The sequence below is a fragment of the Silene latifolia genome, chromosome 7, assembly GCF_048544455.1.
Source record: "Silene latifolia isolate original U9 population chromosome 7, ASM4854445v1, whole genome shotgun sequence".
NCBI classification, from domain to species: domain Eukaryota; kingdom Viridiplantae; phylum Streptophyta; class Magnoliopsida; order Caryophyllales; family Caryophyllaceae; genus Silene; species Silene latifolia.
In genome coordinates, this window is record NC_133532.1 from 72,281,497 (window position 1) to 72,353,585 (window position 72,089).

Here is a 72,089-nt window from a genome sequence, read left to right on the forward strand (position 1 = left end):
GTTGTGTTGTATTGCTAGTTGTCGTCGGTGTTGCCATGTCTTATCTCAGTACTGACCTTGTGTGGTTGTCTTGTTGTTTTGTGTGTCTTAGCAGGTGTTGATGTCGTTGATAGCTGGAGTCCGGGCAGGGATGAGTCTTCACGAGATTTGATAGTAATAGCGAGTAGCCTTTGAGTTGTATCTTTTATATCGTCAGTTGGTTTTAAATAACTTGTAATATAACATAATAGTTCTTTATCGACATTTGATTATTACTGTCCTCGGGCAACCGAGATGGTAATGCCCTTATATGCTAAAGAAGGCCTAGTTAAGGCTCCTCTGAATATGGGGGTGTTACAATATGTGTTGTGAATTGTTGGATGTTGGGAGTAGAGATCGAAAACGTGATTGAAAAGTTAGTGCGGTATATATATATATATATATATATGTATATATATATATATATATATATATATATATATATATATGTTGTTTGTATAAGAAGCATGATGGTTGTTTATTATGTGGCATTTGATAACATGAAATAGTTGTTTTGTTGATTGAATGAGGAGTTGTGTAGAATCGCATGCGTAGTTAGATTATAATGTTGAGTTTATAAAGTTGTATAGTATGTTGGGATATGAGAAATAACATGCGGGTAGTATATACGAGTCAACATGACTCGATCGAGTAGGGGGTACTCGATCGAGTAGGTGAGGTAATCGGTCGAGTGGGTCTGACTCGATCGAGTGGGTATTTGACGTTTTTATAACCAGAATCGTGTTTTTGGGTACTCGATCGAGTATATAGGGCACTCGATCGAGTAAGGTGTCACTCGATCGAGTGGCTGTGCTACTCGGTCGAGTATGTTAGAGATCAGAAGGTCTGTTTTGGGTCTGAGGTCGGGGCACTCGATCGAGTATGGTGGGCACTCGATCGAGTAGCCTCTACTCGATCGAGTAGATTTAGGCACTCGATCAAGTGTGTTCTGGGCAGTCTGTTTTCGTGTTTTGGGGTTATAGTGCGTATGTTTATATCTACCCTTTCTTATATAGTTTCAAGATGCCGCCCAAGAAAAACGCTTTGTATGCGAGAGCTGAGAACATGAACATCGATGATATCGTTAAGATGTTGGAGCATCAAGATGCTCTTACGGAGGCCCTAAAGAGAGTGGGAAAGGATAAGGAGGTTGATCACTCTAAGACCAGCCTTTATATAGCGAGGTTTAACCCAAAAGAGTACAAGGGGACCGGGGAGCCAAATCTTCTTGACAATTGGCATCGTGAGATGGAGAACATACTGGACCTGGTACACTGTCCTGATAAGATGAGAGTAGAACAAGCTGCGTTCTATTTGAGGGAAGCAGCTGGTGAGTGGTGGGACAAGGTGAAAGTGAGTGCTAGAGAGATGTATACGAAGCAGGGCTTACCTGCTATACCTTGGGAAGAGTTTCGGAGGGCTATGAGGAAAGAGTTTGTACCTGAGCATGTGAGGAGTAAGCTAAGGGAGGAGTTTGATGGGTTTAGGATGACATCCGATATGTCAGTGGCTGAGTACTACAAGCAGTTTAATGAGAAGTCTAGGTATGCCGAGGACATGGGTTTGAGTGAGGAGAACCTAGCACTGAGGTTTGAGAGGGGGTTGACTCCCAAGATCATGGACAAGTTACCCGTGGGAGTCCTTACTGATGTTAAGGAAGCTTATGAGAGGGCTGGGAGAGCTGAAAGGTTGGTGGAGATGGCTCAGGAGAGAGTAGTTGAGAAAAGAAAGGCTGAGAGTGAAGGTGGTGGCCAATCTAACTACAAGAAAGGCAACCACAATCAGGCTAGAGCGTTTTCTTCTGGTTCAGGGTTTAGTGCTGGGGCTTCCTTTGGGCGTGGCCGTGCGAGTGGTAGTGGTAGTTGGGGGATGACCTGCTATGGCTGTAGCGGTGTAGTCTACAAGAGACATGAGTGCACGAGTGTACCTGGAGCTTTTCAGAGATCAGCTCAGGGGAGCTATTTTCAGGGGCCGGCAAAGAGTTATGCAAGCAATAGACCGACTAGGTCATGGTCTAACCAGGGAGGTCAGAGCTACCAGGGTGGAGGTAACCGTAATGGCGGTAATTCCTATCAGAAACCAGCTACGAACAACAACAACAATCAGGGGTCGGGTGCTAAACTGACCACTTCAGCCAGTACTATCCAGAGAGGTGGACAGAAGACCAGTGGAAAGTTGTTCATGATGGACAAGAAAGCAGCTGAGGACGATGCAGATATTATCATTGGTACTTTTCTTGTTAACGGTATTCATACCTTTGTTTTGTTTGATTCGGGGGCGTCTCAGTCGTTTGTATCTTCGAGTCATGTTAAACGGTTGGGTTTGAGGGTATATGAGTCTGTAAGTGAGAAAGTTTTTATACCTTCGGGTGAGTTTGTATCATGTGGGAGGTTGTATAGGGATGTATTTATGATAGTTGGGCAAGTTGATCTACCTGTAGACTTGCTAGAGTTTCCTTTTGATGGTTTTAAGATGATAGTCGGGATGGATTGGTTGGGAAAGTATAAAGCTAAGATAGACTGTCATCAAAAGAAAGTGTCTTTGAGAAGTCCTAAGGGCGTTAGTGTGTCTTATCGTGGGTTTGTGGTCAAACCCAAAGTTAAGTTGATTGCAGCTGTGACCTTGAAGTCCTATCTGAGGAAGGGATGCCCTTTGATCTTGTGCCATGTGAGAGATGACCGGATAGAGAGTCTGACAGTTGATCAGATACCAGTGATGGGTGAGTTTGCAGATGTCTTTCCAGAGGAGATTCCGGGGTTGCCACCGAAGAGGGAGATAGATTTCACGGTTGAGTTGAAACCAGGGACGGGGCCAATCTCTAAGGCACCGTACCGGATGGGTCCTAAGGAGATTAAGGAGCTCAGGAAACAGTTAGATGACCTGATAGAGAAGGGATACATTAGACCTAATGTATCACCGTGGGGAGCACCAGTTCTTTTTGTGAAGAAGAAAGATGGGAGCTTGAGGTTGTGCATAGACTACAGAGAGCTGAACCGAGTGACGGTGAAGAACAAGTATCCTTTGCCAAGGATAGATGACCTGTTTGATCAGTTGAGTGGTGCATTGGTCTTTTCCAAGACTGATTTGAGGTCAGGGTACCATCAGGTGAAGATTAGAGAGGTGGACATACCAAAGACAGCTTTCACGTCAAGGTATGGCCATTATGAGTATGTGGTGATGCCGTTTGGGTTATCTAATGCACCGGCTGTGTTTATGGATTTAATGAACAGAATCTTCAGACAGTTTTTGGACAAGTTCGTGGTGGTGTTTATCGATGACATCTTAGTCTACTCCAAGACTAAGGAGGAGCGTGAGGAGCATCTGAGGATTGTGTTGCAGACCTTGAGGGAGCATGAGTTATATGCTAAGCTGTCCAAGTATGAGTTCTGGTTAGAGAGAGTTGCTTTTCTGGGGCAAGTGATCTCTAAGGGTGGGGTAGCCGTGGATCCGGCAAAGATTGAGGCAGTGACAAAGTGGGAAGCACCAAAGAATGTTGCTGAGATTAGGAGTTTCTTGGGTTTAGCTGGATACTACAGACGGTTCGTGAAAGACTTCTCCAAGATTGCTAGACCTATGACAGCTTTGATGAGAAAAGTTAACAGGTTCCGTTGGGATGAGAGTTGTGAGACGGCGTTACAAACATTAAAGGAGCGTTTGACCACAGCTCCTATCTTAGCATTGTCTGAAGGGATCGAGAACTTTGAGGTCTATACAGATGCCTCAAAGAATGGGTTGGGATGTGTGTTGATGCAGAACGGTAAGGTGATTGCCTATGCTTCTAGGCAATTAAAGCCTTATGAGGAGAACTATCCTACACATGATCTAGAGTTGGGTGCAGTGGTGTTTGCTCTTAAGATTTGGAGACATTACCTTTATGGGGCGACCTTTAAGGTATTTTCTGATCACGAGAGTCTCACGTACATCTTCACTCAAAAGGAGTTGAACATGAGACAGAGGAGGTGGATGAAGCTGATTGGCGATTATGACATGGATATTATCTACCATGAAGGGAAAGCCAATGTTGTTGCAGATGCTTTGAGTAGGAAGAGTGTACATTCTTTATGTACAGCTTTATCTTTGATGAGGTTGTGAGATGAGGTGGGGAGGTTTGGGATACATATGATGCAGAGAGGGGATGCCATGGGAGATTTGACAGTGCAGCCTGATCTTTATGATGATATTCGAGGTAAACAGGCATTGGATCCTAAGATAGTTGAGTGAAGAGCTGGGGTAGAGAAAGGGATTGTGTCTCGATTCTCTATTCATACAGATGGTAGTTTGAGGTTTGATGGTAGGTGGTGTGTCCCTAATGATGAGGAGCTGAGAAAGACAATCATGACAGAGGCACATTGTACACCATATTCAGTACATCCAGGTGGTGACAAGCTGTACAAGGATTTAAAGAACACGTTCTGGTGGCCTGGGATGAAGAAAGAAACAGCTGAGTTTGTGGCCCGTTGTTTGACATGCCAGGAGAGTTAAAGGGGAACAAAGCAACGACCACAAGGTAAGATTCAGTCTTTAGAGGTACCTGAGTGGAAGTGGGAATCCATTTCTATGGATTTTATCGTGGGTTTGCCAAAGAGTCAACAGGGTAACAATATGATATGGGTAATAGTAGATCGACTGACCAAGTCAGCTCACTTTGTGCCAATGAAAGATACATGGACTAAGGCACAATTAGCTATGGCTTATCGGAAAAATGTGTTAAAGTTACATGGAGTCCCTAAGGACATAGTATCTGACAGAGATGCGAGATTTATCTCAAGGTTTTGGAAAGAGTTGCAAGAATCTTTGGGAACAACTTTGAAGATGAGTACGGCATTTCATCCTGCGACAGACGGTCGGACTAAGAGAACGATCAAGACTCTTGAGGATATGCTGCGAGCTTGTATGATGGACTTTGGTGGTAGCTGGGAACAGAGGTTGGATTTGATAGAGTTTTCTTACAACAACAGCTATCACACTAGTATTGGTATGGCACCGTTCGAGGCCTTATATGGGAGGAGATGTAGGAGTCCGATTTGTTGGGACGACAGTGCTGAGGCAGTGGTTCTAGGACCATAGATGGTACATGAGATGGTTGAGCAGATTAAGATGATCAGGGAAAGGATGACAGCGGCTCAGGATAGGCATAAGAGTTATGCAGATCTACATCGCCGGGATATAGAGTTTTAGGTTGGGGATAAGGTCCTTCTGAAAGTGTCTCCTGTGAGTGGGGTTATGAGATTTGGGAAGAAAGGCAAGCTGAGTCAGAAGTTCATAGGGCCTTATGAGATCTTAGAGCGGGTTGGAGAGGTTGCATATCGTTTGGCTTTACCAGCCGCGTTAGAGAGGGTGCATAATGTGTTTCATGTATCTCATCTGCGGAAGTATGTGAGTGATCCGTCACATGTGTTAGAGGCAGAGAGCTTAGAGCTAGATGAGTCTTTGTCATACCTTGAGGTGCCTAAGCAGATTCTTGACTGGAAGGTTAGGAAGACTAGTAGTGGTGAGACAGTTTTGCTTAAAATCCTTTGGTCTAACCATGAGTCTGAGGAACCTACATGGAAGGCAGAGGAGGCCGTGAGAGAGCGTTACCCTTTCCTTTTTTATCAGGTATGTATGGTTACGGGGACGTAACCTTGTTTCTTTTAGGGGGGGGGGGGGGGTAGGAGATGATCGCGAAAAGTTTTTAAGAGCTTTTTTTACCTTTTTATGTTGTGTCGGTATGTTTGTTGTGGTTGAGTCGGGTTGAGTTTGGGTTAGTAACATGTTTTATGTTGAGTTTTGTTTTGGTTGTTGAGTCGGGAGTGTAGTAGTGTGTGTCTTTGTTTTGTTGTGGTTTGAACTTCGAGGACGAAGTTCTTTTTAAGGAGGGAAGACTGTAATACTACGGTTTTATGAGCCTCCGGGTACTCTATCGAGTGGGCCTTACTCTGTCGAGTAAGGGTGTTTTACGATTTAAAACAGTTTCTGACCTGTTGGGTACTCAATCGAGTAACCTTGATACTCGATCGAGTAGGCGGCACTCGATCGAGTATGTCAGCTACACGATCGAGTAGCCGGTTTACGGGGGGATGATTTGTCGGGTTTTGTTAATAATGCGATTTAATATATAAACCTTCCGTCACTTTCTTAATACACTTTTACAAACCTAATTACTTTCAAAAGAGAAAACAATCTACGTTCTTCGCATCAATCGCATTATTGGCAAATCCCGGATCTTGGAAGGTCGGAATTCACCTTTTTTTACACCTTTGTGATCCTTGCGTCGAGGGTAAGATCTACGTACTATTTTTATGGTATTTCGTTAAAGTTAGTTAAACCCTAATTTGGGGATTTGGGGGTTTTGTTGTGTTTCTTGTTTGGTAGTAATTGTATGATTGTATGTTAGGAGGAGGATTCGTAGAAGAGGCCTTTTGATACTTGTTGTTGAGATCGTCGATTGTGTTGCTTTCCAGGTAGGGTTTCCCTACTCAGTATTAGTCCGATAATGTGTTGGTGGTGATTTGTGTTTGTTGATTGTTATCATACGAGTATTGTGACGGTTGTTGGTGTTGATTGTTGTTTAGTAGTTGTGATTGTTTGTATCTGTCTGTGTTCTTTGGGGCGCGTCCCCGGCCGGGAGTGGAGTCACTTGCGGGAGTGGCTTCATGCCCATTATTCGCCTCTCGTGGAACCCGCCACGAAGGGATGTGCACATTAATGAATTTGGGTTTATCGCTCGACGGAGATAAGCGGGGATTAGGTGGGAACGGCCGCGGTCCCTCCTGGCGGCGTGGAGTGACTGTTGCGATGGGCACTGCAGCGGGGCTACACACTTTAGTGTGTAGTCGATATTGTGGAGTTGCTTTGATGGAGTTCGGAGTATATCTGTGATGTTTGAGCTGTGTTGATTGTTGTGTTGTTGGATTATATAAATTGTGTGATTAGTACTGACCCCGTTTATTGTTTTAAAAACAATGGTGATCCATTCGGGGATGGTGAGCAGTTGTTGAGCAGGTATGAGTAGAGGTACATGGGCTAGCTGGGATGAGTCATCATTGCAGTTAGAAGAGTCTTCCGTTGTTGTCAGACATTATGTTTAGCTTTTAGACATTTGATTTTGGAGAACATGTATTCACATTTTATCAGTTTGGTTTCCGAATTGTAATCTTTCACTTAACTTTATACTATTTAAATACTGTTTCGTTATTGTCTTATGATCATCATTTCCTCGGGGAACCGAGATGGTAACATTTTTATACCTAAGTGGTCCTGGTAAGGCACTTGGAGTATGGGGTGTTACAGTTACCATGACGGTAATACCTCGTTCCTGCTCCACGACAAAAAAGAAGACAATGTCTGGCAGACTTTGGATGATAAGGAGGCCAAGGACCATGATGCGACGCACCACCCCGATGTTGACCTCCAATCATCAGCTGTCCTGTTTATGAGCCACAACGAAAAGGACAAGCCGGGTGCGACAGCCGCCTCCCCTCCTCTACGGAGGCATCCTCTACCACCACCTCGGCTCCAGCAGCCTCCCCGGTCACTTCTGCTCCTCCTGGATCATCCTCCTCCACCAAGGCCTCAACAACAGACCCCGTAGGTCCCGAGTACTCCCCTGCAATTAAAAGAACAAACAAAGGATGTCAACCAAAATTTCGGCATTACGACGGCGTAAAATGGACAAATCCAAAAAAAACCTGCAAAGCAGAACAAGGGCAACCCCGCCCAAACCCAACCAAACAAAAACAATTCACAAAAAACGCACAAAAAACGACTCGCCCTTCTTTTCAAGCAAAAGACGAGTCAAAACAACCACAAAAAAACGGCACCCCAAGGCCCGTACAAGGTCCGCCAACAAACCGAAATACATTCCCGATGCAATGGGGTATTTTCCTACTACTCAAAAAGGCAATTCCTACGCCAATTTGAGCACAAACCGGTCAAAATTTCAAAATACGACCACGACAAGGCAATGTGATTTTATCACGCCTCAAAGCGACCTAAACTACCAATGAGGTCCATTCCAAGGCAAACTGACTCAATTCAAGCCCAAACAGGCGCTTATTCTGGCAGACATAAGACCGTCACAAAAGGCAAAAATTCCAATTTTGCCCACAATACCCAACAAAGGTCCACAATGGCAAATACGGTCTTTCCCGACTACAATTCAACCTAGTGGGACCCATTACCCAAGCAAATAAACTTGGCATTGTTAAATGAGACGATTTCTTCGCCTCACTCACGTTTTTCGAGCATATGAGACGCAAACGGGGACCAAAATGCAAACTAAAAGCACCCCTATACTCCTAAACAGGTTTATAACCTAATGTAATCATCAATTTCACTCGAAATGGGCTCAATCGAAAACGCCCAAATTGATTTTCTAGGGTAAACATTTCTTCCTAATTCAATCTACCAAAAAGACCAACAAATTCAAATGGATTCAAGAGGAAATACGTACCTTGAGATGACATGTTGATAATGGCACGAATGAGAGCAAGCAAGAACCCAACAATGGCGGTTTTTTTTGTTTGTTTTGTCGAAAGGTTGAAGACGATGGACTGAGAACGGTATGCAAACCATTCTCGCGTCTTTTACAGAAAATAGGAAAGCACCCTTATCTCGCCAGGTTGCTCGCGCCTCAATGGGGTTCCCTGCCTTTTTTTTCAGCGAAATTTTGGGCTTTGGCCCAATTTCCCATAACAAACTTCAAATTTTCAATGACGACATTAAGGACCGTCATTTTTCAAATACAAAAACAAATAATGAAATCAAAATTCACTATTTTCCTCCAAATTTCAAACGACGGCAATTAAAATCGTCATTTTCCAAAAATAATAATGAAAATTCAAAATTCACTATTCCTCAAATTTCAAACGGCGGCAATTAAAACCGTCATTTTCAAAAATAATAGTGAAAATTCAAAATCACTATTTCTTCAAATTTCGAACGACGGCAATTAAAACCGTCATTTTCAAAATAATAGTTGGAAATTAAATTCCACTATTTTCACCACACATGTCAACGGCGGCAACATAAACCGTCACTTCAAAAGTAATAGTGAAGATTCAAAATTCACTATTTCCTTCACATGTCAACGGCGGCAACATAAACCCTCACTTCAAAAGTAATAGTGAAGATTCAAAATTCACTATTTCCTTCACATGTCAACGGCGGGAACATAAACCGTCACTCCAAACGTAATAGCGAAAATTCAAAATTCGTTATTTCCTTCAAAATTCAAACAAATGGCGATTAAAACCGCCACTTCAAATTCAAAACGAGTAGTGAATATTTAAAATTCGCTATTCCTTAAAATGTCAACACGGGACTTCCTCGCGGAACCCGCTTATTTCAAAAACGATAATAGTGAAATTCAAAATTCACTATTTTTACGGCGGCATCAAGAGTTCGCTATCTCTAAAACAAGTCCATCCAACGCGATTATTCTCACGGTCTATCAACCGACCGCCCCATGGCTGGCGAGCCATACAACGCATCGCGGCTGGCGAGCCCTCCTCATATACGCCCCATGGCTGGCGAGCCTTACAACGCGTCGCGGCTGGCGAGCCCTCCTCATATACGCCCCATGGTTGGCGAGCCTAATGTGAACATTATTTGCACACATTTAGTCCCCTAATTGAGCCTATTTTGCATACTATTATAACATTCCATAGCCATTTTATCCGTCAAATGCTTTCTATTTTGCTTTCCTAGTGCATTCGTATGTTTTGTAGGAAAGAAGATAATAAGGCGGAAATTCCCGTCTTTCGTGCATATTTGGAAGCTTTTTGATGATATTGGATGGACTAGTATGAAGAGGAGGCAAGAATGATGGCCAAGTATGTAGGAATAAAGAGTATATAGAAGGCTCATAAGGTTAAAAGCAAGGATGACGAGAAGGAAGGCATTGCATGAAGAAATCGCTCGAAACCCAAACTAAGAGTTGCTCATTTGGCTCTGAATGTATGCTAGATGGAACGGCATCGAAAAATCAAGTGATCTAGGCTTTTGAATCACTCCAATAGGAGTCCGGATGAGAAAATGACGTCCATTTTACAATCCGAGCTCCAACAAAGAAGCTGTCCGCCAATCCGCTCGTCCCGAGACAAATCCGCTGGGATTCCCTTACAGCAACTTTCGTGTTCTTCTTGTTCTTTGAAGGATGCGCATATTTTTCAAAGACCGGCGAAAAGGAGACCGGAGTCTCTCTTGAGACCGGCGATTCCCTACCCAACAATTAGCATTGTTAAATTACTATTTTACCCTTGCTTAACCTAATGATGCTCTACTATATATACCCCATTTGTAATAATCAAACCATCAAGTTTTCATTAGATTAGAATGAAGTTTTCATTAGATTAAATCAATCCTTCCTTAGATTAGATTAGGAGTAGATTAGAATAGATTACTCTTTAATCTTTCCACAAATTATTCATTAATCTTTCCTTAATTATTGTTCAAGTTTATTATTCAAGTTTATTATTGGGTAATTGAAAATTATTGGGTTATTATTGGAGAATTGACAACTCTTCATCAATCAATCAAGTTTCTTCTATTATTCTTTGCTTTATTATTTGGATCATCTTAAGATGGTATAATTCTTTTACCCTTTACTCTTTATTGTTTATTTCCTCATTCTCTTATCATGTTTACACTTGTTGTAATGATTGACACCATTAATGACATGTTCTCCATGATAATGAGTGAGTAGTTACTAAGCTAGGATTAATGGGTAATTAGGGGAAACCAACATGGGGTTAGTCATGCTTAATCTAATATGTTTTTATAATCAAATTGCTTGCTTGTTGTGATGTCAACTTTATGCACATGTTATGTTTGATGAAATGCTAAGCCTATGAATCCTTGCATTTACAACCATCTCTTATCTACTCAACTTGACTTGTAAGATATAAACCAACTCGAGTCTTGTTAGACCATGCATAGAAGTTGAATAGGAGGAAAGTAAGTCGACTTGTAGGTGTTGTACAATCTAATCGATTCGGCTCCGGGACCCAACTCTTCCTATGAACCGTAAGACATAAACCAACTCGGTTCCTCCACAACATTAATTGCTTGCAAGTTTGTAAACATGTTTGTATGATCAATACCATGAATCCCATATGACCCCATGACATCCTAGTGCTTTTAGTCATTTGTTTACATTTCTTAGTTCATTGTTTGCTTTACTTTATTGCTTGCATTAGTTTAGAACACAACTACAAACCCAAACAAATTGTGACACTAGCATAAATTGAGATAGAGAGACTTAGAACCCAAAGCACACCGTCCCATGGATCGACCTCGACTTACCACTAACTAGTTGTTTGTTGAGTATTATAAATGTGTTTGATTGGATGTGACCCGACGACATCACCCATCAAAATGGCGCCGTTGCCGGGGATGGTGTTATGTGATTAAGTTCTTACTTGTTTGTCTATTTTGATTTTGCTTTTACCTTGAGGAACTTGTTCCTCAAGGATTGTTCTTACCGTTTTTGTGTAGTTTCCATGCTTTTAGTTGTTTCCTTGTCTTAGCTATGATGGCTCAGGACTTGACTTATGGAGTATATGTTGGATCTTTTGAGTATGACTACAATGGGTATGGGGAGTTTGAGGAGTAAGTCAACACAAACCTACCTTACTACTCATACAATGAACATCCTAACTACTACCCCAAATTTTCCAACCAAAACACTCACATCCAATATCCACAACAACCACCCACTCAATACCCACTTCACAATGAATTCGAAATGCCACAATACAACCACTTTCACACCTACCCACAACAAGAAGATGAACCCATTCAAAATATGATTCTCCAAATGATGGGAGATCAACAAAACTTCTTCAAACAAATGCTAGAATAGAGCCAAAGAAGGGACATTGTTCTTCAAGGCATTGTTAACCAAGGCTAGGAGTTGGAAATTCAAATTGACCAAATAAAAGAAACCCAACTAACTACTCCTCACCATCCCTTAGACATTGTCTATGAATGCGAGTTTGAAGGAGTTACCTTTGATGAAAAGTGGGAAGAGCCAATTCCTTTGAGCTCTTATGAATATGAAAGTGTGGTATTTGATGAAGAAGATATGAGGTTGAGTAAGTCAAGTACTCTTAGCCTTTGTGAGTATGAAGGTGTGACATTTGATGTGAACATTGAGGTGTTGGAGAAAGAGTTAATGAAGAGGAGTGAAGCCCCTATTTATGATTCATATGGAGAAAGCGATGATGATGCATCTATGGAAGAAGATGATGAGGGAAATATGGACTCAAATGATGAATGGAGTTATGGGATTTGCTTTCTTGAGGAACCCATCCTTGAGAAGTTTGAAGATTGCTTTGATGAAGAGGAAGAATGCCTTCATGATAACCTTTTCGCACCCACTATGGAGCCCATGATAGTTGGAGATGACATTATGGACCTTCTCACGAAGGTCAAATCGTCATACAAGAATTACTTAGTGGGGAAGCTCAAAGAAAAGGTTAAGAAGGAGTCTATATATGGAAATTTGGCATCCACTATCCCAACTCCTAAGACATCCCATCATCAATGCCATGAAAGTTCGCCTTCTATTCTTGGAGAATTGACTAGTCCAAGCATTTGCGTCATCAACTTTGGAAGAAATAGGAGCAACCGAAAAAGCCCCCATGACAATAATCTCAAGTTTGCTAGTTTTAAGAGCCGGGAAGGCCATCATCACAAAGCAAAAGAGAAGGGGAAGGAGTTCAAAGGGAGGTCCCTCATGGATTGGCCCTACTCCATTTTGAAATGGTTCAAAACTTACACTTGCCTACTTGAAGATCATTCACAAGCCTTTGACCGGTTATTAAGAGCATTGAGCAACATGGACAACATCAATAATCATGGCAACAAGGAATGAGTTTGGTGGAGTCCTCCCTCAAATCACCATTTGTAAGATATCCTTTCCTTTAACTTTGCATTACATTTACACTTGCATTTAGTTATTTACATATACATTTAGCTTGCATTTGTACTATATTTCATATTGCATTTACATTAGTTAGTTCATATAGTATAGTTGCAATGTATATATCTCACACGATTCATGTAGTTAGTTCCATATAGACTAGAATTCATGCATAGTCACTAATGACCAATCCTATTCTTTTCTACACTAGAAATAGTGTTTAAATCGGTTTGGGGAGGTTTGATCATAGGTGACCATAGTTTACTAGAAATCATGCATCACATAGTATAGTTTAGATTGCATTCATTTGTTATATATCTCATATAGAATTGCATTTAGTTAGAGCATGCATTCATTCATACCATATCATTGCATTTGTACTTTATTTCAAAAAATCAAAAATCCAAAAACATGTATTTCCTTTTTATTCCTACTCCTACATGTACATTGAGGACAATGTCCAAAATAAAGTGGGGGATGGGAATTTATATTCCAAAAATGCATAAAAATTGAAAATTTTCGAAAAATCACAAAAATATGTCTTTTAATTTCATAAAAACAAAATCCATAAAAATTTGAAAATTTCAAAAACCAAAAACATGTTCTTTAATTTAGTAGTTTAGAATTGTATATACTTGTGCTTTTGTTCTCTTCTCACATAGATACAACACTACATTTGAGGCATTAGCAAGGGAAAATGAAGACCGCTTGGTATGATCGCTCTAATCTCTATTTCCCTTCCATTTCTTTTTCATTATTCATATGAGGAGGATGGGCTTACATGTCAAGGAGGATGTGGTGTATTTTGTTGTTGCGGTTTGTGTATCTATGTGTTGTTAGGAGTTGCATTTAGTTTATATGACATATTAGTTGGTAGAAGCATATGCATTAGGATGTATATATGATAGTTGCATCATGGCACGTAGTTTGCATGTTAGAAAAATTTTGTGAAACCGTCTACTTGGGAATCTTGACAAGTGTATATAGGCCCTAGTAGATGTTTTTTCTTCTTAAGACTTTGCTTGTTAAAATACTTGTAAAACACCCTAGGATGTGTCACATTAGTATCCTTTGACCCATGGATTAAGGCCTAGTCAAGAGTACCTTGTGGTGTGATAACTCATTGGCTACCGTTTATTCTAAGGTGACCCTTGAAACCATGCAACCATCATTAATCCATGTTCTACCATATTTTGTCATCAAAGGGAATGGGCATAAAAAAGAAATTGTTTAAAAATTTGAGTTCAAGAAAAGAAAAGAAAAAGTTTGCAAATGCATCAAAAGAAAAGAGGAGTAACAAAAATGAAAACTCCTATGCTTCAAATATAAGGCACCCTCGTTACTAATTGGAGTGACTTTGAAAATGTTCAAAAGAAAAATGCAAAAGTTGAAAGTTGTCAAGTATTGAAATGCCAAACATCAAAAAGATATGGCAAAAAGAAAGTGTTCTCAAATGTTATATGCCACAAGAAATTGGGGAGAAAAACAAACAACAAAAGCAAACTCCCAAATGAAACTCAAAATTCTATCGATCCCTTTATCCATCGTATCCACTTTTGTGCATGGTAGAGAGGGGACGACCCTTTTTCTTGTCTAAGCAAGAGGGGGAATTCCGCGATCCTCCAGTGTTTCTAACACCATAAGGAGTCTATTCTTGACAAAAGCATTTAACGATTGAGGACAAAGGTACCCTAGCTTGACACAATTTGGAGGTGATTTATTGGTATCCTTCTAGGCTTAGTAGTTTGAAGAAATAATATCTATGAAGGAGTGTGTACCCTTGAATTGCTTCCCTTGTAGATAATTTCTGCCACTTAGATGAGGAAAGTGGCTATTCTTTTGTAGATGCATCCATTACTTGATCTTGTGTGCTTTAATGTTTGGATGTGTCGCCATTTTGGCAAGACCCACCTTGTCTTGCAAGAAGGCATCCTACCTTATGGTTGTCTTGTTGTGAGTTGAAGGGGCAGAGTGAGACCCGCTAATTGTCTCACATCGGCTATATTATTAGGATAGTTTAAATAAAGGTCTAGTTTTTGTCACCTCTTTACTCGGGACGAGTAAAGGTTCGGTTTGGGATATTTGATGTGAACATTATTTGCACACATTTAGTCCCCTAATTGAGCCTATTTTGCATACTATTATAACATTCCATAGCCATTTTATCCGTCAAATGCTTTCTATTTTGCTTTCCTAGTGCATTTCGTATGTTTTGTAGGAAAGAAGATAATAAGGCAGAAATTCCCGTCTTTCGTGCATATTTGGAAGCTTTTTGATGATATTGGATGGACTAGTATGAAGAGGAGGCAAGAATGATGGCCAAGTATGTAGGAATAAAGAGTATATAGAAGGCTCATAAGGTTAAAAGCAAGGATGACGAAAAGGAAGGCATTGCATGAAGAAATCGCTCGAAACCCAAACCAAGAGTTGCTCATTTGGCTCTGAAAGTATGCTAGATGGAACGGTATCGAAAAATCAAGTGATCTAGGCTTTTGAATCACTCCAATAGGAGTCCGGATGAGAAAATGACGTCCGTTTTACAATCCGAGCTCAAACAAAGAAGCTGTCCGCCAATCCGCTCGTCCCGAGACAAATCCGCTTGGATTCCCTTACAGCAACTTTCGTGTTCTTCTAGTTCTATGAAGGATGCGCATATTTTTCAAAGACCGGCGAAAAGGAGACTGGAGTCTCTCTTGAGACCGGCGATTCCCTACCCAACAATTAGCATTGTTAAATTACTATTTTACCATTGCTTAACCTAATGATGTTCTACAATATATATACCCCATTTGTAATAATCAAACCATCAAGTTTTCATTAGATTAGAATGAAGTTTTCATTAGATTAAATCAATCCTTCCTTAGATTAGATTAGGAGTAGATTAGAATATATTACTCTTTAATCTTTCCACAAATTACTCATTAATCTTTCCTTAATTATTGTTCAAGTTTATTATTCAAGTTTATTATTGGGTAATTGAAGATTATTGGGTTATTATTGGAGAATTGACAACTCTTCATCAATCAATCAAGTTTCTTCTATTATTCTTTGCTTTATTATTTGGATCATCTTAAGAACCGTAAGACATAAACCAACTCGGTTCCTCCACAACATTAATTGCTTGCAACTTTGTAAACATGTTTGTATGATCAATACCATGAATCCCCTATGAGCCCATGACATCCAAGTGCTTTTAGTCATTTGTTTACATTTCTTAGTTCATTGTTTGCTTTACTTTATTGCTTGCATTAGTTTAGAACACAACTACAAACCCAAACAAATTGTGACACTAGCATAAATTGAGATAGATAGACTTAGAACCCAAAGCACACCGTCCCATGGATCGATCTCGACTTACCACTAACTAGTTGTATGTTGATGGGCGAGCCTTACAACGTGTCGCGGCTGGCGAGCCCTCCTCATATACGCCCCATAGCTGGCGAGCCTTACAACGCGCCGTGGCTGGCGAGCCCTCCTTGTTGGAGCTCGTGTCCTCCACAGTTAGTGTGATAACGTGTATAAATCTCTTATAGGTTCACAGGGTATACTTAGTATTTTATTAGTTGATTAACGTTTACTAATAACGGTTGGCTTGCTAGAAGTTTGACGTTATTATCATAATGATGGCGGTGATCAACTTGTCCCTAAAAGTCACACCTAAAGGATGTGTTTGAGAGATGTGATTGTATGAAAATATAATCACATTGATGCCTTATATGACTAAAAGATTAGTCCATGTATTTGACTAAAAAGTTAGTCAATGTGATGATGAGACGATTATTTAATACAATTAAATAATATCAGCTGAGACGAATTAATTGTTAATTCGTAAATTGAATATAAACTGTTATATTTAATTAATGTATATAATGTTAGCTTAAACGAATTAAGATGTTAATTCGTAATTAAACGTAAACGGTTATATTTAATTAGCAAATTATAAATATGCGATATTTATAATTAATGTATATATTATACGACATTGTCATAATAAATGATTGACAGACCGGTATTAATAAATCGACTACAAACTGTTGTGTGTGGGACTTATTAAATACGTGTCGACATAATTGACAATTTATAAATATACACATTATTTTGTGTCATTTTTCTACAAAATATTCCCTTCCTCTTCTCCTCTAACCGGTTTTAGAGAGTCAAAATACCAAATTATTTTGTGTCATTTTTCTACAAAATTAATATTATCTAGTACCAATAATATTAATTTTAATTAAGAGTAAGCCTTGGGTATAATTCCTTGGGAGAGATCCTACACTTGGGTCTTTGTTCATCCAAAAGGAAAGCTCAAGAACAAAAGAGAAGGAGATCTCTTTTGTGCTCATAAGAACCGAAATTACAATGTAAGGATAATTTCTTCTTTATTTTGTTAATTAGTTTGCATGCATAAGACCTTTATTAATTTTATGACAAATTAATTTATAACATATATATGAATATGTAAGTATATAGATCTACTTTTCCTTCAATCGGTATCATGAGCCATGGTTGTTTTCATGCAAATCGGTTAAAAGTTTTTCCGAGTTATAAAGATTAACATATAAAACTTGTAAAATTTGTGTTATTATGATATATCACGAAATTAATTCATGCATGTTAAAATTTCTGGTCCTAAAATATTTTAGGATATTTTGGTTAAATTTACGGATTTTTATTGTTCATATTATACAATAATGGCATTTAAATATGATTTTATGAGTAAAAATGTCATTTTCGGTCTAAAATTAGCTATACTTCGAATTTTCCAATGATTTTTGGATATGTTGTCACATATATTATTTTGAGATAACCTGTAAATTTTCATAATTTTTGGACTTGTTATGCTCGAAAAATGGATTTTTCATTATTAAATTCGGATTTAGGTGAAAAATAAGTTAATATGAGTTAAATTTCGAATCTGGTCATAGAAATTTAATATGTTGTCACATGCAATTTTACAAGATGCGTGTAAAATAATGGGCTATAGTGAAGTCTTTTTGCATGATTTATGGATTTTTGAAGAAAAATAGCATAAATAGTGACATTATTAGTGAAAAATTAATAAAACATAATCTATGACTAAGGAAAAACGTCAAATGTTGCATTTTATTATCTTTTTCATATCTAAAATTGAAAAGTTGATGAATAAAATTTTTCTCATGTTTTATGATTATTTTATTAAAAACCGATAAACCGCAACATTGTTTTTCCCGGAAAAATTTCGAAATTTTTGACCTAAGGGTTTTGAACATTATGAGTGTCATGGTATTTTTCCAGAATGTTCATGAGTTTAAATTTCAAATTTTGAATTTATTTGAAATTTTGTGATTTATTTGAAGTTTATAGCTTATTTTTGTAATTTTTAGTCCATTAATGAACAATTTTATAAATATGAGTTAATTATGGTCAAATTATTAGTGAAAAATAAATTTTGAGTCCTAAGAGGTTAGGGTAATTAACTTATGCATAAATATGAATTTATGTAATTTTTGTGATTATAAAATGTTGAAATCACGCAAATCCGTAAAAACCGAGTAATATACGATATTGGCTAATTAAAGGCGATTTAGCATAAAATTGAGCATGTTCATACATATTATAATGCTGCATTTTCTTTATGATTGTCATAATTTTAATTTATGTAATTTTGAATTATGTAATTTTACTTAGTATGGCCTTAGATTTTAATTGGTATTTCCCGAAATGTATGGGAATATCGATTCGGTTGTAATTTTATTGTGATCTCGTATCACCGTTTTGTAATTTAATAGATTTATATTTTATTTTAGTTACAAAGGTATAATAGGAAATTATGTAATTTATTATGTAATTTTATTCATTCCGGAGTTCCCAAAGACGGATTTCTTCAAGAATGGCGATACATAAAGACGGTGTTACCTCGAGATGCGTGTCACAACCGAAGTTCAAGGGACCAATGGAGTTGGTTTCCGAATATGTAATAGTTAAATAGTTTTTATATTTTAGGAAAGGTCATACTAGGATTTAAATATTTTTATGCTTGCATTTTATTTTATGTCGCATGCATCGCTAAATTGCCATAACTAAAACATGCATCCTATTTTATCGAGTTTATCGACCGTGTCAATTAGAATTATCGTAGTTCACCGCTTTAGTTCACTTAAAACGTGATAGATAATAAATTGACATGACCTCTCGCTAAAACAATTAATTGAGACATAGCCTTACCAAATAGTAGAAACCATGAAAACCTATTTCGCGAGGGAGTGCACTCGGCTACCCCGGGGTACAAACCTTGTTACGTAGGGGAAGTGGGTGATAAATGTCTAATCCACCGAATTCATGTTGATGAGGGTTTCATCGGCTACCCCGTGCCTAAGTTAATGTGGGTTTGGATAATGGACACATTTATTCGAAATTTGGATTGAACTCAACAAAAGTTATTGATAAGGGTTTCATCGGCTACCCCGTGCCCTTGTTGATGTGTTTTGGGCTATAGATAAATATTAGAGTAATTTTATCGACCAAGAGTTCTAAAAGTAGAATCGATTAAAAGGTTAATCCACCGAGTTATATTGATAAAGGTTTCATCGGCTACCCCGTGCCTAAGTTGATATGAATTTGGGTCTTGGAATCATTTACAATAGTTGGGTAGAGGTCACTATTTAAATGTTCATATCTTGTCAAATTTTGCAAGTATGATTTAAAAAGACAAATGTTAATATTTCCTTTTCCTCCATACTTGTAGTTCATTACAATGAATCCTTCAAATGCTACCGCACCAATAAACTATTGAGTCTTACCACAATGTTCTTGACAACATTTGCTCCAACAATGATTTCGACACTACTAGAGAACTTCATTTTGGGATAGGTTCGGATGGAAACCTTAACTTCATCACCTCTTCTAAACCACCCACTACTACTAGACCTCGTGTGAGTCCGTCTCAGGAAGACTACCTCATACAATCTATAGGGTCTTTGTCTCTGGAAGATAAAGATGCCAAAACTAGTGGGAGCTCAAGCAATCAAGTTCTTGCTTCCAAGGGCAAAAGGTTCAAGAAGAAGGGAAAGAAAATCAAAAACTTCAAGCAAGTTAATGATGAGTGCCATTATTGTTATGGCATGGGACATTGGCTTAGGAATTGTCCCGTATATTTGCGAAATATAAGGGAAGAAATCATCACTCCAAAAGGTAAAATTCCTAAAGAAATTTATGTTATTGATATAAATTATACTTCCACTACGACATGGGTACTAGATACCGGTTGTGGTTCTCACCTTTGTAATCATTTACAGGGTTTAAGAGATGTGGAGAGGCTTAGCAAGGGAGATGTGGATCTACGCCTTGGAAATGGAGCTCGGGTAGCGGCCGAATCCAAAGGAACTTATGTTTTAGTTTTGCCTAATGGATTTGAGTTGTATTTACATAATTGTTTTTATGTGCCTACACTCTCTAAAAACATTATTTCAATCGCTATGCTAGACATGGACGGTTTTTGTTTTGTCATTAAGAACAATCGTTGTACTATTTCTAGGAACGACTTGGTTATAGGCCAAGCTTCCTCTATCAATGGCATTTACATTTTAGAGACCTCAAATCCAACTAATGATATCTATAACATTCAATCAAAGAAACTCAAATCAAGTGACCCAAGTGAAGCGTTCATTTGGCATTGTCGATTAGGTCACATAAACGAGAATCGCATCAAAAGATTAATTTCAACTAATGTGATTACACCATTTGATTATCAATCATATGGTACATGCGAATATTGCCTACTTGGCAAAATGAATCATAATCCCTTTAGTGGTAAAGGGACACGAGCTAGTGAGCTATTGGGACTCATACACACCGATGTATGTGGACCAATGAGTATCACCGCTCGTGGTAATTATGACTACTTTATAACCTTCATCGATGACTTGAGTAGATATGGGTATATCTATTTAATGAAACATAAGAGTGAAGCGTTTGAGAAATTCAAGGAATTTCAAAACGAAGTAGAGAACCAATTGAACAAAAGGATTAAGGCACTACGATCCGATCGTGGTGGAGAATACCTTAGTCTTGAATTCGATTCACACTTGAAAGGTTGTGGTATTATATCACAACTTTCTCCACCCGGAACACCACAACTTAATGGTGTTGCCGAAAGGAGGAATCGAACCCTACTTGATATGGTTCGATCCATGATGAGTCAAACCGAGTTACCGAACTCGTTTTGGGGATTTGCAATCCAAACTGCAATTCTATCTTTAAATAATAGTCCCACTAAAGCCACCGAAAAGACTCCATTTGAAACATGGAAAGGAAGAGTTCCTAATCTATCCTATATGAAAATTTGGGGATGTGATGCTTACGTCAAGGCTAAACCCGACAATAAGCTTGCCCCAAGATCCGAAAAATGCATCTTTGTAGGTTATCCTTTGACCTCTCGAGGTTACTACTTCTACAAACCTCAAGATAACAAAGTGTTTGTGTCTTCTGAGGCTGTCTTCTTAGAAAGCCAGTTTATTTCTAAGAGACAGAGTGGGAGAAATTTTGAACTTGATGAAGTTCAAGAGCCACAAACCGAGATAGAGACGCAAGAAGATGTTCCTTCGTCGTCTAACGCGGTTGTCCCTCTTCCACTTAGAAGAACGAGTCGAGTAATTCGCCATCCCGATCGATATGTGGGACTTATCGAGGAAGATGGAACACTCGATGTGTTGCTTATGGAAAGTGACGAGCCCGCCACCTACAAGGCCGCAATCTCTAGTCCAAATTCCTCCTTATGGCTTGAAGCCATGAAGTCCGAAATGGATTCTATGCATGAAAACCAAGTTTGGGACTTGGTAGATTTGCCTAAAGGGGCAAGACCCCTTCAATGCAAATGGATATTCAAAGTCAAGAATGGCATAGAAGGACATGACGATGTCTACAAAGCTAGGCTAGTGGCAAAAGGATTTACCCAAGTCCAAGGTCTCCATTATGATGAGACATTCGCCCCCGTAGCCATGCTAAGATCCATACGGATTTTGTTAGCGATCGCCGCATTTCATGATTATGAAATATGGCAAATGGATGTCAAAACCGCTTTTCTAAATGGGCATTTAGAAGAGGAGGTGTACATGATACAACCCAAAGGTTTTGTTGATTCTAAAAATCCTAACAAAGTGTGCAAGCTTAAGAGATCCATTTATGGTCTTAAGCAAGCATCTAGAAGTTGGAATCATCGATTCAATCATGTTATAAAGGAAAATGGTTTCACTCGAAGTGTTGAGGAACCATGTTTATACATGAAATTCAGTGGGAGCAATGTTGTGTTCCTAATCTTGTATGTCGATGACATACTACTCATTGGAAATGATATTCCAATGTTGTCTTCTGTTAAGAAGTGGTTAGGTAACCACTTCCAAATGAAGGATTTAGGAGAGGCACAACGCATATTAGGTATCCGGATCCATAGAGATAGATCCAAGAGGATATTGGCACTAAGTCAAGAGTCTTATGTTGATAAGATTCTTCGACGGTTCAACATGGACAAATCCAAAAGGGGTTTGGTACCTATGGTAACCGGGACGATATTGAGCAAGACTCAATCTCCCTCCGAACCCCATGATGTTGAACGCATGAAGATGATCCCTTATGCTTCCGCTGTTGGATCAATCATGTATGCCATGATATGCACACGTCCTGATGTCTCGTATGCCTTGAGCATGACGAGTAGATATCAAGGAAATCCAGGTGAGAGTCACTGGATTGCTGTCAAAAACATCCTTAAGTACTTGAGAAGAAGTAAGGATTCTATCCTAGTGTTTGGAGGTGACACTGAGTTGCGTGTTAATGGATACACGGACTCAAGTTTTCAAACAGATAGAGATGACTTGAAATCACAAGCTGGTTTCGTTTTTATGCTCAATGGTGGTGCCGTAAGCTGGAGAAGCTTCAAGGAAGTCAGAATCAGCGGATTCTACAACGGAGGCTGAGTACATTGTAGCATCAGAAGCTACTAAGGAAGCTGTTTGGATCAGGCAATTCACGGAAGGTCTAAAAGTAGTACCTACCGCCAATGATCCCATCACTCTCTATTGTGATAATAGTGGGACGATCTTCCAAGCTAAGGAGCCAAAGTCTAGTAATAGATCTAGACATGTACTTAGAAAATATCATGTAATAAGAGATTTCATTGAAAGAAAGGAAATTGCGATTTGTAAGGTTGGGACGGATGACAACATAGTCGATCCGCTCACCAAGACTTTATCGCAGGCTAAACATGATGGACATATGGCGTCCATGGGACTTAAACGTGTACCAAGTCTATGTTAGATTTTGAAATGAAATAAAAGTGTTGTTTTTGTTCATGTTCATAATCACATTTGTCTTTTATCTTTAATTTATACATTGTTACATCCAAACGGGTTGTAGTGACAATTGAACCCCGTTAAAGTGAACACGGATTAACATAGTATTTGCCCATAGTCACTTGTATGAGGTGACGTCTCGAAGTGACTAGAGTGTGATGCGATTGATGGCAAGTTCAAGTGCCATAGAGTCATGTGAGATGACTAGTCGATCACATAGGCAGACTGTTAGGAACATTTTGTCGGGCCTTATGACCGCTTATAGAGTTCTGGCAATTTATATAGCCTGGTTGTGGCGAGAGCTACTATAGTATTCAAATGAGTCGATTCTTTTGACTAAAGACTATTCGCCTAAGATGGCACAGTTTCAGATTAACTTTGATTTGTGTTACTACGACCTTCGTAAATGGGGTCAAATGGGCATATTTTGGGTTATAATGGTTGTGGCTAGTCGAAGGGAATGAGTGCGATAGGAATTGTCCACCCCTAGTCAGGGTTATAACAATATCTCAGGGCCACTCGAGGAGTAATGAACTGGAAATGCGTGGCCACGCTCGGAAAGTATCTATGATAGATAAGTCCGGTCAAATCAGTTATTCTCCAGATCGAGGAAACCACTCTCGATATGATCACTTGCAAGTACGACCTGAAAGACACCTTGCATTGAGTGGGAGATAGTAATAGGACAAGAGAATTGGTGATGCACACTTGTCGAGGACAAGTGGGAGATTGTTGGGAAATGTGTCCTCAACAATAGTGCGATCACATGATTTAAATATCATTATTAAAATCTCATTTTAAAGAATACAATTGGGAAGTAATTTTTTCGTCATCCAATGGTCAACATATATCGGTAATGATTTGTCGACTAGAGTTTGACATTCTTTGTCGTGCGACGGTGGTGATCAGTTGACCCCCTAGGTCATACCTATAGGACAATACTCTTAATTGATCATTTAATTAATCGTATAATGTTACGAGTTAATTAAATTACTTGAAAAATTGACGGACGATTTTGGAAGTAAAATTTACGTATCACATTGAAATGTGATTAAATGAGATACGGTCTGAGTAATCGAATTGTATCATTACTCGGATGAAATTATTGTTTAAAGAAACAATTGAAATTGAATGAATTATTATAAATACAATCTGTTGTGATTTATAAATGGTAAAATATTTTGGTACAAGTAATTATGAATTACTAAGTCGATTTTTGTATATGACGTATTTTTATTAATACGTTGATTTTTAATATGTTAAAAATACATAACAAATTTATGTTACATGTGACATGTAACATATTGACAAATTGACAAAAATAACATGGATTCCATGTTATAAGTGTACCGAAATATGGAGGAGGATTAGGATGATATTATGTTGATTTTAATTAGTGGAAGACATAATCATTCTCTCATAGCCTAGCCATGCAACCCTAGTTTGCATTGTGAAGGCAAACAAGAGCATGCATTGGCTCAATTTTTCTTCCCTCCTCTTCCTTGCCCGGTTTTTCACAAGGGAAAAACAAAAAGCTTTTGCCTTATATTTTTTATATACACCACATTCATTAGTGTGTGTATCATTCTATTATTCATTCACTCATCTAAATAAGATTTTAGAAAGATAAAAATATTCCCTTCCTCTTCTCCTCTAACCGGTTTTAGAGAGTCAAAATACCAAATTATTTTGGGTCATTTTTCTACAAAATTAATATTATCTAGTACCTATAATATTAATTTTAATTAAGAGTAAGCCTTGGGTATAATTCCTTGGGAGAGATCCTACACTTGGGTCTTTGTTCATCCAAAAGGAAAGCTCAAGAACAAAAGAGAAGGAGATCTCTTTTGTGCCCATAAGAACCGAAATTACAATGTAAGGATAATTTCTTCTTTATTTTGCTAATTAGTTTGCATGCATAAGACCTTTATTAATTTTATGACAAATTAATTTATAACATATATATGAATATGTAAGTATATAGATCTACTTTTCCTTCAGCCTCAGGTATGACCCCTTCTTATGGCTGGCGAGCCTTTGTACGTAGTCTAACGGACTTTAAACGACCCGTACGGACAGTCGACAAACTCTAAACTGTTCCCGACGACAGGTCCTTGGCTCGTACCCTCGAGTCGCATTGGCGTCGCCCTTCCCGACGGCAGGTCCTTGGCCCGAATCCTTTCGAGCCGCCTTGACGTCGCTTGGGTCTCCAGGTTGTAATCTTCGATTGACCTGGGGTTTCTACTTTGACTTTCGCCCTATCCAAGCCTCAATCAAAGTGGGGGCTCTGTAGATACCCAGTATCTGCTGAGACTCCAACAAACACCCGATGATTATCGGACTATAACATGCTTTGGAATCACGGCGTTTGATCGACAGTTCGTGTACAACTTTTCGTCGGAAAACATAAAACGATTTCGAAAATAAAACATTTCAAAACTTTTCAAACCGAGTCAAACACAAAAACAAACCATTCAAATGCTTCCATGTTAAGATTTCCCGGATTCATGTATGGTCAAGTACCAAACATGTGCATACAAATCCTAGGATAGAACAAATCATGATTGCATTTGTGTGAAAGCGACAAGACACCTCGAAGACCCGCGACGTGGCTCGCGCCTCTTTGAGCAGCCCAGGTGGCCACGTCTCTCAAAACTCACACAACCACTCATTTTCCTATAAATACCCCTCAAATGCCCATTTGAGAACTTACGCGAGTGTCCGCCCCCTCTTTCTCCCATAAAATTCTCGACTCGACTTCCTAAGTCACAATCCGACGCGTATTTACGACCTACCGATCGTAAATACAAGCCTTACACATTGTTTGGTACCGTCATCGTGCATTAAATCACTTGACCGACCATTTCGACCACTACACCTGTAACACCCCCATACTCCAAGTGCCTTACCAGGACCACTCAGGTATAAGGATGTTACCATCTCGGTTACCCGAGGCAATGATAATCAAATAGACAATAACGAAACAACATTTAAATAGTAATACTTTAGCGAAAGGTTACAATCCAAAACCAAAACCAAAATACGAATACAAGTTCTCAAACCAACTGTCTAGCAACTAACTGAAATGTTTATTAGACTACTAAGCTACAGCGGAAGACTTCTATCATCAGACGGTGGCACATCCCAGCTATCCCAGTAACTCGACTCATACCTGCTCAATAACTGCTCACCATCCCCGAATGGATCACCACAGTTTTTAAAACATTAAAGGGGGTCAGTACTAATCACACAATTTATATAAACCAACAACACAAAGAAAAAAAAAATTTCAATCATCACGGATATGCTCGAACTCCAAACCCAACTCCACAATCCCGACTACACACTAAAGTGTGTAGCCCCGCAGAGTGCCCATCGCAACAGTCACTCCTCGCGCGATGGGGGACCGCAACCGTTCCCACCTAAGCCCCGCTCATCTCCATCGAGCGATAAACCCAAATCCATTAATGTGCACATCCCTTCGTGGCGGGTTCCATGAGAAGGCGAATCATGGGTGTGAAGCCACCCGCAAGTGACTCCACTCGGCCGGGGGGACGCACCCCGAAGAACACAGATGATACAATCAATCACAGCTACAACCAACAATCAAAGCCAACAACCGTCACAATACGAGTATGATAATATTCAACAATCACAAACACCAATCAACACATCATGGGACTAATACTGAGTAGGGAAACCCTACCTGGAAAGCACAACACAATCAGACGATCTCACAGCTGATATCAAAACGCTTCCTCTACGAATCCTCCTCCTAACATACAAACATATAATCACTACCAATCACAAAACACAACAAAACCCCCAATTCCCAATATTAGGGTTTAACCAACTTTAACGAAATACTATAAAAACGGTACATAGATCTTACCCTCGACGCAAGGATCACAACGGTACAAAGAAAGGTAGAATCCGACCTTCCAAGCTCCGAGATTTGCCAACAATGCGATTGAAGCGAAGAACGTAGTTTGATTTCTCTTTTTGAAAGTAATTAGGTTTTAAAAGTGTTTAAAGAAAAGTGACGGAAGTTATTATATACTTAATCGCATTATTAACAAAACCCGACAAATCATCCCCCGTAAACCGGCTACTCGATCGAGTAGCTGAGGTACTCGATCGAGTGCCCCCTTACTCGATCGAGTATCTACGTTACTCGATCGAGTACCCAACAGGTCAGAAACTATTGTTAAGACGCAACTCACCCTTACTCGACAGAGTAAGGCCTACTCGATAGAGTACCCAAAGACTCATAAATCCGTAGTATTACAACACCATCACTAAACTTAATAAAATACTCTTTTTACTTACTAAAACGGTTTTAAACCGAGTCTTTTCCGACCAAACGAGTTGATACACTTACGTCGGTTTCTCGCCATAAACCAAGTATGTAAGTATGAAGGTGTAAAAATCCTTCTTTTATCATGTCTTTACTTGTTTCATGACTATAAAATGCTAAATCATGCATAACATGGTCCAAAACATGGGAAGAATGAGCCAAAACCGGACTTTTTGGTTGAGGTAGAGGCTACTTACGTAGCACACATGCTCGCGCATAAAGCAGCCTGCCCAGCCTTAAGTCCAATCCGTGTTTGGTCTCTTCTTTTCCTCTATTTTTCATTTTCATATTTGTAATCGGTTTTTACCATTTCAAATATTTTCAAACCCTTTTACTTATTTTTACAAGTTTTTAACCATAAAACATTTTTCACCCTTGGTTCTTAATACCATGACGGTTTAATCCGTATTTCGGTGATAATATTTGGTTAATTACATTGAAAAGGTATTTTAAAACCTTTTATTTCATTTCTTTACATTTTAGGAGGTATTTTAAAGCCTTTCATCATTTCTTTAAATTTCCAAAATAAATGTATTAGTCACCAACACAAAGTCATCCTTGGTTCTACATACCATGTCGGATTTTAACCCGAGTACGATGATGATTATTGACTAATTATATTCAAATGATCTTAAAACAATTAGTACATATTCATTTTTCAAAACTATTCATGTCAAGCTTATAATGTCGAACCCGACACCGAATATCATCAAAACAATGACGATTATTCAAGTCTCGTTCCTCAAATCAACACAAATACGGTCTAAACGACCCTTTCAAACCAAAACGGGTTCAAATACCCATTTTCAATACGTTTTATAAACATTTTTTAATGGTTAGAATGCGTCTTAAACCGTTGACTGACCCGCGCCTAATCAGGCCATTTCTTTCTTATTTTCAAACCAGGGGAGACCCCCTTACATCGCCAACAGGCTCGCGCCTCATATGGCTGCCTGATGCAGGGTCTGTTCCCCTTCCAACATTAGTCTAGGACGATCCCGACTCCGATTAACCCGGATATAGGACGGATCAAACGACTAATCATATTTGCAAAACGCCTTACTAAGACAAATGGATCACGTTATGCACCATAAACCTAATACGGTAAATGGATGCTTAATTTCCGTCTTGCATGCAAATCAACCATAAATCCAACTCGACATCTTATACTTGATACTTGGATTAAATCAACCGACTTAGAAAGCTCTCACATATTAGGTTTAAATTATTGGATGCACATTCATGCATTTAAACCGTTCTATCAACTTTTGCATTCAACCAACCAAAATCGATCAGTAGAGACCGCTACCGCGGTCGGGATTGGGTGTCTGATTAAAGGGCTTCCCAATACGTACCTTCACCTCTTACTCAGAAATTTTGGATAGTGGACGACCTTATCCAGGGCGTACGAGAGTCTTTCTAGAGATAGGATGCTAAAGAGGGACGATTCCTTATCTTTAATACCTATGTCAAACACTGCTTTGTGATTCGTTTGACCGAGGTATAAAGTGGATTCGAACGGGTTCCAAGCATCCCACAAATGCTTGGTGGCGACTCCGAACATCTCTAATCGTTTCGAGACCCTTACCGAGACGAAAACGACCAATCTAAAACGATCCGGTCGAAAGCATTTTTACGCCGCCGAGCGTGGCTTTCAAAAGACCGCTGCCATTATCCACAGATCGGCTGGGCATACGCAAGTGGGCGCACGTCCACAGCTTGCATGCACAATTGCATGCATATAATCGACAACATATCAAGTATAGATGATTTCCCTAATCATTAGTAGAGGCCGTTATCGAAGGGGGCGGGATTAGATGTTCGATCAAAAGAGCTTCCTAATACGTACCCTCACCCCTTACTCCAGATCTCTGTGAACATCCGTGTTCATTGGCATCCACGAGAGTCATTCTAGACATAGAATGCTAAGGGTGACGAGTTCTTAGAGTCTATGTCATTACTTTGTGTCTTGACATGACGCGAAGTATTCGAACGGTTTCCAATTTTCCACAATAAATTGGCGGCGACTCCACAAATGCAAACACTTGTTTTCCCAAGCGCCCCCGTGTCCACAAATACAACGTAAGAAAAATAAAAAATATGGAAAAAAATAAGACGGAAACAAAAAAAAAATATGCGAAATGGGCTGGACGAATAAATTTTTCGTCCAGGTCTGGGTCTGAACGAAATATTTCTTCGTCCAGCCCATTTCCCATATTTTTTTTTCGAATCCATTTTGAACTAATTTCGTCAACAAATCTATCCTAATTCCGTCTAAAATCAAGGCATCTATCCTAATTCGGGAATCAATCGCTAATAAAACATAAATTTGAGACAAAACTAAATCGTAAACTCACCTCGTTACTAGCTTCATTGTTGAAATCGTTGTTAAAATCGTTCTCGTTCATGTTGTTAATTACAAAACCCGCTGTTTTTTTTTTTTTTTGAGAAACCGTCTTTTTTTTGTTGGATAGATTTTAGTGAGACGGAAATTGAGTTGTGTTTTAGTGAGACAGAAATTGAGTTGTGTTTTAGTGAGACGAAAATGGAGTTGTGTTATGGAGGGCAAACATGAAAATTTATATTAAATATCGACGATAATTAGTAAAATTGTCGACGATCTTTAACAGCTCCCTTTTAAAATGGATAAAAAAAGTCCCAAATCTTTTATAGTGTATTCCGATTTTGACCCAATCGGTGAGCCGTATGATCCAACCCGCCTGACCAGTTTGCCCAGATAAATAGTAGTGTTACTAGAGGGAGTGTCAACTGTCAAGTGTGTGTTGGTGACTGCGACTCTGTTGTGCATGACATAAGCCGGCTGAGGCATGTCTGATGCGACGGTCAGAAGCGATGGCAACGGAGGGGACGAATGGGTGGTGGTGGAGTGCAAGGACCCCACTCTCATCCAAGGGTCATCAGATTCCACTCCTCTCTCTCAAACTTCCATCTCTACTTGTCACATTTCTTCCTGGGACATTCCCACTATTCTCAATCATCAGATTGTCAAAGTCAACATCCTTCGCTCTAGGTTTGCTTTCTTCTTACCATATACTCCTCTATTCGTCTCAATCCTTTGTTTATCTTTAATTAAAATACAGTTAGTTCTTATGTCGCTTAATTACAGGCTGATTGAAGAGTCTACTTATTTTCGAACACTATTTGCCGGGAATTTCAGGTACTTTATTTTATTTTATGCTGAAATTGAAATTGGACAACTACAACAACAGTATTATCTCAGTTGCTTTGCTGGAAACAGACTCTTTTGAATGCCCCCTAGTACAAACTAAAACTATTCACAAATTCTTGGTAAAGACCGTCCTAAATTAAGACTGTTTTAAGCAAGACCTACTCTTAATTATTAGGTTGTAGCTGTATTTCTCTTGCAATCTCTAGTACCCAACAGAAATTTACGAATGCTTGTGTATGGTATTCTAGTTTAATGAGTAGAAACCAAAATTCGACTGAGTGTATTCTGATTATTAGTGGTATGTCCCCCAAAAATTAGGGTTGTATTTTATTCTAGCTAAATGATCAAGGACTTGAGTACAAAATGATATGGAGTATGGATGCATCAATGAATAAACGATTTGTATGTAGGTGAGGCTATCAGTATGCTTATATATGAGTTCGGTTGTGGTCTATATACTCCTCGGCTTTTAGTAGATGAATTGGTCAAGTATGTTCTGGTGTGGTTTTGTCTTCGTTACTTGTGAAACTTAAGTGACTTTGTTAATTCAAATATTATTGTCCAGTAGTTGGCTATTGGAGACAAGTATTCGTCATCCATCGGTTTGTGATACAAAATGACCCACTAAAAGTACATATGCGGGATTATTGAAATCTGAAATAGTTGTCAATCGACACAATTTTCATTGTGGGTCATCCCTTAAGGCATTGGAACTCGAATGTTCTCTTTGTTTGGTCAAATTCAACTCTAGGTTGGTTATTTTAATTTTTAACTTTAGATTTTGCTCTTATATGTGAATTTATATTGTTAAACTTTTTCTATGGTTACTATTCTTATGGAGTCAGAACACGCTGACGGGACAATAATTTCATAATGTTTTTTATTATTGGTCTATCCTCGATGAGTTATCGTCTTTTCTTTATTAGACTGATTTGATTGATTTATTCTTATATTAATCCCCTTTAACTCTTTTTGCCTAACAGTGAATCATCAATGTGTAGCATTTCTGTGTACTGGAACCCTGAGATGTTTATACCTATATTGAGGTTCATCCATGGATATCACATGGAAATCACGATTTTTAATTTTTTGCCACTCTTTGAGGTCAGTGTTGCCCCTGTTTGCCTGTTTTTGTATAGTTGAATATTAGTATACACCTGCTTGTAGTCAAATTGTTGCAGTAGCAGAGCGTTCTGGTTTAGTTTCTTTGCCTGTGCCCAATTAGGTAGTTGACATTGTTCTGAGTCTTCTGACTTAAGTTAGATGCTAGATATGTGTAATATCAACAAGGACAAATAGCTCTACTTTGTAGGTATTGCAGAACTGACTGGCATTGACGATGCCAAATAATGGAACTTGATGATGAGAGTTTCCAAAGTATCAGCGTAATCTTTTGCCACCACAATATGATTCTCTCACTGCAATCTTGCAGGCTGCACTCTACTTTGGACTAGAAAGGCTTGTCGTTGAATGTAAAACTTGGTTTTGTGATATTATGCTTAAGGAAAGGCTTTCTTCGCAGCAACTTCGTTTGGATGATGTTGTTCGTTTTAGGGATTTTGGTCTGGAACACGGTGAGACTTATTCAGCCAACTTCCATGCGTCAAATATGTTTGGTTGAGTGCTCATCTTTTGCATTAATAACGAATTCATGAGAATCTTTGTACATTGACAGCTGTTGATTGGGTAGTAGAACATTGTACAAGCTACGTCGCGAAAAATTTTGTACGTATCAAAATCGACTTTGTTCCTTTGCAAGGGCAATTGACGTGTTTTTCTTTCTTACAATATTTTTCATAGACTGGTTTGGTTTGGAAATCATCCTTCCCATTTTTAGTGTCCCATTCTATTTTGGAAGGATTTCAGGAGAAGTGATGAACTACCTACTCTACCCCTGTATTAATGAGAGCTGAGACCATAACATTGTGGTGGAGATGGTGATAGCTCATTATCTGGGGGCAATATTGGATGCTTATCTTTTTTCCTTGTTAAATATAAAAGGGGGACAATAAAATTGGGATGGAGGGAATAATTAATTTTTCAAAATCTTGATTTTGTTATGAGGCCAGGAGTTCCTCCTGGTTTAAAAATGTTAAATCTCAAGAGCACTATGCTAATAATTTTTGTGAGCATTGTGCTCTATGGCTAATCAACTTTTCTGCTTTTGCTGTTTATGTGTCGTCCCCAAGACATCTATCTCATTACCACTCCTTTTGGCATTTCTTTTAATCAGATGTGGGCTATGTCCTGCGACATATTTGTTGACGTTCCATACAGCTTCATTCTTGCATGTGTTAAGCACCCTCATCTGACGGTTTACAGGTTAGTTTTGTCATGAACAATTTTTCAGCCTTGACAAATGTACTGTGTGCATACATAATTTTTTCTTGTCATTACAGTGAGAGGCATCTTTGTGAAATGTTACTAGCATGGTCTGTTGCAAACATGGAAACAAGTGGCTTTGAAGATGTTTGGACTGACAAGTGCAACCAGAAGGATATACAGTCAAGCAAGTGGCCAAACATATTTGAGGAGGTAATTTCTATTGTCCAATAAACATAAACTTATTTTCTGATGTTGTTGACGTTCTTTTGCCTGAAACCTCTATGTGGGTACAAAAAAACCAGTAATGAGTATCAACCACTACAAAAAAAAGTAGACTCATGAAAGCTCTATATGCGTGCATGATGAAGTGGCATGGACAAATTTACATCATTTTCTATATTGCTGTTTAATTCTGTTCAATTGATCTTTCTTTAAGATATTTATGTGAAGGGTAGTTTATTTAGCTTCTGTGTGTGTTAAAGCAGCCCGTGTTTTTGAGGACTTATGTTACTTTAGTTCAAAGAAATTGGGGCATCCCATAATTTTGTTGCTTGGTGGATTTCTTGTCCTCCAGTGGTTTTGTGGTATCATACAAAATACTATTTTTGATTAGTTCATTTCAAATTGGTCGAATCAAAAGGCTTATATTTTTTGGTTCTAAATAATAATGGAATAAAAAAAAACGTAGTTGCTCATTCATGGACGAGTTTTACTCTTTCATGGACTTTTTTTCATTATGTTTCCATAGTATGCCCTTTTGAGTAATTCTCTCTCTCTCTAATTACCTCCATCAAAAAATTGATCAAATCCATCAAATTACACAATTAATCAAATATGTCAAATTACACAATTACACAAAATTATCTCTAGTAGGCAAGCCCTTTGCCTAATATACTGCCGCTTGATTACATCCCATACCCCTTACCCGGTGCAATTCGCTGATGGTATTTTTTGCTGCAAATCTGCAATTTCAGCATCAGTCTTGGGGCAGATGAGTGTATGATCATTAGAATACGATTGTCTCTTCTCTAATTCCAAAATCCAAGGAATAAGATTTTCAATTTATAATCATTGTATTGTCGTTTGTTTTGGGATTTAAAAACATGAATAATAATGACAAATTAAGAATTTAGAGACTGAAGAAGTGTCTTTCTTTGGCTATACGGTTATATGGAGCGTCTTTCTTTGGCGGCTACTTGAGTCTGGGGGAGGGCATTGGCAAGTGAGTCAGGAAAATTGAATATAGAGAGAGAAAATTGAAAATTGGGGAGTTGAAATAAAAGGGGTAAAATAGTCATTTTCGTCCATGAAAGAGTAAAACCCGTACATGAATGAGCACCACCCAAAAAAAATGGTTTAGTAACTTAGCTGCGCTTATTTCTATAGGCAGCCATCATTCAATCCAATTCTTAACACATTTTTTTTGGGTTATTTGGAAAGTCTCCTTATGTTGGAGCACTAAGGCTGTGTACTTTTGATTCCCCCTTACTCTAGCTCTTTCATTATTCAGGGTATTTTCTGCATTCATCAATATGATATTTGCTGGAGTTGGCGATTGACTGGTGGTCGTCGCTATAGTAACTTGGTAGGTCTGGAAATGAAACTAACATGTGGAAATGTCTGTGTTGCAGATACGTGTTGACCTTTTGCCACTCTGGTTTATCATGGGTATGTGATGTATTTCACAGAGGTTTCCAAAATTGAATGGAATAATTCTGGTGGATGTAATAATTTTGTGTATTTTTTGTTCTAATTTTAGCATCGAATTCAAACTTAAGATGTTTATAGGGAAATGCAGGTGTAGTTACTTTTCCACATTTGCGAAGCAGGGTGTTCCTAATACGTTTGGTCTTCTAAAGGGATTGCCCAAAGACTCACATTATTTGGGTGTGGCTGATGACTTTAGTTACGCGAGAATTCGGTTGACAGAATACTCACAGGTATTTGCTTTTAAAAAATGCAGAAGTATACTATTCCACCAATTTGGTGTATTCCTTTTTAAATGTGTAAGCAGTAGATAATCGATTGATGGTTAAATAAAATGTGTTCATTTTGATTATATTCTTTCAATTTATCTCAGAATCTGTATAGAGGAGTAATTTCCTGGCCGCCATATGTTATTTGCCATCACCTTTTAACAAATGGTCCTCTGCATAATTTATTTTGTTATACACGTTTCTGTATCATTCCCAATGAAAATGTACATAATTGGAGTTGCCTTGTGATGGTTGTCTTCCTATCTATTGATCCTTAAGGTCACATAATGCTCTTTTTTGGAATATTTTTTCTGGTGGTTTGCTCATAGATTCGTGAATTGTCCTGATGTATCTGGGTATATGACCAAGTATAATAGTTTAGTACACACTTAACAAACATATGTTGCAAAAAATCAGCTATCATAATAATTATTTAGATATCTGTCTAGATCCGTTGACTATTCTGCATGTAGAGGATGATCATACTAGTGCATTATGTTTAAAAAGGATACACTCCCTTTGGACAATGCTCTGTGTTCTTTATCAACATGTTTGTAAGTTATCTTGCAGTATATAATATAACTTTTGCTTATTGTGTGCAGAAACTCGACCTTTCTGGATGCCCTCAAATAACAACATTAATTCTACTACTTTCTTTGCTTCGTCCATCAGACGGTCCCTTATTATTAGATGCTATAAGAACAAGTAATATTGATCTCGAGTATCCAAAATGGCTTTCACTTTTCCCGATTTTGTCTTTTGAGGCAATGGCCGAAGTTGACATATCCAAGTGTTCTCTGTTGCATCTTGGCGCTGCAGTGGATTGCTTTAAGAAGTCATTCCCTTTGTTGAGGACCATTAGGATGGCTCAATTCTTGGATTTTGAAACAATTATGTTATGCAACCTTGTGGAAAATTCTACCATTTGTGAAGTTGACTTAACAGTTGATGTCAGTCCCCTTTTACCTTCAAAAGTATCCGTTTTACATTCTGAGTCAGTAAGTAGACCCACAAAAAAAAGATATTATAATATTTCTCCCCATCGAGAACCAAAACCATGGCCATCAAATATATCAAAGCTTACATTGGAAGGACGAACTGACTTTTCAGGTAAAAGTGGCATTCTCGCTGACCTATTTTATAGCTGCTTATAATCTTTTAGATGAGAACAAATCAGCAAACAGAATTCAAATTCAATGTTCTTTGTTTAGAAGTTTGCTTTTCACCTTTTCAGTACTTTTGACAAATGACTCTTCGAATGTTTAGTCAAAATTTTGACAGACATAAAAGGATGGAACTGAAAATGGCAGTGAGAAATTGGAGAATATGCTGCTGACCAGATTAGCCATTAGTTCTTGTCTGAAATTGTTCCTTTCCTTCTCTTTGTTTTTTTTTTGTTTCTTCAAACTAATTCTCCAACGTGCATCTCTTTCAAAGTTTTCTCAATTAAACTTTCTGTACTTCACAGTCCCTTCACATCTCCTCTAAGATCTCTTTCATAGCCCCTTACATTCTTTGTTAGCTCTCTTTCTCCTTTTCTACTTTTTATCTATTTTCCAAAATGGATAATCAAAGTGGATCATGTTAGTCAACCCCAAAATAATTTTGGGACGAGGGCTTTGTCGTTGTTGGGCTGGATGAATAATAAATTATATATGTAATACTCTATTGTAATAGAAGTAGATTTTGTCTTTGATATGACTAAACTTTGCTCTCCCGTTCAGGTAAATTTATTTAAATAGTGTTTTTATTCTTATTTTGATAATCCTTGATTTGGTTTTTTAAATGTTGCTGGCAGATGCAGAGCTCCTTGATGTTGCAGAGTGCTGTGCCTCCTTGATCTATTTGAACATTAGAGGTTGCTTGTCTGTAACGGATATCGGTATTGCAAATCTTATTGTAAGATGTGCAAAATTGCATTCGATTATAGCCACAAACACCTCATTTGGAGGAAATTCAATTTCTGCTCTTTGCTCTAGAGCTCAGGGTACCGCAAATTCTCCTTTTACAGAAGTAGATGTGGAACATGTAAAGATATCAGACATTAACCTACAAATGCTTCATATAGGTGGCTGCAAGGGTGAGTACTTCTGCGCTCACAAATCTCCTATATATCTATTCTAATCATCCATGGCTTTCTGAAATTGACTAGTTACTGACATCAAGTATCTTGTCAGTTGTCATTATTTATTATGGTTTCAAAATGAACCAAAACAAAAAAAAAGATGCAAAATGTGGCTGGAAATTTTGGAAGTTGCTTGAATATAAAAGCAAATTCTTGAGTTATGTTTTTGAAAATTTTGGAGTTATGTTTTAAAAGAATGAAGTGTATATTAAATGTATGTGGTAGCTGTTATTTTTATATTATGTTTAGCAATAGCAGATGTTGAGCTATTGACAAACAACAAAAATCTCTTCTCTATCAGGCTGCTAATAAAAAATGATGAGAAACTACGATAGAGATTCTGCTATTATGTAATACTTGAAGCTCAATTCATTATTGAGTAATGGTGTCTTGATTGCTTGGAAATAATGAAATATTGTATGGTATGGTCATAAAGTTAGAGATAACAAGAATAGCACTTTCATGGGAGCTCTTTCGCTCCCTTTCTATTTCTTTGGGACAAGCACGAGGTTTGCACGAATTTGTAACGAGTATGGCTATTAGGCCCTTTTCTGCCCTCCTATTGATTGTGTTATGGGGAGTGTATCTATTAAACATTTCCCTACCGTAGATCATTCGATTGCGACATTGCATGATGTCTCATTCTCAATCATCCATTAAAGATTGAGGATAGCACATGAGGTGCTATGATAATTACTCCCTACTCCCCAGTATTATGGTGCACTAGTATATTTGAAACTCACCTCTTTTTTCTGTTAAGGTGCTGCTGTTTGAAGTGGCAAACAAGTATCACCAGTTTAAAATTATCTATCTTTTTAGATAATTGGAAAATAATTAATGCACAGTTGCCTTATGAAACAAAAAAAAAGGGCTGTTAACTTGTGCAGGAGCTGCATTGCATTAAAAACTGCGTCCTTATCTGCCAATAAAAAGAAAAGGTTCTACACATATTTTAGGATGCAGTGTTAGGATCTGAAATTTGTGAGGAGCTGTAGTATGATGTCTCAGGTTAGACCGTTTGTGGAGCATTTAATTTTATGGTGCATATGTGAAGAAATATTATTGCCTTGATTGGCATCTCCATTTTTTTAATGCTTTACATTGCTAAGAAAACAGTGGCTATTGCATTTCTCTCTCTCTGAGAAGCACCTTGTAAATATTAATCTTCAAATTGCTAAAGTATGCACGTACCTCTTGTTAATCTTGTTCCCGTGCAGGTGTCTGTGAAACATCTCTTGTGAATATTTTGTCTAAAGGACGCATGCTCAAGAGTCTTTGCTTGAGAGACACTTGCCTGGTAGACCATGCGTTATATAGGTTTCTCGGTTCTGCCTTGGAGATGCTTGATGTTTCTAACACCATGGTTAGTTTGTAGCTATGTGAATAAAGTAACATGATATTTTGTTAGAGTTCGGAGAAATGAGGTCTCCGATTCCCGAACATAAAGTTGGTTCCTGACTTCCTGCCCTAGAGTAATGATATTATGGATTAGAGACCAATGAGCAAAGAACCCCTTTGCACCCCTTTTATCATTTAGACGTAACCAAATAAGGACACTTAATGGCATGCCTGGAATAGGAGCAGCAAGTGGGAGGTATTTGGAGATGAAATATGGGTGGTGCTTTATTGTAGCGATGGTTGAAGGAAGAAGAGTTGGCGATTTAAAATTCTGTATCTGGGATAATTTATTACACTAGGGCATGATAGTTGAGCTGTTTCACCCAAATTTACTCTAATTCTGGCTTGCCCCAACACTAGGAATGTGCAAACAAGAGCCAGGGTTACCTATTTATTTTTTTATTATTTTTTTAATATGCAATATGCGATATCCGATTAATGACAATTTCTTAACAACTTAAAATCAGTTAATTTCATCTCTTGTGTTAGTCAATTGCTCTTACGTATGCAACTAGACTTCATTGTTCGAAGCATGCGTGAAGGTCGAAGTGAACCTGTCAATTTCACTGTTAGAAGCTCTTCCCTCAATAAAAGAAAGACAAAAAGAACATAAAAGGCTTGTATCTTTTTCTTGCATAGTGAAGTATGTCATATGATGGACTTTCCAGTTTTGATTATTTTTTTTTTATATTTTATTTTAATTTTTGCTGTTGTAGATTTCAAGAGATGCTTTATTGTACATGGTTATGAAAAATCCTGGCCTGGAATACTTGGAAACCAGTGGATGTAGGAATTTGTGCCTACATGGGAAAAAGAATAGTGAAGACAATTTGGCATCTTGGTATCCTTGTGAGAAAATTTTCAGTATGCTGGGAAAGGAATGCCGGTTAGAAAAGCTAGCAATTGGGTGGGGTTTCTCTGATTCATCTGTCCATGCAATTGGTCCTGGTTTGAAATCTCTTAAAAATTTGAAGGTGGGGTTAGGCGGATCATTAGGTCCAGAAGGAATGAATCTGTTGTGCACTTTATGTCCTTTGCTGGAATCTGTGTCTATTACGTTTCAGGTATTGTCGACTGCTCATGCGCATTGTATACTACTATATTATACTATTATAGTGATTTTGAGGTCACTGTTTTGCCAGGGGTTAAATGATTAATTTAGAGCTGTCTACAATTCTAATTTTCCAACAGAGAGAGTAGTTGTGAACTTATATTTCTTGCTTGTACTTTTGGTCAAAAGAACGGATATTTGCTTGGAATGAGATGATATTCATTATAAGAACCAGCAATTGATTCAAATCTTTCATGTCATTCGCAAGATGTAGCCTGGTTACCTATAAAAGAACAATAAGTGCTCTCCTAGATGAGCAAAATGTGCTGACGAGAGTACGAGACTGGAGTTACTTTTTTGTTCTAAAACATATCTCCCCGTATATGTTCTTCCAAATCTAAACAATTGTGGCGTCTATCTACAGGTGATTTCTGATATTGCCATCATGAAATTGTTGGTAACATTGAAAAGCTTACGGGCATTATCTATTTGCTATTGTATCGGGGACATATCCCAGCTGGCCTTGAATTGTAAGGCTCCACACTTGAGAAAGTTAAAGCTGGAAAGAGTGACTCCCTGGATGACAAATGACAACTTGGCTCTGCTGACTCAAAGTTGTGTCAACTTAATTGAACTTTCATTGGTGGGATGCACATGTTTAGATGGAGGTTAGTATACATTATTATAGAGTGAAAATGCTATAACACTATGAGTTTGTTGAGAAATTGTATCCGACGCATGCTCGCATAGTATTAAATCACAGTATGGGCCATAGCATTCTAATCTCACTAAATACAGTCAATATCGCCTTAGAATGTGATAAAATACCGCCACGGTGATCTTTATAGCCTATACAAGGGTAATGTGTTTTGACTTGTGTACATTTGACCTCCCCTTACATGCTGCTCGCGGGAGCCCTCGAAGCACTTAGATAATGTGGTTGTTTGCTGTACAAAAAGCTTCTTTGTGTTTTAGACCTGGGATTAGGGTTGCATACATCCGCATTTTTGTTATTGCACCAGAGCTTTTATCGGCATTGTGGTTATGTTTTCATTGCTTGGTGAATCATACACAGTTAGATTAGCTGTTTTGTTCGTGGTACTTATGTCTAATACTGTGTGTCCCTGACTTTAGTGGAAAAGATATACACTCTTATGGAATATCATGCATCTGAACATTTGTTCTGCATTTCACGTTGTTGCCTAATGAATTCCCTCTTTTGTAGATGCTCAGGAAATCATTTCATCAGGTTGGCCAGGCCTTGTTTGTCTCCATTTAGAGGTACTTACAAGGATTTGTCAGTTCGAATCACTTCCTGTATTTTAGTATCCTGCTATCGTGTTTTAACAGAAAAGTGTGCATGCAAGTACTGAGATATTGGTACCCAAATATGGCGCTGATGTCTTGCTTGGTTTATCTTACATATGTTTTTTTTTTATTATCTTCATTGGTAGTTGGTACCATTAAATAACTAAGAGAGAGAGAAATGTTGAAAAAAAAGCGGTACTAGGTATTGTTCTGCCTTTTCTACGTAGATCTTTTGAAACAGAATTCTTGAGCAACTAATGGTATGATGTTATGGCTCTTTCTCTGATACCTCTAATACTGTAAACTGTTCTTGTTCACTGGGTGTAAAGTGTGAACAAAAGAGCATAAACTGATTTGGTCTAGAGTACCATTTAATTTTTGTTTTTGCTCATAATTTGGCATTTGGTAATCTATTTGAGTAATATTATAAAGTCGAGCTATGGTTTGAATTCTACCTGCCGATAACTTCTTTAATTTTGCTTTCACTTTACTACCATTGTGAGTGGTCGTTGAACCTGTAAAAGACGTTGCTTTTGACTCCTGATTTAGTTACCTTAGCTTACTGGTGTTTTGTGCTTATAACGTTTGTGTTAGGACTGTGGATTAATAACTTCAAAAGGGGTTGGTGCTCTTTTTGACTGCAAAGCAATGGAAGACCTCCTGCTTCGCCACAATGTAAACTTCGTAATGCTTTGTCTTTTGTAATGTCATATGTATGAATGCAGATGGATCTTTCAGAAAACACTAGAAATTATATGCTTTACTCCGCCATATTTTTCGTTTTGGCTTTGTCGCAAATAAATTTATTGTAAATTTCTCGTATAACCCTCTTATAATTTTGTATATGAAAGACGGTCAAATAAAAGGACCACATTTCTGGTTTCTTATTCTGGTTTATTCCACATCTTGCATTTTTCTTGCGTAGTATATTTTTAAAGCTTGCTTCTTATTCTGATTGTTTATCTTAAGTTCTGAGAAAAACAATGTAAATATGTAAATTGGAGAAATGAAGCGATGAGCGATCACATTATTATATAAATAATGATAACTCTGACTATGAATTGCTGCTTGCAGGGCTGTGGGATCTGGAGAAACTTTATAATCCATGCTGCTTCCAAAGTAAGTCATTTAGGGTGCGTTTGGATTGAAGGAATTGGAGGGAAAGAGAAGGAAGGGATTTGAAGGGATTTGAAGGGATGAAAAATCCATTGTTTGGTTAGCAAAATGGAAGTGGAGGGATTTGAAGGGGAGGGAAAATGGATCCCTCCATTTCCCTCCTCCAAGCCAAATTATTTTCTCTCCAACAACGGCAAGATTTGAAGGAAAAACCACCTCCTCCATTCTCCCTCCTCTCCCTTTCCTTTCCCTCCTTACTCCTTCCCTCCCTTTCCCTCTTTTTTTGTTATCCAAACACACCCTTAATACTGCTAGAATATGTAGTACTCCTTCCGTGCCATTGGGGGGTTAATTTTTATCCTTTTAGGCTGGTCCGCTAATTGTTTAATGTTTCTGTTTTTGTAAATCCTCTCCATGTCAAACAACGAAAATGCCTTGATTTTTATCCCATGTGCAATGAGAGGTCCCCCTAACACACAAACAATAAATAAATAAATAAACCTACAAAAATTATTTCACATGGGTATTTCAGTAATCTACTTGTTCAAAAGTCCCCCAACCATACTTCCATGTACATCTTCTTAACTGTGTCCCAAAAGTGAACGTAAACAATCAAATGGAACGGAGGAGTTATATGTAATACTCGTAAATGACATTCACCATAATTGTAACAGTTGCCTATGCTTAGAAGTTTATCACTAGATTGGTGTGATGCGAGTGAAGGCGACTTAGATCTGCCGAATGTGAGTACCACCATTTTATCTGTTATTTATTTGATTTGCAGTAGTTGATTAATTATGGGGTCTTCAATAGAGTTAGTCTAAACATGTATGTGTGTGATGTTATGTTTGAATCAGATTGAGGATCCTGGACTAATATATCAGTCTGCAGTGTGCATATGCCCTTTTTTTAATTGATGTAATCACATGCTGGGCTGGGCAGTCTTGGATCCACACAAAACATACCTGTAGTTAAAAAGGATATGTAAACAATTGGCTAGCGTAGACCAAAGTGGAATTCGTAATCTATTGACAGGGTCACAGGAATTAATCAGTCATATTCACAAGTAGTCTTTGCTGATTGCTTGCAAGTCTTATAACCAAGTGAAGATAATGCATAATGGAAACCCCCTATGTAGAGTAAAGGTGGCAATCAGGTCTGACCTTAGGTCGGTTATGGGTCAGTTTAAGCGGGTTGTGCCATATCGGATTGGGTTGTGCCTGGCCAGTAACGGGTTGCAGGTCGGTTACAATTCATGTCGGTCATTGTTGGGTCGTGTCATCATCGAGTGACAAGTCGGGCTCGGGCTCGGGCTCGACTCGGCTCGGCTCGGCTCAGGTGCATTTATTATAGTTGAGGCACGTGGTGGGATCTATGGTCGTGTTCAGATTTCCAATTTGGTATATTGGGTTCAATAGTGGTGGCTGGTCGAACTTTTAAGGCTAATTATGGTGTTCGGTGGGTCAAATATGGTGATATGGTTGTTTTGGGGGGGCTGAGTGCTGACTGTGAAGGTTTAGTAAGTTGTAGGTTGTGGGCTGAAATTTTCGGAAGTTGCAAGCGGGAATTTCCAGGGTGGTGCTTGTTGGGGTCAGTAGGTCGAGGGCAGCCGACGATGGTGTGGTGGTGGAAGGATGAGGATATTGGCAAAGAGTTGTGGTTATAGACGTAATGACGTATAGTTAACATTAAATTAGCTCTAATGTAAAACGGACTCTTTTAATAGCTACTTTTACCCACTAATATGGTTAGATTTGGCTTTTTACATATATAAACTGGATTCGACTTCTTGTTATGTTTAGTGTTTATATTCCCTGTTGCAGTTTACGGACAGGTACTCACTGAGTAATGTAAAGATATCAAGATGCAAGCTCCGGAAATGCTCGTTAGATTTTCACAACATAAAGGCTCAGAAGAGACCTGTACACAAGGAAACGCTAGTACTCTTATGGAACAGCAGGAGTCTTCAGAGGACAGTTGTCAAAGAGAGAATCACATAGTATCATACTCTAGTAGCTTTACCTTATTATAACTAAAATTTGTTATTATAATTGTAGATCAAATGAATTAATTAATGCTCGGTTGCACCCTGCTCTACGGTCCCGACTCCCATGTTCTACTTCTATCTTTAGTTGAAAACTTGAAAGTGTTTCTTCCTCGGAATCTTTAGAATTGTTCCATTTATTTTGGACATGCTTAAAGTTACTGTGATGTTACAATTACCTGTTTGCAGACGCAGAGTATAGGTGTAATATAAAAGTATAGGTGTAATATAAAGCAACGGCCTTTTTATATCCGTGTACAACTATTGCAGAGGGATATTTTAAGGCTTGCTTGAACGGAGGGTAGTTACCCTCGCTCCTTTAGTTTGTACGCAGTGTCCGCGTACTGACTAATCTTATTTTTGTCCTAGATTTCATCAAGTCCATAATAGTAACTTGAGTTCTCACATATTCTAATCACTAAGGCCTTGTTTGGATAGAAGGATTTGGAAGGAAAGGGAGGGGAGGGATTTGGAAGGAGGCAATATCCATTGTTTGGATAACAACATAGGGGTGGAGGGATTTGGAGGGGAGGGATAATGGATCCTTTCATTTCCTTCCTCCAAGCCAAAATATTTCCCCTCCAACATAGGCAAGATTTGGAGGGAAAACTCCACCTCTCCATTCTCCCTCCCCTTCCCTTCTCTCCCTTTCCCTCCCCTCCACCCCCCTCCCTTCCCTTCCCTCCACTTTTGCTATCCAAATACACCCTAAGAGAAATGAAAGGAGGGGAAAGGAATGAAATTACCTATAATTTTCCTCCTTATTTGGTTAGAATAAGAAATACGCTAATTAATAACACCAACATCCATCTTTTCAATCACCACCACCAGGCATCTCCTATCAATAGCACCTGGCACCATCAAGAGAGCCGATGGCGCTGAAAACATTCCCTTTAAAGGGATTCATTAACTTTAATTGACTTGCTCTTTTTTGAAACCCCCCAAACAAACGGCCCCTAAATTCAATCTAACACACATACACTATATTTGTAACCACAATATAGGTACTAGATTTTTGCAAAATTAGGTAAAATCTGCTTTTAATATCTACTTCGATTTTTTTCCCACCTCATGCAATTCAAAAGAAAATTGACTATTTGGGTTCGTTCCGATTCATTTTAGTTCAGTTTAATTTTGTTCCATAGTTCAGTTTAGAAAGTTTCAGTTCAAAAGAATATGACTATTATACCTTAAGTTAGCAAAAAAAAAAAAAAAAAAAAAAAAAAATTCAAATTTCAAGTCATGATATCACAAAGCACAAAAATCAGGACGAAGAGATAAAAATTGATCAAACTACCGATATTTTTATTGATCACAAATATTAGTGGAACGACAAACAATGAACTGAATTTTCAAACATCTTAAATTAAGGGTAGTGATAAATACGCGGGTGATATGTACTAATCCACGGACATTTGCTCTTACATGCAAAGGTGGGGGCCACTCTCTCTAGGCAAAATTCCCGTTTCTTGGTTGTTTTAACTAGTGGATTTAGGGCCACCCTAAATTAAACGCAAGTTACAAATAGGCGTGAGTATTTACTACAAATGCGTCGATAATAAGAGGTTGAATTTCCATTAAAAAAAATTATTTGTATTGATCACAAAATGGCGGGTATTACTTGTAATGTTTGGGGGATTCCCTTATTTATGTATGTAGGTAATTGAGGAACATGAACATGATGAGTTTATTGTTTTGATTGCAAATGAACATGGCAATTATTTAGGCAAAATGAGTGTGTATATGAATAATGATAGTGTTGGTCAAGTTTCAAGTACCAAGAAAATCAAGGCACCGTGGGCGTATCTTTGTGTGATCCCTACAATTCCGGGATGTTAGAGTCCGTACACTCTCAAACAACTTGCATTTTTTTTTTGTCGAGGAACTCAAGGTTCATGAAACTATAGGGTGTGTGTAAACTCTAAATTGTGAAACAAGTAACATTGGTTTACACGCGTTTTACTCCATTACACGTACATGAAAGCAAAGAAAATGAACTCAAGATTCTTTATTATCGACCTATAATAGATTGATTTAAGACTAATCTTAGATTTAGGATTGGGGAATTAAGACTAATCTTAGAGAAAATATAATACCAGCATTGAATAATTTTCTTAATTAATCAATTGTAACAAGCAACCGAGCCTGATTTTCACAGCTATAACCCAACCCTAGACGCAGAAGGTGTTGCGCTTCCAAGGGACGCATCTGTTGTTGTGCCTGTTTTAGGCTGGTTTCCATCTCTGAACTCTTCTTGTTCCGACGTATTACATTAGTCCCTATTAATCCACTATTAACCCCTATCGGGGTCGTGGGAAACCGACTATTCTCCTTTAATTCTTGATTAATTGGTACAAGGAATCCTAGGAACCGTCTTAATGCCTCTTAATTCGCTCGATTAATTGCAATGGGGAATCCTAAACTTGCTTTTTAATCTTCATTTGGGCTCCATTTATTTACTTGTCCACCAACAAACGTTGGTTTCTTCATGCTCGGGATTTCCCAATTCTTCCCAAAACGCCCCTCTATGGTCAAGTCTTGTTTCTATTAGCTTTGTGAACTTTGGTGCTTGCTAATTTGACGGGAAAAAGCTACCAAATGCTTCATTTCCTACAAAATGCAATGAGTACAAGCAAAAACACTTAGAACACGGAATTAGCTCACAAATACATTTATTATAAAAGTGCAATAATCAAATAAAACCGAGCCAACAAGTAGGGAGTAAAACCATATATAAATTAGACACATCAAACTCCCCTAAGCTAAACCCTTGCTTGTTCTCAAGCAAGCACATAAAACCAAGACAAGGGCAACGAGTCACTAAACCTCATTAATTGCAAATCCTAATATAAGCTAACAAGCACAATGAATCATAATCCCAAAACAACATGGGCATAGGGAAAATGCAATACATGGATGAGATTTACACGACGGCGTAGTATCAAGGACTTCACATGGACATTTCAACTCTTGCATAATCTTATTGACATCTGACTCCTCACGGGATAACACTCACACTTATAATATGAATAAGGCAATTTTATGTGAAAGACACTCTCTTATCTACGACTCAAGAGAATGCTCCCGCCATCTAGCATGGTAGACATTCCAAAATTAACAAGATAATGCTAATCATGATCAAATATACACAAGTAAAGAAGCCAAGAAGACAAAGAAGAAGGCTAGGGAAAATAGGTAAGAAGGTAGACAAATGTTTTTGGTCATGTGGAGCTAATGTCAAGCTAGAAACTAACCAAAAGTGCAAGGATGCTCATTCCAAACGTTAACCGTTCCCAAGCAACAAGAACTAGAGTCAAAAGCAGCATAATGACTCATTTTTTTCATTACGAATCACTAGTAAACTTCCTAAAACAATTCTTTATAAAACACGGAAGTAACTCACATCTTCTTCTCTTCTTTTTCATCATTTTTTTTCAAGCTTCTTTCTTTTCTTTTTCTTTCATTTCATCTTTTTTTCCAACTCTTTTCCAATTTCTTTTCTTTCTTTTTTCAATTTCCATCCAACATTCAACATTCACCAAGATACGGGAATCAACAATCCCGTAACAACAATGCTTACGATAGTAACAAATAACCATATCCTAAATAAGAGAGCATCCCACCACAAGTAGCAAGTCACTAGCTCGACAAAGGTAGGCAAAGTTATATGTAGCTAGGAAAGAGGGTAATTTTTGGGCAATATATGTAAGCAAACAAGTGAATGGCTTCTAAATGCAATCATGATAGTAAAGCTCATAAAAAATGGAACAAAAAACATACTTGTGCGTATAGATGTAACGCACACCAAGAGGAGAAACTACACACACCTAGATGACACCGGGTATAGATGCATCGACCATTAGAGGCTCTACCTTAACAAATATGTAGCTTACCAATGTCAAGATCAAGTCTACTTTGTCCAAAATCCATCCATCACCCACTATGTCAAGACATCCCTAAGTATGCAAAACACGTCAAAAGCGTGATTCATGAGCTTAGAAAGCTACAATAAGGGAAATGCAAGGAGGAATGACATTATGTAATGGACAAATGGGTTGACACAACATGGAACTTTTTATGAATTTTTTTTCAATTTTTTTGGATTTTTCAAAAATATGAAAGCAATAAACAAGTCCACTAAATCCCTCCCCCAAGCTAGAACAACATTGCCCTCAATGTGTAAAATGGGTTTAAACGCAAAAAACCACATAAAAGGACAAATAAAACCAACAAGGGGAGATGAGGATGACACATGTGGAAATAAAAAAGGGAAAGAAAGCATACAACCGCGTAGAAGCTCCCCCAAGATAGCTTAAAAACGGGGGCAAAGTCCCATCCAAGTAGCAAAGTACCTGCGAAAGACAAGCTACTACATACTAAAGCAATCAAATGATCTTATTGTCTTAACTATTACAACTGAATTAAAATTGTCCAAAAACCAACATAAATAAATTGTCCAAAAACACTAAATTACATCAAAACCAACTAAACACGGGTTGCCTCCTGAGAAGCGCAATTTAAAAATCTTGTTAGACTTGTTTTTTCTCAAATGCATGACCATCTTCATATTTAAAAAGCAAGTCAAGGCCCGTAAGAGTCTATCATGCATATACCTACGCATGAGCAATACAAAAGCAAATGTAAGCAATTGATAAAATTAAAGCATGAAATATAAAGGGTAAGGAATGATATATCTTATCAAGGTGCGCATGAGAGACTTCCAAGAGAACCACCGTACTACTCCACTTGTCAGCAAGAGATGGAGTAACAAGCTTAAGACCATGAAACAAACCGTTAGTGCTCAAAATATCATCATGAATGGTCTGAAATTGGTGGCATGAAAACTCAAGGAGGTGAGATTCATAAAAAATGGGGGGGTTCATCCCACTTAATGTAACACCCCGTAAATTTGAAGACCTTTATTATATTTTAAAAGTAATATTTTAATCTATTTTAATTTAATATTAATTTATTTGCTTTAACACCCCGGCCCAAACCTGGTCGTGAGCGGTTACTTATGGTAGCTCACCAGGCTGTGTACATGGCCCACAGATCAACATGGGTCCTTTATAGCGCATTTTGTCCTCACTCATACGCATCCCGGGAACCTTCCCAGGAGGTCACCCATCCTAAGACTACTCCCAGCCAAGCACGCTTAACTTTGGAGTTCTTTCGCATGGATGACCATAAAAGAAAGTGCACTTTGTTGATATGAGTAGTACTTCCAATCCCTTTAAGCACTAGTCATTTAAGCCTATCACTGGACCTCTTCAATTAACCTGGGGTGTTACACTTAACCTCTAAATTAGTATCACTAAGTCCTCCATCAACCTCAAATGGATCAACTACACCCTCCGTGAAAGGATTTTCAAAGGTTTCTAAAGGCTCGGACAAAACCTCATCCTATTCACTACGATCGGTCTCAAGATCACCCATGGCTAGTGTGTCATCTACTACAAGGTTATTGTCTTTAACATGAGTCTCTAAATGGTCAATTAGAATGACAATAGGGGGAATTTTAAAAGAAAAAGTCGGAACATCATCATCGTCATCCAAAAATTCAAAATCAATAGGGGCAATAGACTCACATTGGGAGGGTGGAACGACAAAAGGAGAAAAAATAGGTTCACGTGTCTTGGTTTCTTTTGAGAAAGTTGGTCCAAACGAGCCTGAACAACTTTGAGCTCCTCTTCAATGCGCCATAAAGCTTGTTGGCGAGCTACCTCCCGACATTGGGCAGCCATGAACCTTAGGAAAACCCAAAGGTCCTCCCTACTCTTATAGTAAAGACTCCCACAACTCATGTAAAGAGCCAAATCACGGGACCCAGAATCCATACCTTCAAGCACGACCTGACCCAATTCATATTCACTGTAAATACATCCAAAAGAAACAATACGGCCAACATATTCTTCAAATTAGGAAAGATAGTCATGAAAGGGTTGGCTTTATTGTTGCAAGAAAGGGAATACAACCATTATGGAAGGCTAAACAGGTCCCCCTTGAGATAGCTTCATTACCTAAAAAATAGGCACTAAAACTACAAAGAAACCGTGAGAACGGTCCCAAGGAACATGTGTTCCCTAGGACAAAATAAAACAAGATAAAATTCAACAAGTAACAACAAACAAAATCATGCTCCCCGGCAACGGCGCCAAAATTTGATAGGCTATCGCACACCTAACAAAGATAAATACACTAGTAACAAATGAATGTAGTAGTAGGGGTCGAACACAAGGAGACGGGAGTTGCTAAACAAGTTGTCATGGAGCGAATTTTATCAAGGTTGATTAACGATTGAGTGTTTGTTTTGGTTGGTAAAACTTGTGATAAAATGATGTAAAATTAATAATGATAAAAGAGTCTAGGGGACTCGGGTTACACATGTAATTATGTAAATGCTCATGTCAAACTAGGAATTGATAATAACAATAATTGTTTAGGTCTAGTGACAACCACCTCTCGGCCTTGCTTATTGTCAACCATAGAATGGGTACTTAGCGAGCTTTCGCTATTACTAGATCGGTCTACTAAAACATGCTTAGTCTAATTCAATTTCGTGCCTCTCGACTTTTAAAAGTGAATTGACAAATTTAATCTAAGATTGTGATAAATAATCAAAGACTAACAAAATAATTCAAGCATGTGATAGAAACGTTTAATCGATATTATAGCATTCTATTTCAACAATTACAAATACTATTTATGCATGGCTCCCCTAATCCCTAGACTAAAGTACTACTCACACATAATGAAAACTAAGCTATTAACATATGAAAACATGATGACAATGGAATAATAAAATAGACGGTATAATGATTAAGAAATGATGAATTAACAAACTAACTAATAATGAAAATGACAAAGGAATTAACAAAGTAAGTACTAGAAATAGAATTACCTTAACAATAGAAATGGAACATAGAAATGAAGAACAAGGTAGTAAATGAAAATAACTTGAAATGTAATTTGAAATATAACTTGAAATTGCTAAAGGAAATTATCTAGAATAATAAGGAAATGCTTAAAGGAAATCTAAACTATTCTAAAAACTGAAAAAAAGCGTACGAAGGTGTGTAAAACTGTATGAAAAGTATCTCCAATTGACGGATTCGACACCCCTTATATAGGACATAGGGGATTGAAACGTAAAGATCATAAATGCAGGTGACCACGATCGGGGACACCCAACCCCTATCGGGGGCATGGGAAACCGACTATTCTCCTTTAGTTCTTGATTAATTGGCACAAGGAATCCTAGGAACTGTCTTAAAGCCTCTTAATTCGCTCGACTAATTGCAATGGGGAATCCTAAGCTTGCTTTTTAATCTTCATTTGGGCTTCATTTCTTTACTTGTCCACCAACCAAAGTTGGTTTCTTCATGCTCGGGATTTCCCAATTCTTCCCAAAACGTCCCTCCATGGTCAAGTCTTGTTTCCATTAGCTTTGTGAACTTTGGTGCTAGCTAATTTGACGGGAAAAAGCTACCGAATGCTTCATTTCCTACAAATGAAATGAGTACAAGCAAAAACACCTAGAACACGGAATTAGCTCATAAATACACTTATAAAAGTGCAATAATCAAATAAAACCGGGCCAAAGTAGGGAGTAAAACCATATATAAATTAGACACATCAGAAGTTCACCGACATCGGTGATACATACTCCAATGCATTAAAAAGACTAATGAAGTAGGGTAAGTACAACTGATTGGACTAACACCTGACCTTGTTCCTGAAAAGAAAACTAGGTTCTGGGACATAAATGCTTTGTGTAAATACCACAAGGGTAAGGCCCATGACAGTGAAACTATTATAAGTTAAAGCATGTCATTCAGGACATGATTAAAGGCAGTAAGCTACTTCTTCCTCCTCCAGATAAGCTAAACAACAAAATAATTCCTCTTGGAATTTTGGTGATTACAGATGAAGTATCCGTTCTAGATTGCTCGTATCTCATCACTCCACTAGAAGATGAGATCAACATGATAGGTGAAGAAAGATATCTCCCCGAAACCGTGCAAATTCTAACAACATCATCCATTGTCTTTACTTTCAAGAAATTACTTCGGTCATAGAGGATTTTAGCCAACAAGTAGCTAAGTTAGAAGCTGGAATAGCCTTAGTACTAAAGGCGCTTAACTCAACACGCCAAGTTAAAATGGAGAATGTAACACCCCCTTCTTACCCGGCCAAGGTAATTAGGAAATGTTACCGTCTCGGTTTCCCGAGGCAGTGAAATCGGAATTACAATTAAGAAACTTTATTAAATAAATGACAAGTTTAGTTATTAAAACATAAACTAATGAATAAATAAAATACAACCGGTCTATGACTATGTCATCCATGCTACACTACTACTCCGAGTCCAAGGCGCGACCCAAATCTCGATCACGTCAACCTGCTCCCCATATGATCGAAAATATCATATGGATCGACACATGCCACCCCGGAAATAGGTGACAATTATGTAGACACACAAACGTCAGTTTCGATAAATAAATAAAGTGTGACACGACTCAAAGCGTATGAGTATGCAACATGACTATAACATGAGTGAACCACTATCAAACAACTACAGCTACCACGATATTGGGACACGCCTAGACATACCGATAACCACATTGGTATCGGGACACGCCCAGATATACCAACAACAATAAACAGGTACCGGAACACGGCCAGACGTATCGGGTCCGGAAGCCATCCGGATCCCCTGCCAGACGTCGTGTCTCAACCACACGAGTCCCACCGTAACTCAAGCCTTTAATTGAAGATCCCTCTTGGAGTGGGAAGCTCCAAGAGGTGACTCAAGCGTAAGACGGTTTCCCAACCGTCTTACGTCTCCTAAATAACAACACATCCTCCACATATACAATAATAACCAATACATGAAACATAACCCATCCTATCATAATCATCCTCTTAATGATGCAATTAACTACTAAACATGTTATAATGCAAATGCCCTAATTTTGTGAGACTAACTACAACATCAACATAAACAACAACACATTATTGAAACCGAGTAGGATTAACCTACCTTTTAGCAATCTCGTCAAGCTACTCGAATCCGGAGAGAAACCATCTCAAGGAACCGTCTTATCCTATACAAATCATATATTAACTATCACAATACATCCTATACTAATATACACTACAAAACCCCTTATTATTACCCCTTATTATTAACCCTTAATTACCCCTCTTACCCATACTAATTAGTAATTAATTACCCATAATGAAATTCCCCAAAAGTTAGGGTTTAAAAGAATAGAAAAGAGTGATGTTTACTTACTAGATGAAGGAGATGAAGAGGAAGGTGGGAAATCCTCTAATCTAGGCTTGAATCCCAAGTAGTACAGTAGGTGTTTGTGAGGGTTTAGAGAAAAAGGAGAGAGTTTGGAGGGATAAGGAGAAAGATAGAAATGATTTTAGGGTTGGGAAAGAAAGGGTTTAACCCGTGTTCTGAACAACATCACTCGACCAAGTACCGAGTCGACTCGGTCGAGTGGACTTACTCGATCGAGTAGATAACTCACTCGATCAAGTGGACTCACTCGGTCGATTATACCTTTCACTCGACCGACTGGACCCACTCGGTCCGCTGCAGCTCAACATGGTCTAGTCTAGGTCTAGTGTAATGCTATCCTTCCCTCATGCGTGATCTCTTATCGGGTCTAATGGTCCTCTCACGCATCCCAAGGTCCAAGTATGGGTCCCAGAATGACCGGGTATTACAATCTTCCCTTCTTAAAATGAACTTCATCCTCGAAGTTCGCCTCACCCTCACTTTTCCTTAACACTTCCTTACGTCTCATTCGTCTTATGCCTAACTCCCAAGTCTCTTCCTCAAGCATTTACCGTACATGCTCTTTTATGCTCTCATGTCCTTTCTTATTCCAAAATGTTACATTCACTCTCCCTAAAAATAGAACTTCGTCCCGAAGTTCACCACTCGATCTCTCGCGAGAAGGATTCTCATATTCACTCGATCTAGGCTCATGGGTCTGAGTACAAGTCAAGCTTAACATTCGTTCCCACTATCATGGCTAGGGTCCGGTCATATCGTGCATAAATCGTGGCTCCAGATATACATGTATTACTCATGACTTATACATGATAATTGTAACACGGTCGAATACCTCATCTAACGTGACTCAGTTTCTTCCGTATTTATTATTCCCGACTAGATCATGTTATGCATAAACCACATGTTCACACATGTGTTCTTATCCATCATCATATCGTATCATACCACTCTAGTCGTCACAAGACTCGATCATGCATAATACTCATAGGACTCTTACATACACTCGCTAATTACCGCATCGTTAATATTATTACTAAACATGTTAGATCTCATCCATCAGCTAAACATATTTCATAACACAACATACAAAACGACACATACCAACGTAAGCAACTCATTTCAATTCATTCTTTAATGATTTCTACACTGACACAACTATTAGGATACCGGTAGGGTCATAAAACGAAGGTACTCAATCCATGTTGGGTCAAATCATCAAAACAAGGTCAAAACAGTTCACTCAGTCGAGTGGAAAATTACTCGGTCAAGTAGGGATATCACTCGGTCGAGTGAGGGTGTCATTTGGTCGAGTGCGGGTCTTTACAGAAGGTCCCTAGGATCTGTTTTTGGCTCACTCGATCGAGTGAAATGGGTCACTCGGTCGAGTGGACCTCCAATCGATCGAGTGAAAATGGCACTCAGCCGAGTGTCACATGGTAGTCTAAAATCCGGTCATTTATGGTCTTTAAGCTTACCTATGGTCGAGTATACTTGCGAAGGAGTCTCAATGGTTATCATAGCACTATCCTACCACATAACATCTACTAGCTTTTGGCCTTATGGCCGAGTTTACAATACAAGAAAATAAATTGTTCGAGACTCAATCGACACAAGGTCAAATGAGTTTTCATATAAATAAACAAGACTAAGAAGAGGACTTTCTCCTCTTGCCAAGCCTCTTCACCCACCGAACCAAGGCTCCTTCGTTGTTCACCGGTGACTCTTCCCTCCGCGTGCTAAGCTCCTCACTTCTGGTATTGCCCGAGGTTCCATCGCCGCATCTTCCACTATTGTGTTGACATAGAGGCCATTATACTCCATAACTCCCGGTGCCCAACTAGATGCTCCTCTCCACTCCCTCTTCCATAGAAAACATTGCCCCCACCCTCATGAGAGTCACCTCCCACCCCCTTTTGGTAGGTACTATCCACATTATCTCGGTAGTCACCACCCACATTCTCTTGGTAGCCTCCACTTTGATGAGCATCATTAAAGAAACTCCCGGTGGCATAGTGCGGTCCCGCCCAGGGACTAAGCAAGTGTCCATCACCGTGAGGAATTTTATGACCCCAATCCGAGGGTTGAATACCATAGGCTTTGAATACCCCGGAAGTATTCGGTCGGTCTTATTCCTTGGTTATAGGTGAACTCATGCATAGCCCTTAGGACCAAAGAGTGGTTCACTTTCCTGATTAGGTCTGCCATGGGGTATTGGTGATCATAAGCCGGCGGTGGTTGGTTATATCCTCCGGTGAAAGACGGCATGTGCATGGAGTGCCTGGGAGGGTCATGGTATGGCGAAGGTTCACGCATGAAAGAAGAGGACGGGGAGTAGGTGGAGTGTCTAGGGCGATCAAAGGGTGGCGAGGGTATGGGCACATAGGAGGATGATAGGGCATGCGAAGAGATCTAAGGAGGGTAGGAAAGGAGCTGCGGGGTTGGTTCCCCTTGCACCGCTTCACCATCAAGGGTGTAAGGTTTTCGGGGACGAGGTAGGACCAGGCCGGAGGGCAAGGTGGGGCTAGTTCGGGTAAGTGGGAGGTTTCGGGCAATCACTTGGTTGCGGGAAGCTTTATGTATAGGTCCGTGTTCACCCTCCACGAGTATCCCTTTTTGTCTTTCCTATCCAGAACCCAAAACATGCCCTTCATGTAGGCAATATCGAAGTAAGGCACCTCCGTACTCATGGGTCTATCAATAGCCCCCGGCTCATAACCCAAGAGGTTTTTGGATAGCCTAGTCACCAGGGCGCCACAATCAAAGGAGCACTTGTCGGACTTGGTCATCCTCTCAAATGCCAAGCATACCATGGTCACACGGCTAAAGTAAAAACGCCTCTCATAGTATGGATTGAGGTAGGAGCTTAGAAGTAGTACTTCCGAGGAGTTGAGTTTGCTAGGGCCTCTTCTCCCGTAAGGAGGTTGGTCATCAGGCGGAGGAAAATTTTCAAAACGGGGTGCTCCACATCGTTTATTTTCATGGCACTAACGTCGCTATGTTGGTTACCCATATAAAGATCGATGTATTTTGTGGCATTCATTTCCTTCCCCACCTTGTCAAGAGTAAGGGTGGTCCCTTTTCGTACACCTAATCGCTCCGCGAAGACATCGCTAGATAGGTGAAAGGAGGTGTTCTTGAGTCGAAAGCTCACGATATGGTCTTTTGGATTATAGAGGAAAGAGCTTAAGAATTCTAAGGTAAGGTTGCGGTAGCTTATTTCCGCCAAATTATACAATCCCTCCATGCCAAGTACGTTAAAAATATCATGCACTTGCACCTCTATCCCCAAGGCTTCTAAGGCATTCTCCGATACACACCTAGTAGCGTTCATACGTCTTTCGGTGAGGGATAAGAAGGTATTCTTATGGGGTTCGCTCTTAAACTCTAACCCCGGGTATCCCGGATGGGTAATGGCGGGTGGTGCCGCCGGTTCGGGTTGAGGTTGGCGGTTGTTTCTCCCATGGTTGCTCCTCGTGTTCCTTGACATGCTACAAAAGAAATCACATAACAAGATATAGAAGGGGAAAGATAAGACTTGGAACTAACCACTATGCCAAATAAGACATTCAATAACAGTCAAATAATGAAATTACCGTTTTTAAATAGAAACTTGAGACCGTTATTGCAACGATGGTTGTTAAATATATACCACGGTTGTACAAATAACACGCGACCGTTATATAACATCAAGAACCGTTATAAAATCTTTTAAGAAACCGTTATTAAATCTTAAGAACGGTTTCAAATCCATTGTCGTAGTTTACTATTGACAACGTCTTATCGTTCCAAAACCGTTGTTAAATATTATATATGATGACGGTTCATTTCGTTATTTTATTTAATTGAATATCAAAATTTAACGACGGCTTTATTGCATGCAAAACCGTTGTTATATTCATCTGTTGACAACGGTATGTAACCGTTATCTATTTTTATTGATGAAATTTTGACAACGGTTCTGCTTAAATAAGTCGTTGTAAAAGTTTTGAACTCGACAACGGTTATCGTTCGTTATCTTATATTTTTTGCGGTTTGAATGGGAGGGAAAATATGTCAACGGTTATTTATCTAAATAAAACCGTTGTCAAATAATTGTTTGCAACGGGTTGTTTTTAACCGTTATCGTTTTTATTTTATTTTTTTTTTTTAAAAAAAATGATTTTAGTTTGTTCTAGCAGCTGTTGAAATGCTATTTTTTCAGCCGCTACTGAAAAATAGCATTCCAGCAGCTGTGCAGTGCAAAAATTCAATCCTATATCAAAATATTACACCCCATGATCAATTAAACCCAGTTTAAAAACAGTACAAACAGGATGATCAACAGCCAAAACACAACTTCCTCAGAAAAACAAAAGAATCCAATACACAATGACTCTATATATACACACTCGTACATAAAGCATGAGAAAACTATTGAGACTCTGCTAATGAAACAACATAACTGGCCCACATATTTCTCATCTGGTTGATGTCCTCTGGCAAATATTCTGGGGTTTTGTTGAGTATTAGTGGAAACTACAATTCAAAATATACATAATCAAAATAGATATAATACATGGAAGTATACAGAATTGAACTCAATTTACGTCTGAAATAGTTTTTAAGTCACACGAACCCGTATCGGAATGGTAGATAGTTTTCTATTGATAACCTCCCACATGGACTGACAAGCGTAAAAGGCGCATTGTTTGTCGTCTGGTGCTTTAGGAGACTATTATATAAATCACACACAAATTAGCTGAATTAGATAATAAACCTCTCGCAGAAACATTAATTAAATGATACGAGTAATCATTAAGAATACACTTACTAATGGCGTGATAAATTTGGGAACAACGTTGCTTTCTTATTTTCCAAGTGGACATAATCTTTTTTTCGCTTCAAAAACACTAATTCATAAATATACACACATGCCATTATTATTTGCATATATTTGGCTCAAGTCATACAATAACAAATGACATTATTGAAGGTTGTAAACTTACTCAGTTATCATCCTTACAATTTGTCGGAGGGTTTGCTTTCGCGAGAGTCAATCCGACATCAAGCTTTTGTTTCCACTTGGATTGCCAGTAGCACCCAATGCTTCCTATTCAATTTGGGACATTGAACTGTTAGTTCATTTACACGTATTTAAGCATGTTAATAATAAATTTATAGAACCGTGATTCATTACAATAATCACATACTATACATACATATTCTCATTGTAGGGGGCAAGCCATAGTTTTTTGGACGACATCAACCGACTAAAACACCTAATAGTCTAATACTATAAGAATTATGTACTTACAAGTTTCTTCTTAATCAATCTATAACCACCTCGGGAGCCATAAAAGACGGTATTTTTCTTTGAAATGTTCGCCTTGTTCCTCTCACTCATAGCCTTCATCAAATAAATTGTATCAAGAAACGTAAGAATTACCAAACACTAAACTAAGTATACTTCTTTACTTATTATATTAAGTTACCTTAAACTTGTCAGACTGCCTATAAGCGATATAGCTATCCCAATGATCTTGACTGACATACGGATACTTCTTTGTTGGTGGGTTCTTGTTCATCTCCCCGGTTTCTTTGTTGAACAGGTGTTTCTCAGTAATCTTTAACTTCCAAGAACAGAGGGCTTCCCCTGTCTTTTTTTTTAGGTACTTATCATACTTTTCGGGGACAACGTAAGCTAACTGCATATATGATGAGCATAGTTGGTACAAGTGTTTTGGCTAAAACACATATCAAGTAGTAACTTAATTTCAGCTTAAACATTTATTATTGTATATACATACCTTTATTCTGTTTATTAGCATGGTGTTCCATATTTTACCCAGTTCACTGATACGCGGCGTACTGAGAGGCACATACTGTCTTACACAACAACCAATCCAACTCGCAAAATACCCGACATTCTCACCATATGGCAGGCCCGTATCTTTATCCCACTGTAAAGGATTAGGTATCTTTCAATTTATTGCTTCTAGGGAAACCCTGTGGCGCATTCGACCCGCAGTGTGTTGCAAATTATTCTCATCACCTGAGTCGTCGCCTTACGCATTTCCATTGTTTCTTTTCCGCTTTTGGACCATATCTAAAGCAGAAATTAATAAACAAATAATAACAATGCATAATTATAATAACAAACAAATCTCTAGAGAGGAGGGTTTATTACTTCTTTAAAGAGGAGAATCCGGATTGATCTGGCGGCGGCAATGACGATGATGACGATGACAGCGACGACGATGGGGTAGGCTGGTGGTTGAGGGGAAGCGCAATGTTTGAGGATATTATGTGGGGGAGGGGAAGCTCAGAGTATATATGTGTCAATAATACAATACTTGCAAGACCTTGTTTATTGGAAAGTAATAAACACGGTATAAGAAAAACCGTTGTATTTTGTTTCCAAAAAGGCAACGGTTTTGTTTGAAACCGTAATTGATAAGTATTATCTACAATGGGTTAGAAATAACCTTTGTCTGTAATATTTTCATTTTGTTTGATTTTCCCGCCCAGAAATAAAGCATCATTTTTATATACATAACAACGGCCTGAACCGTTATAACTGTATACGTCCTGAACAACGGTTTGGGTATAACCGTTTTATTTTATATTTCATTGTGTTTGATTTTACCGCCAAGAAATAAAGCATCATTTGGTATATGCCAGCTAATTACAATATGTTTCTTAGAAAATCTTGCTTATTTCCATTAATTTAAAGGATTACAAGCTTACACATAAAGAGTACAAGCTACCACCATACATAATAAACTAGGTAATAACAATTAGAAGAATAAATTTGACAATTAACTTAAGCCATGCCTCATTATTTTTGAGTTCTACGATATCCATGGTTAACTTCTTGCATTCTTCTTTTGCCTTCAATATTTCACTGTCATTTCCCCGCTTCGATTCTTCAAGTTGATATAGTATACTTCTCACTTGAGTAATCTCGATATCCATGCTCTTTTTCTCATTCATTAACCTGTTTATAACCTTCCTCTGCCACTTAGTCATTGGTTCATCAACCCACTTGAAGTAATTGCATCGACGCATTTTAGTCTCGGGATTATAGAATTTGCAAGTAAGAAACTTTCTTCCCGGATTTTGCAAAGTCCAAGAAGTCCGCAATGCTGCCGGAACTGAGCAATTACATGTCCCTGTTGAAATAGAGGAAGAAGAAGAGCTACCACTTGACATAATTTGAGTAATAAGAGAGAGAGAGAGAGAGAGAGAGAGAGAGAGAAAGATGAAGAAAGAAAGAAGGTTATTTAAAATAATGATATTCAACAATTGCATAATTTAACACGGTTTGCATAAGAACCGTTGTAATTATCTTATTAATATCTTTCAATTTCCATTTATTTTTAGAGGTGTTTATATTGTAACACGGTTCTTATGCACTACCGTTGTCATTATATTCTATGTTATTGTTTCATTCATTTGTCTGTTCGCAAGTTATTTAAAATCTATATTAATAAGCATTTGCATGTAATAAAGAGTAGAACTATATATTAAAACGAGCATATTATACAATGGCGAAAAAAAAAAAACAGTACAACAAGGGAAAAAAAAAGGAGACACAATAAAAAATAAAAAACCACAAAAACAAACAGCTAACTAATTAGTAAATTAATTAAACACCCTAACAGGAGTTTGACTAGGAGGTGGGTACTGAGGATAAACTTGATTATAAATCAAGCTTATTACATCGGCATCAAGACGATGATCAAAATGAGGCACTTCTTCGTCTTCCCATGATTTTGGTACATTATTAAACATATACGGTATGAACCTCCTCTTCAGATGAGCGTCCTCAGCAGTGGCAACCCATAAGTAAGGCCCAGCGTGTACATAACGATCCTTAGGGTCGTCGCCATAATAGTCACTTTTGCCCCTTTGATGGTCACGTGATGCATACCTTGCAGCGAGTTATTTTGCTTGGCGAAAATCGTCAAGACCATCCCTTCGAAACACGATCAGAGCATATCCATGAAACCCACTACCAGAAATCCAAGCCAGGTGGATTGCCCTAACATTTGAAAACCCATTCTCAATGAGGATGTCCCTCAATGGGTTAAGAGACTTAGAAGCTGGCTTCCCAGTAGCATCGTGTATGACTGGGAGATTGTGAATTATGTATGTAATCGGCTTGATATAGCGGGTTACCGATTGCTGAGGAGGTGCGACTGCGGATGACGAAGACGACGACATTCTTTTAATTATGATATGTATGTATATGTAGATTATTTAAAAAGTGAAGTAGAAAGGTTAGTAATAATAAAGTGATTCTTATTGTTACTGCAAATGTGATGCTATTTACAGTGTAATAAAGCTATAATTAATTAGATTAATTTCATCCATACGTTACATTCAAACTTGTATTAATTGTGCATGCATGCATGAGGTGAATAATGGTCAAACAACCAATAATAATAGGGCATGCATTGGTAAAACCACAAACTTTTCATTTTTCACAGGGATCTATATTTACAACGGTTATAAGAAAAACCATTGTTTATTGGTGTAATATGACAACGGATTTAGAATAACCGTTGTTGATATATGAAATATGATAACGGCTTAACAAAGAACCGTTATCATTTTGTGTTATACATACGGTCAAACAATCAATACTGCAACTTTGAATCAGAAAAAGTAAAAATTACAGAGCATGCATTTGTCAAATCACAAACACTAGAAAATCATAGATAATTAAACATTTTTTTTTTAAAACGGGTTCTGTCCAACCGTTGTTGGTATATGTAATATGATAACGGCTTAGCAAAGAACCGTTATCATTTTGTGTTATACATATGGTCAAACACGCAATACTGCAACTTTAAATCAGAAAAAGTAAAAATTATAAGGCATTAACCGTTTTGTTGTTACTAATTGGACAACGGTTTTTTGACCGTTGTGCTTTTACTAATTCGACAACGGTTTTTTGATAACCGTTGTAAGCTAATATGTTTAACATGGTAGAGTTGACCGATTCTTATTTAACTTGTACCGTTTCCACTTTCCAATTCTTAACTTGTTAAGTTTCCAATTCTTATCTTATTATTATATCGATTCCAATTCTTACTATCTTATTATAATGTTTCCAATACAACCCAAACTCATTATAAGTATAATTATAATTTTCACAATCTTAACTTGTACCGTTTGCACTTTCCAATTCTTAACTTGTTAAGTCCTCCATTAATATTCCACATCGATTATGTCGTCAAGTTCATTAACTTATAGTGGTTCATATTATTCATCCGCTGATGATGATGATGATGAAGCATCATATGAACCTCTTGCAGGACCCCCAAGTAGATTTATGTACGCTAAACTCTTTACGTGCATCATTCACAATCTCCCGTATACAGAGGACGGGCATGCAAAGGCTATACTCTCGTATAGCCTTGACTGGTTAATAGGTTTGATTCGGTTAGCCGGATTGAATTTGGTTCAAACTATCTTCCCCGATCATGATGCACATGATGGCTTCGGGCGGTGCGCCCTCATCGAGTTTGGCGGGGGTGAGGAGCGGGAATGCTTTCGTCAGGCTCGCAAACTTGAGCGGGCATTCTATAACAATTACTCTTTGAGACTCTGGTTTGATCATGATGATCAGTAGGTAGGCCCATATTTATGGGTTGTGAATGAATCTGACCATCTCCTACTACTTCCGATTTTGCACCGCCAAGGTCGCATTGCCGAGCAGGGGACAGTGCCGTTGGAATGGGAAAATGACTGTGTGGATTGGGCTGAAGGTGAAAGAGACATATATGGTGATATTGTCTCTGAATTCCATAGGATGGGGTAACAAAAAACATACTCCCTCCATTCAACTCCACACTAGACATTTGCTTTTTCACGTTTGTCAACGTTTGTCAACGTTTGTCAAGGCTTGTTTTACGTGATTTTTTTATTTAGCTTGATATTTTAATGTACTCCTAAAACTTAAGTCATTATAATAAAAGTTTGATATTTTTCTGGTGATATTGTCTCTGAATTCCAGAGGATAGGGTAACAAAAAATGTAACAAAAAACATAAATAATTAAACTTTAATTCAAACCACCACCATAATCCAAATACAACTTAAAATGCCAGATAATAATTAAAGACTTAATTATTAGAATCTGATGAAGTAATAGGATACTCATCATGAATTTCGGTATAGAGCAAGTCGTAGATCGGCCCTTCATTATCACCGGGAAGCGCAGGTGGAATGACCTCTTTCTCCCATGACATAGGCACGGTGGCAAGAATGTGATGCTTCCTATAACGTTTCAGTAGATGATGATCAAGATGGGTCGAACCCATAGATAAGGGCCTTGTTGTTTATCATCCGAATAGAAGTCCTCTTTCCCCGCATCTTCCTCCCACAAATCTAGCCCCTAATTTTCTTGCCTGACGAAAACTATCATGGCAGTTGGCTTCGTCAAACACGATAAAAGCGAAGCCTACAAAACCTTGCTTGTTTGTAGACACAGGGTACACTTTTTTAACCGCGGTGAAACCTGAGTCATGAAGCATTTGCGTCAACCACCTAAAATTAGGGTTTAAACCCTTTCCATTCACACCATAATGAACCGGGAGATTATGGAGAATGCAAGTAAAAGGTTGTGCGTAACGAGAATGTGATTATAGCTCCGATACACCAGCCATATTTTTTTAGAGAGAAATTTAGAAAGAAATTAAAGGGTAAATGTTTGATAATTTAGAATTTGACCTAATACATTATGAAGACATATTTATAGAATTATTTTGGTCAAATTGAATATTATTGGTCAAATTGAATATTTATTAAAGTTCTGATAAAGTTTTGAATGCAGTAGTCAAACTGAAAAATCTAATCAAATACTAACAACGGTTGAATTGAAAAACCGTTATTTCATAATAGAAAATAATAACGGTTACAAAAAATCCGTAGCTATAACATAACAACGGGTAACAAAAATCGTTGCTGGTGTTAATTTAGTAACGGTTTTCAAAATGCCGATATCTTAAACTGGTAACGGTTTTCTAACAACCGTTGATAAGAGTGATTCTATAACGAGTTTTTGGAAACCGTTAAACGTTTTTGACAACGGTTTGTTAAGAAGCCGTTGTCAAATTATAATAACAACGGTTTTCGAGGGAAACCGTTATTCCTATTAGCGCGGTCTAGGTTTCCGCCAATATTTAGAAAACGGTAATCTAAGTGTCGTTATTAAATACATTAAACCGTTGTAATACGCTCCTTATTGATTGCCAGATTTGGCGTAGTGAACTTTGAAAATGAATGAAATTTTCTCACAATTCCTCAATTTAATAGTTAACCTCTTAAAGAGTTTTCACATAGTGTTCATATGTTTTAACCAATACTAAAATCTTCTATATTATCGACATTATGTGACTCCAAACATAACCTTTAAACGTGAGCATCATTCTTATTCATAACTAAATTTCAATGTGACGGTCTTTCATTTTGAAAATCTTAAAATTTTAAGATTGGAGACTTTAGCATGAAAGGTTACATGTTATTACACATCAATGTAAATTATCAAGGAGAAAAATTATCAATGTGGAGCTTCCTAAGACATTAAAAGTTGAAATTTAAGGTACTCATGGATAAGTTAATCATGTAGTGAGCATCAAATAACATTTTTGACATGGTTAGTGTCAAATTTTGATAAAATTAGTTACATTTTTAAGATGGAAACTTCTTGGTTTACCTCATTGTGTAACAATAACCATCAATTTCCTAGCTTATTAACACTCTTAAACCAATTATCAAAGCCTAAATAAAGAAAAATGCTTAGAGATAGAAAGAGAAAATGATCTGAAATTTTAACCTAAATTTTAGAGCCGCTGTAAGGAAAGCTCAGCTAAAAAATGGCGGTTATGACTTTTAGTGATAATCAGTTCTCTCCTTTAGCATCTTCCAGTTCTAAAACTAAATAAAAAACTCCAAAAAATCAAATCTTGAGTCTAATAAACAAAAGGAGATGGCTGTTGAGTCACCAGTGGTAGCACAAAATGAAAAGGTTGTTCTTCAACCACCTCTGGCTTCGAGTTCTAAGGGTCCTACTTCAGGAGATACTAGACATTCAAAGACGATGGGGGAGCTGAATGGGATTCCTATTCTTAACCCGAATGATGCTATTGAGGAGCCGGGTTCACTTGGTTGGACGTTGAGGACAGGTGGTAGGAATATTCCTATCATGAAGACGATTGCAGAGGAGGAAGAGTCTTGTGATATGCTCCAATTTTTCCATGAAGACATCCAAACTGAGGTAGAATTTTCGAAAAACTCTGTCTTTTGTTATATCCTTGGTGCTAACCCTCCGTGGGAAGTCATTGAGGACTATGTTTATAGAGTATGGCATGAGTTTAAGGTTGATAGGGTCTCATTTATGGATAATGGCATATTTTTTGTTAAGTTTAAAACCTCTGAATGTAAGGATGCTCTCTTATCCTCTGGGTATTATATGTTTGATAATAAACCTATCATTATTAAACCCTGGGATGTGGATGTTGACTTGATAAAAGCAAAGGTAGATGTTGTGCCTGTTTGGATAAAACTGACAGGTATCCCTCTGAAATTCTGGGGAAACTGTCGACCAAAAATTGCTGGTCTGGTTGGAGAGTTTGTATAGAAGGACAAAGCAACTACTGACAGAATTCGATTGAGTCAGGCTAGAGTTATGGTTGAACTTCAGATTGACCAAGCTTTACCAGAAAAAGTTAGACTCCTGGATGAGATTGGGAAGGTAATTAAGGTGAAGGTTGAGTATGAATGGTTACCAGTTACCTGTAGCTTGTGTAAGGGTATGGGACATGTGAAGGAAAAATGCAGGAAAGCTCCTAAAAAAACTAGGGTTAAGGCAGTGCAGAAACCACAACAGGTGTGGAGGCCTGTTTAGAAGGTCCATGTTACTCCTCCTATGACTGAACCTCAGAATAATCTCTTTACACCTGAAGTGTTCCCTTCTTTAGCTAGAACTGTCAAATCTACACCTGCAAGGCAAATTATGAGAATGAACAAGCAGGGTGGTCCTATTAGTGCTAAGGTTTCTGGCAGTGCAGGGCCATATACTTTCATTGAGGAATTGAATAGACTGGCTACACCTAAGGGGAGTGTAGTTCAGAGTGGTAAGGATCCCCCTGCCATTATAAATGCATAGCATTGGTTTTTACAATGTTAGGGGCCTTAATGACATTAATAAACAAAAGCTAGTTAAGTGGTTTATGTAGAATATTGCTGTGGGTTTATTTGGATTACTTGAAACTAAAATAATACCTAGTGATTTGCTAAAGAGGAATATGACTTTGTGTGATGGATGGAGTATTTCTACTAATTGTAGTTGGCATAAAGGAGGGAGAATTTAGGTTTTTTGGAAACACGAATGCCTCTCTATTCAGTTTTTTTCTTATGGTTCTCAGTATATCCATATGAGAGTTAATTCGTATAATGATGATAGGATGTTTCTCTTGTATATGATTTGCTCATAATGGAGTTTAGGATAGATAAGAATTATGGGATTTTCTTAAAGCTGAAACAGCATATTGTACTGTCCCTTGGCTTTGGCTAGGGGACTTCAACACTGTGTTATCCCCTGTTGAAAGATTGGGAGGGAATTCTACTGAAATAGAGATGGAACAATTCCAAGATTGTGTTTCCATTTGCTGTATGAAGGATATTCAGGCTACTGAGGCTCTTTTTACATAGCCAAACAAACAGGAACCAGTGGATAGGATCCATAATAGGCTTGATAGAGCAATGGACAATCTTAAGTGGATGAAAAGTTTTGGTGACTATATGGCTCATTTCCACCCCCTAGATTGTTTGATCACTCTCCTTGTACAATATATGATAGGAAGAGTGGAATGAGTGGCAAGAAATGCTTTAATTATTTTAATATATGGGGGCAATCTGAACTGGTCAGAGAATGTGTGGATAGTGTGTGGTAGAGAAACTATAGGGGTACAAAGATGTTTCAGGTTATTAAGAAATTGAAGGATCTCAAGCCTGTACTCAAAAGTCTGAACAAAACATGTTTCTCAGACATTGAGACTAGTTATAACTTAACTGTTCTTTTACTGGAGAAATTCAAAAAGACCTAATTAGTACTCATGGTAATATTGATCTTATGCAGCAAGAATATGATGTGGCACAGGAATTGAAGGAATTACTTGCTGCCAGGGACAATTTCCTTATTCAAAAGGCTAAAGTTCAATGGTCTTTGGAGGGGGACATCAATACTGCCTACTTTCATAACTCTATCGGAAAGAGAATGATGCAAAACAAAGTGCTGAGTATTGAAGAACAGAATGGGATTGTGTGTACTGATGGAGATCATATTCAAAATGCATTCCTGGTGTACTACATGGATCTATTGGGTTCCCAAGCTGCAACTGAACCAGTTAATTTCCATGTGGTTAGAAGGGGTTGGTATACAGGGTTTAAAACTCGTCGTCAAAAGTTACCCAACCAAAAAAATATTTATAACTTCACCAACTACTCTTAGTAAAGAGGCAAGTAAAGGCCGGATCCCAAGGGACGGGTATTGATGTAGAATTTTCAATTGTAAATGGTCGTGTCTTAGGGTGTCACAATTTGGGGTTGAGATAGGAGATCAATTAAAACTACTCAACAATAAAAACAAAGTAAGGTAGATAAAATGAAGGTGTAAATAATTGATTAAAAGCACTAGGGTATCAAGGGTTCATAGGGGAATACATGGGAGTTGATCATACAAACATGTTCTCAAATTATAAGTAAGCAATTATTATTGTGATGGGATCGAGTTAGTGTATATCTTACAATCCTTAAGAAGGTTTGGGTCCCGGAGCCAAATTGATTAGATTGTACAACACCTACAAGTCGACTTAATCCTTCCTATTCAACATGATGCATGGTTAATGAGGCTCGAGTTGGTTTATGTCTTACAAGCCTCATTGAAAAGATAAGTGATGGGTAAAAAATGCAAGGATTCATAGGCTCGCATTTCATCAAACATAACATGTGCATAAGTTGAAATCACAACAAGCAAGCAAATAAATTATGTGAACATATTAGATTAAGCATGAATAATTCCCCATGTTGGTTTCATCTAATTACCCATTAACCCTAGCTAAGGAAACTACTCACTCATGATCAAGTTTAAGATGCTAACAAGGTTGTCAATCACATTAACAAGGCAAAACATGATGAATGAATGAAAATGATTAACAATAATTAAAGCAAGGATTAAGAGAATTATACCTATGGAGATTCCAAAATAATAATGCAAAGAATAATAGAAGTACTTGATGATTGATGGAAGGTTGTTAATCTCTCAATAAACCCAAATGATCTTCTAATTACCCAAAATAAATGATGAACAATAGAGAAATTAAGGAAAGATTAAGTATTGAGATTTGTATTAAGACTAGATTAAGAGTTGATTACAAGAATAAGGAATGATTACTAATTGATTAGAACTTGATTACTCGATGATGCCAATCTAGCTAGTACAATGGGGTATTTATACTAAAGATTAAGTACAAAGATTAGGGTTACTAAGGGCTTAAATGACTATTAAGTTCTTAAGAAAAGTTGAGGAAATGCTCCTCTCCAAGGATATGAGCATCTCCGTTTTGCTAGTCTTGCCATGATCCGAGCGACTTGAAAATAGGCACGGGCTCTCTGGGGTACGATCCGAGTGGATTGTCAAGGGAGACGCTCGGATCTTCTTGCTTCAGGATGAGCGTCTTGGTCACGGGACGCTCGGATAATGGTGGGGAGACGCTCGGATCCTCTGTGATCTGCTCGGATCCCTTGGAAGACAACATTTCTTCTTTTCTTCCTTCATAATCCGCGAGGATCAATCCGGGGATGCATGGATCCTTTCGTCATTGCCCGTTTCACTTTATTATGCACATAGGCCTTTTAGTACCGTCTTCCCTTTGATGCTTGGTCATTAGATGCGATAAATTTAGCTCCATTTTGCCATGTAAATGCAAGGTTTGCACTCCTCTCCTACCAAGGAAATAAAACCTCAAAGAATATGCAAAATGGGAAACTAAAGATAGTAAATGACCCAATTATGCACTATAAAGCATAGGAACGATGCTAATTTGGGGACTAAATATGCTCAAATATGAGTCACATCAGGGGTCTCACTCCTCCCCTTCAAACCCTTATTCAAACTAACCTACTAATATAGCCGATGTTAGACAATTAGCGGGTCTCACTCCGCCCCTTCAACTCACAACAAGACAACCATGAGGCAGGATGCCTTCTTACAAGGCAAGGTGGGACTTGTCAAAATGGCGATTCATCCAATCATTAAGGCACACAAATCAAGTAATGGATGCATCTATAAAAATGAATAGCCACTTTCCTCATCTAAGTGGCGGAAATTATCTACAAGGGAAGCAATATAAGGGTACACATTCCATCATAGATACGGTTTTTCCAAACTACTAAGCCTAGAAGGATACCAATAAATCACCTCCAAGTTGTGTCAAGCTAGGGTACCTTTGTCCTCAATCGTTAAATGCTTTCGTCAAGAGTATGCTCCCTATGGTGTTAGAAACACTTGAGGATCGCAGAATTCCCCTTCTTGCCTAGACAAGAAGAAGGGTCGTCCCCTCTCTACCATGCACAAAAGTGGATATGATGGAAAAGGTATCAATAGAATTTGAGTTTCATGTGGGAGTTTGCATTTTGTTGTTGTTTTTCCTCCCAATTTGTGGCATTCGACATTTTGAGAACAATTTCTTTTTGCCATTTCTTTTGATGTTTGGCATTTCAACACTTGACAATTTCAACTTTTTCTTGCATTTTCTTTTATACATTTTAAAAGCTACCCTATTTGTAGTGAGGGTGCTTGTATTTGAAGCATAGAAGTTCTCATTTTTGTTGCTCCTCTTTCCTTTTTGATGCAATAGCAAACTTTTTTTTTTCTTTTCATTTCTTGAACTCAATCTTGAACAATTTTTGTGCCCATTCCCATTTTTGATAACAAAATGTGGTAGAACATGGAAGATGTTTGCATGGTTTCAAGGGTCACCTTGGAATAAACGGTAGCCAAGCAGTTATCACACCACAAGGTACTCTTGACTAGGCCTTAATCCATGGGTCAACGGATACTAGCATGACACATTCTAGGGTGTTCTACAAGTATTCTAACAAGCAAAGTCTCAAGAAGAAAAAGTATCTACAAGGGCCTATATACACTTGTCAAGTTTCCTAAATAGATGCTTTCACAAAATGTCTCCTAAATGCAACTATATGCCATGATGCAACTATCATTTATATAACCTAATGCATATGTTTCTACCAACTAGTATGCCAAATAATCTGAATGCAATCCTATAATCACATTGTTTATACCGCATCAATCAAAATAAAGCCACATAGTCATTAACATAAAGAGGAAAAAGGAGATTGGAAAGATCATACCATGCGGCCTTCAATATCCTCATGTCTCGGATGTGGCGTAGTCGATCAATGTGAAAAAGGATAAACAAACAAGCAAACAAACAAGTATGTACAATATATACAATTCTAAACTAAAAAGGAATGAACATGTTTTTGATTTTTTCAATTTTTCAATTTTTATGGTTTTTATGTTTATGAAATAAAAATACATGTTTTTGTATTTTTCAAAATTTTTCAATTTTTATCATTTTTGTTTTATAAATCATGTTAGAATTTCCCATCCCCACACTAGTATAGGCGTTGTCCTCAATGGCCAATACGATAGGAAATTAGGCAAGCTATATGAAAATGCATGATTCCTAAGCGAAATGCAAACTAAGCATGCTATATGATGCATGATTCTTTGTTTGGTTGGAGAGCATAATTTAAATTAACTCCCAATGCGTATGCTTGAACTTCCCCAAACCAAATGAGAGTGAGGGAGTTCATGCATAAAAGATGCTATGCATACAACTAAACTTGTCATTTTGGATTTTTCATGTGGGAACAATAAAAGACACCTCAATGAGACTGAGGTGGGATTCCTCTATGTGGTGCTAGGACTCCATATTCATGATCAAGAATAAATTAAAAATGTTATAAAGACAAAGCTAAAAGGAGGGGTAGGAAACTCATAATGGGTAGTGGTATCCTCCAAAAGCTTGTCTAATCCTCAATTGTAGCTCATAGTGACATCACTACCATCTCCATTATCATCATCATCATCATCATCATCCTCACTAGCATCATTATCATCATCTACCTCCATAGACCTGGAGGCTTCACCATCATCACTTGAGCTTTCTTCTTCTTCTTCTTCTCACTTCCCTATTCTTCTTCACCTTCTTCATCTTCTTCTCCACCACTCTCAACAACAATCTCCTCATCACCCATGCTAGCATCCCTAGGAGCATTAGGAAAGAAAACTTCCCTATCCGCCCAACCAGGCAAAGGACATGATGGGTCAAGAAGTCCTTGCCTAGCTAGGTGTAAGAGGGGCGGATATTGAGCTCTATATGCATTGACTCGGTCTTCATGGGCTTGCTTATGCATTTCTTGCATCAAAAGAGTCAAGTAATCATTCCCCACCGTAACATTTTCGGGTCGGAATTCATGGTAGGTGAACGGGTAGGGTGGAGTGACAATAGAGGAGGAGGGCTCGACAATGGCCTCCCTATAGTGTTGCATTATGGACTCGGCT

At 38.2% G+C, this 72,089-nt stretch overlaps 1 protein-coding gene across 6 annotated transcripts; it reads left to right on the plus strand.

The window, feature by feature from the left end:
* The first annotated feature begins 30,293 nt into the window (after positions 1–30,293).
* LOC141592299 (BTB/POZ domain-containing protein FBL11-like) lies at positions 30,294–44,510 on the plus strand. Of its 6 annotated transcripts, none has more exons than XR_012521105.1 (19): positions 30,294–30,635; positions 30,732–30,782; positions 31,778–31,898; positions 32,227–32,368; positions 32,470–32,519; positions 33,028–33,116; positions 33,194–33,329; positions 34,751–34,787; positions 34,908–35,059; positions 35,698–36,205; positions 36,894–37,175; positions 38,438–38,583; positions 39,335–39,682; positions 40,094–40,337; positions 40,903–40,950; positions 41,572–41,652; positions 42,052–42,096; positions 42,768–42,836; positions 43,917–44,510. XR_012521105.1 is itself a non-coding variant. In XM_074412903.1 (19 exons), exons 1-19 carry the CDS (start codon positions 30,433–30,435, stop codon positions 44,091–44,093), a joined length of 2,937 nt encoding a protein of 978 aa, XP_074269004.1. In that variant the 5' UTR covers positions 30,294–30,432; the 3' UTR covers positions 44,094–44,510. The 6 variants fall into 6 exon arrangements, 4 of the variants coding, with proteins under 4 accessions (XP_074269004.1, XP_074269005.1, XP_074269007.1 ...); XM_074412903.1 differs by having other exon boundaries at positions 40,895–40,950; XM_074412906.1 differs by having other exon boundaries at positions 30,458–30,635; positions 30,710–30,782; positions 40,895–40,950.
* Positions 44,511–72,089: the final 27,579 nt, after the last annotated feature.

Coding starts and splice junctions, on each gene's coding strand:
- LOC141592299 (XM_074412903.1), top strand. CDS start 30,433: ATGTCTGATGCGACGGTCAGAAGCGATGGCAACGGAGGGGACGAATGG. Junction 31,899..32,226: donor ATTTTTTGCCACTCTTTGAG/GTCAGTGTTGCC, acceptor GCAATCTTGCAG/GCTGCACTCTACTTTGGACT. Junction 40,338..40,894: donor ATGCACATGTTTAGATGGAG/GTTAGTATACAT, acceptor CCTCTTTTGTAG/ATGCTCAGGAAATCATTTCA.